The 60,948-nt window shown below is 39.4% G+C and overlaps 1 protein-coding gene across 1 annotated transcript; it reads left to right on the top strand.

Moving 5' to 3' along the window:
- The first annotated feature begins 2,297 nt into the window (after nucleotides 1–2,297).
- Nucleotides 2,298–44,378, top strand: GRXCR1 (glutaredoxin and cysteine rich domain containing 1). The gene is made up of 5 exons (XM_075092452.1): nucleotides 2,298–2,693; nucleotides 4,620–4,622; nucleotides 32,266–32,505; nucleotides 40,905–40,970; nucleotides 44,199–44,378. Exons 1-5 carry the CDS (start codon nucleotides 2,298–2,300, stop codon nucleotides 44,376–44,378), a joined length of 885 nt encoding a protein of 294 aa, XP_074948553.1.
- Nucleotides 44,379–60,948: the final 16,570 nt, after the last annotated feature.

The raw sequence follows: 60,948 nt of genomic DNA, 5'->3' as shown, positions 1-60,948 counted from the left end.
GATTAATTCTGCATTTATTCAACACTACATTAACTTTTAAATTCACTCAGCACCAAATCCTTTCACTACAGACAATAAATCTTTCCCATTGCCTGCAATAGGAGTAAAATAATTTCTACGTTAAAGAACATATAGCATCAACTGGAGGAGTTGAAATATTATCAGTGTTATGCAAAATATTTCTGTTATAGAAGTTCAGATTTCTTAATCTGTGGCAACTCATTGCAAAGCACTTGGGTTTTATTATTTAATTTAAAAAAAAGAATATGAACAAAGTTCATTACTGCAGGTTTCTAAGGGAGATCACTCAGATAATAATGGAAACACTATGTTATATTTAACTTTGGGGTGGCAACAGGCTAAGTGATTTTTCCTGGTATCTCACAGACTTGTATAGATAATTCTGTAAAAGATATATTGAAATACTCATTGAGCTACAGTATGTTCTTAGTTCTAAGTCAGTCTTTAGTAATAACGAACTGCATTTGTTGTCAAAGCTCCTTGGGGTAAGTGGCTGTATTACAATTAGTGTGATTCAAACCCCCTCCAAAATGAATTTCACAGTGTCTTATAGCTGTATTCAATATTAGTACAGACTTGATACAAGCTCTTTTTCTTCTCTGAAAGATGAGTAGCGATGCATTTTAACTCTTGTAACTTATTATTTATACCTATTTTTTTCTGTGTGAGTAATAGTAGTCAATAATACAGTGAATCATCTCATTTTAGAAAGTGTGGCAACCACTAATGCTGTGAAATGCCTCTAACAATTTGTGTTTCCATTTTGTAGATGGAAAATAAGTAATTTTAGAGTTTAGTCATAAGAACTGTGATTTTGCTTGGGCTGAAGAGCAGTATTTTCATGCCTCTGGTTCAAAAGAAAGTCACAATAACCACCATCTAATTGCTGCAAGATTTGAGTTTGCACTTCCAAAACCTTGGCCAGAAAGCCTCCTCAGATGCTTGAAGCTCTGCAGCTGCTCATGACCACAGGTGTTCCCATTTTGGGTTGGCTGAGTATCTAGGGTCTCCTTCATATCTACACCTGTCGGGTGGCCGGGTCACAGGCTTCAGGAAGCGATTCAGTATTCATGGGTCTAGAGAGAAAATGAAGCTGTAAAGAGTGTGTAGGGAATGCTTAACAGGAAAGTGAGAAGGGGATGGGGTTCTTGATGCTGCTCTAAGGAATGATTTGCATTTTATTTTAAATGGAGTAAATAAATACAAAAAAACCCCACCCCAAAACACTATAAGTAAGGGTCATCATGCAAACTCAGAACCAGCCTGGGAGTCTAAGGTGCTCCATGGTACTGAGTAGACATAGCCAGAAACCTCACATGTGGGTTTTTTATTTTTACATCTAGAGCTGGGTGCCTAACATTGCACCAGCCCCTGCTTGTGATTTGTTGGGATGGGGGAATATTCTTCCCCTGCTGTTGAATCCACCTTATCCTAATTTTCTTTGATACTTGTTGCCCCAGTTAATTAGCTTTCTCCTGTTTCTTTGTTCAGATTCCCTTGGCCCAGTCTCTTGAATAATTGACAAAACAGAACAGAGGCTGTGGTTACTGTGTGGTACTAGCTGTGGCTTGATTTTGTTTAATAACACCGTGTTACTCTGTGCAACAAATTGTAACTAATTGCCTCTCCACTGCTCTGCCAGTCTGTGGAAAGGCCAGCGTCACAAAACACCAAGTCAGCTCCCCGCCGAATCTCTGTCAGCTTATATAAAGAGCAAACTTTGGCGAATGAGGTCTGACTGGTAGCGGAAGGAAGGGTTTTGATGAAAGAAACGTGCCCATCATTGACTCCAGCGCTGAAGTTCACGATTTTCACCACAGATGTAATATACATAGACAGCTTTGGCTCTGCAGATCGTGTAAGAAGCTCTTCCTTTTTGCCTTTCTCAGCAAACAAAAACTGCATTCATATAAACTTGTGTAATTTCTGTTATTGTGTTTTGTCATGTGTGGGTTTGAATTTTTATTTTTATCAGTGAATATAATTCCTCCCTTTCTTGCTTTCTTCTTTAGTGCTAAAAAGTACACAATGGCTTTTTAATATTTAATTGATGAGATCGTTTTACAGGTTTTAGTTTAAAGGTAACCATAGCACAAACGCATCCATTATTAACTGCAGAATGCAAGTGTAGCTTCTTGGGAACCCACTTTAGTTTAATATGAGAACCCCTGTCAACAGAAAACAGCGCTGATATTGTTGTTAAGTGTGACAAACTGGCAAATGCAATGGGCACCACGCTTGAACAATGCAAACTGCTTATATCAATGCAAGAGGTGATGTTTAAAAGTGAGATGAAGGCAGACAGTGAGAGGCTGTCGAGGAAGGTTCGATTCCGTGTTGCATCCTCGCACAGCGGGAGGGTGCTGAAGGAGGTGTATGCTGACGGGGAGGCTGCTGACTCTCTGGACTCCGAGTATGCCAGTAGCTCAGAGACCGACCAAACCAGCCGGCTGAGCGAAGTGGACGGGCAGCAGAATGGACACGTAGGCTCTGAGTGCGACGAAAATGAGGACGATCAGGATGACTTGCTCATTTTAGTAAGAGCCACTAAAGAGAGGGGGTTTGGTACAAAGCGAGTCAACATCCTCAGCAAAAATGGCACAGTCAGGGGAGTCAAGCATAAAGTCAGCGCTGGTCAAGCCCTCTTTGACAATTTGGCAAAAATATTTCAGGTAGGTGATGCCGTCCTGCTTGCTGTAAGCCCTGTGTCTGTCCCTTATAACTCCCCATGTTATTCTTTCCCTTTGTCCAAACCTCTCTCATTTATGGTTTCTCAAACTCTGAATTTGATTCTGCCCCATTCCCAGTACTGTCCACTTGATGTTCTTGCTTACTTTTTCTGGTATACACTGGCTCCGTGCTCCAAATTGACAGTGACGTTTTTCTTTCAAAATTGACCTAAAGTTTGCTGACTAGAATTGTGTATGTTGTGCTTCCCATGTATGGATCAGGAAAGAAGCGTAGCAGAGGAATTAAATGGGGCTTTATCAGAAATCTGTACAGAACCACTGTACAGGGATGTGTCATGTTTCCACTCCTATTATATTAGTTCCAATGAGTTTAAGATGTTATCTACTGTCCCTTACATGTGAATATGTATACTTGCAAATGCCATTGTGTTTAATCTGCAAAGGAGATCAAATTAGATGCAGGATGGCAGCAATGACAGTTTTCCTATATGAAAATTTCAGAGGAATGAAATATTAGTCACAGGTCTCTTTTATTAATGTCTGTTTTCCATTTATTTTGTAGAAGGAGAAGAATTTCTGTATTTGAAACAGTATATGCCATACTGACACCTTAGGCAGAGAAATATAGACCTCAGAAAAATAAAGATAAAAGTTCTAAAAAATTTAGCTTGTATATATAATTTATCTGTATACGCTATTCAAGTCTGTTAGTCATTATCCAAACAAAAAGGGACAGGTATGGAACCAAACTATTTCTAAAGGTTGTTATAATCCAGAATTAGGATGGTCACTTAAATTAACTTGTAAATGGCTTCAATGCATTGTTTTAAAAGCATTTATGTGGTTTTAAAGCACGGGGAATTTGATACCAGTAACAACTGTTGTTATGTATTGAGATGAAATCTAAAAGCATTTTCTTACTTTGAAGATAATTCATTTCATAATACGTTTAGAAATGGCTACAGATTAACATTCCCTTGCTTCTGAATAGGAATGTATCCTCTATGTTGTACCTAAATTATAACAGTCTTTTTGTTATTGCCAGTGTTCCTGTGGAAGATGGATATTTCAAAGATAAATTAGCTGTTCTTTTTTGTTCTTACATCACATAGCTTTTAAATATCTTGCTTTCATTCAAGCCACTCAGTGAAGAGTTTGTCCTTGAGTTCCCTACTCTGATAAAATTTGTTAATAACTCGCCTTTTCTAAGTAGACATGAGTTAGTGTTAACTGGGGCATGTCTGGATTCTTCTCCAACCTTGATTCCAAATACTTCTCTGTGTTTCACAACATGGAGTACACCGTTTCACCTCACTAGCCTCATTCCCTCCTGAAAGCTTCCTGCCACTGCATCAGTGACACCACGCTAAGAAATCTGAATCACCTAAATGAATGGAGCCATCCAAAGACATACGCACCTTAATTAGTGGCTGTGTCATCTTGCTGTTTCTATCTCCAGTTTTAGGCTGGAAGTTCTTCAAGAAAGGTTCATGGACTGAAATCAATGTACTTAGATTGCAGAGAAGTTTCTTTTATTCCTAGCAGAGTTACAGCTAGGACCAGCACACTTTCCATGCTGGAAGAAAGGAAGACTTGAGAGGAGGCATATCCATCTGATGACTTCAGAAAATGGTATGCAGCCAAGTCTACCACAGAAGTCCATAGATGAAACCTGTAAAATAATGAATGGTTTAAAAGGTGATAAGGATCTTGTATTGACAATATTTTACAGCAGAAGAAAGTGGAAAAAATAAATTATCAGGAGAAAACAAACCAAACAGTTTTTCATACAGCACATAATTAAATTTATGAACTCTCTGCTACAGGCATTGTAAAGGCCGGAAGAATAGGCAGGCTTTGAAAGCAGATGAGGAAAATATATGGGGCACTGAGAAGCTTCTGCTTAAGCAGGTCTAGATGACTGATTTCCAGAAATAACTGTATATTCTTACCTTAAGCATCTACTGATCAAAGGCATGTATTCAATAATACAGAGAACATCATGATTTGAGGTTTCCACGCAAACAAGTTCCCGTTTCCCCAGAGATAAAATTTGAAGTCTAGTGAAGAAGAATGATTGTTTGTGTATCCTTTATGTCATGCTGTGAGCCAATTTTCTATGCCACATGGTGATCACAGAGGAGGGCAAAGCACAAAGACTGGCTTTCAGACTGATTTGGATCTGCTTGATCCCAATGTGAAACATGATCAAAATCCATCCAAATGCAAATCAAGTTATGACCTTTGGGATGAGATTAGAGGATGATTTCTAGTTTTCTGTAAGTATGTCCCAGACAACTAATTGTGCAGTAATACGAGTTAGAGAACAACATGAGTTCTTAGTTCAAACATACAATAATATAGAAATATGTCTCTATTAGAAAATATAACTCAAAATCTCTTAATCTGGGCATTTTTTTGTCAGTTCCTCCCTTGATTATGTGAGGTCATCTGCAGTTACATGTTTCACTTCTCTTAAATAAACAACAGCAGATGTATAACAACAGTTAAGATGTACACAGTCCCTTATTCTTGAGGAGAGACCACCTCAGCCCCCTTGATGGCTCAGCAGTAGATGACCTGATTATACATTTCTCAGAACCAGTGTCAAAGTAGGTATTTGTAATCGCAGAGTATGCACATGAACTCCTTCTGACAGTCCCAAATCCCGAGCACTGATAAATTCTTGAATGCAAACACTTCTTATTTAGTACTTAATGTATCACTTATTAACTAAAACGTGTATGCAAGAGGCCAAATACTGAGTATGTGTTAGTGTCCTGTGATCCAAAACTATTTTTTTGAGATTTTTTTGCAGTGTCAGCATTCTGATTCTTCAGACCACATCTGCAAACTCCTCTACTATGCTATTACCAAAATCCCCAGATGCTCCCTGTGATAGAGGAGAGATCCTTTAAAACAAATCACTTCGCTCAGATATTCTAGGGGTAAGCAGGAATTCATTAACTGGGCTTTGTTTAGTCATGCAGTCAAAAGCTTTGATGTTTTCTGTTCAAATACCTGTGCTAAAAGCACTCCTATGTATTTTAATGCTCCATGGAATATTTGGGGTTTTGAATATTTCTTCCACGTTTACTAACTACAGCCTTTCTGCAGCATTGGTTTAGACAGTTCTTTCCCACAACAGACTCATTTAGAAAAAAATCATATGTTCTGGAGTTTTTGGGAATTTGAAAAGAGTGATGTAATATAGAAAGTATTTCTAGATGAACAGGTAGTTTTTGTTCTTGTTATTGTATGATACAAGCCTGGATTGAGAATGTATGTCTACTGCCAAGTCGATGTGCATCCCCTGCTACATCTTCCCACATCCATGCACTGAGCACTTCCATCACCACCAGCACATCCGGCCACTTCCCATTTCCACCACTCCCTCAGAAGGAACTAGGTCCCCTGCATTAGTCTGTCTGATGACTGTCTGTGTCCCCAGATGTGAGCCGCTGCAGCACTGTGACAGTAAAAGGTCTCCCATCAGGTTGGCCCTGAACGGCTGGTGAAGATGCTGTGAGTGTGGTGGGAGAAGCTGTGTGCTGGGGACAGGGGGAGACAGAGCAGGACATGTCTGGGGGTTATCTCAGCTTCATGACAGGACATTTTGGGGGCAGAAAGATGGGGAAGAGACCAACCCTACTGATGCTTCAGGGGAGCAGGGTTTCCATGGCAACCCGTCCAGCCTTTCCTTCCCAGGGGTGGATGCCACAAGGAGAGCGTTGACATAGCAACCACATCCTTGGGGCGGAGGGGGTGAGAGGACGTTGCTGTGGCAACGCCTCCCCAGCCCCGCGCTTGGCCAGGAAGGCTGAAGGCCAATCGGTGGTCATTGATGGAGGGTAGGGATGGTCACACGTGTCCGGAGGGGCGGCCTCCTGCGGTGCTGGCAATACAGCGGTCAAACAGTTGGGAACATTCTATTGGTGAGAAACGAACACTGCTGAAAAGTCTGAATAACAGAAAGGGTCTGGAGCTCGCAGTCTCCCTGTTCATACACCTCCTTGGTATGAGTGAAATTATCTCCTGCTGAAACACTAAAACTGATGGTGTCAGCAGCTCCGGAGTTGGGGACGTGACCCGCTAATTGCATCAGAAGCATAAGTCCCTTCTCTGAATATCTGCAGTAATTGTGGTCTTATTTCAGTACTAGAATTTTTGTTTTGTAATACTCTAGAATTAAAATGCAAATGGGCATGAATATTTCCTATATTTTCCCATATAAAGTAGTAGAGAAATGGTTCTTTTTTCCTTGAAATAAATATAATTGTCTTAATGACCAATTTTTATGACTAGGCCATCCCTATGATGACTTCCAGGTGACACACAGTAAAAATCCTTCAGTTGTCTGGTATAATACTAAGTAGCGCAGTGATCATTTCATGCCAGACCAGGTTTCCATTCCAATGTGCAAAGTAATGGAGCTCAGCCAAAGGTTTTACACAGGTCTCCTCTCATTTCCACTGTTTCAGCATGGGTCCTTTCCTCCATTTCCATGCTTACACACTCCACTGGCCTTCCAGCCTCCTCTGAAAGGTCACCTTCTGCTAAATTAGCTATAGTTCTCATTCTCAGGCAGGGCCTGCTGATGTCTATTACAAAAGGGCAGGCCTGGTTAACAAATCTGATTAATGCCTTTGTGAACATTGCATCAGAGGGGATATGGGTGAAGAACCAGCCATAATGTCTGGTCTTTATGACATTTTCCAGCATGGTGTCTCAGGTAGACTTAACATTTAAGGTTTCAAAGGGCAAGTCAGTATTCAGCCCAATAAAGAATTAGCTCACTAATGTTTAGAGAGAGAGGTGGGAAAGGGTTAAGAATCGGGTGGAAGTTTGTTAAGAAAAGGAGAGCTTCCGGGGTAGTTAGGTTCACTTTCATCTTTCTTTACTTGCAGGTGACCTGGAAAAGTGAATACAGATCAGGACACGCAGAGCTTACGAACCAGTAGGGCTAGCTAATACCATAGAGAAAATAAAATGAAAGACAGCAGCAAAAACAACTGTCTTTCAAAAAAGGCAGATGCTGCAAAGTTCTGTTAAGGAAAGTTTCTGGGGCAATAGTACAAGCAAAGGTTTCAGGGCGGGCGGCACGTTGTATACCATTCCAGCCCCTGGAGCATATACCACTACAGTCCCCAAAACTCCAGGGAGAAGAGATAGAGGGGTCTACACATTCACTGGAGAATTTACGATGTTGTCCTCCTCACTTCTTTGGCAGACGATCAGTGCTGACACTCCAACATCATTAGACTCTTTGAATTCAAAGACCTCTGCTAGGACGGGACTTTCCCTTCATATTCTTATGCATACACACTGCCCCGTGACTCCCAAATGGGCATAGCTTGCAAAAGGAAAAGACATGCTGGATTGCTTGTGCTTACTAGTAGCAATGTTAGGGAAACACGTTGATAACCTAAAACTGTAGAATTTGCTGTAGTAATGCCACTTATATGGATGGAGATAAATCCCAGTGAGCTGTAGGTACTTTCTCTGAGGCATAAAGTTTCAGTGAATGTTTCTAGTGTTAGCAAGTCTGGAAAACTAATTATTGAACAGTGTCACACTGAAACCCACTGAAGAATAGGAAAAATTGTACCGACACAGACAGTCAAGTAATTATTTTTAATGCAGGTTTCTGTTTGTTACAGAAAATTCAGTGTTAGAAAGACAACTGGATCACCACTGGACTGGGCATAGTGTCCCTTCACCACTTCCTTTGTACATTCCTAAGTGCTTTGATCTGTGACCACAGTGCATGGGACAGTGATTTAGCTGATTAAGTCACAGTTAAAACAGGTAGTTTCCAGAGCTGAATAGCCACAATGATTTAAAAAGGAAGATGTTCAGGTCTGTGAGCTTTTAACTGCAGCTTGAGGTTGGTCGGTACTTAGGATATTGGTATTTATTGTTCTCATGTTCTTGTATAAATCAGCTGTAAAGCACCAAGCTCAGACAAGTCTATTATTAGGCTGTTCATGATATTTTAGGGTTTGCTGGTATTGGACTTGAAATACCTATTTGACATAGACTTGAAATGATCAGTAAATAGGCTTTAAACTATTTACCTCTGAAAGCGATATATAAGCTCTGAGTTAAAAAAGACAACTGTCTCATTTTTCAAAAATGTCAGTAAGGGATGTCTTAACTTTTTCATACACTCAGTGTTGGGAAGCTTAGCAACAAAACCATGGTTACATTTATAATTTGTCCAAGATTAAATCAATAATTGAAGAAAAAAATTGTTAGACTTCTATGATGGCAGTCTGATCAGCATGTAGTCGACATGTCTAACCTACCTGAGCACTGCATGGTTTCAAAATGATCCTTGCTCTGATGTGCCTTGATCCTTTTAAAGGATCCATAAATGAGGACACTGTTCTTGAGACACTCAGGTGCACTGTATGGAGCTAAGCAGAGGCAAGCCCTGGGGCAACAAACATTTCAGTTTAAGAAGGACACAGAACTGCTTGGGCAACTCCAGCGGAGAGCTACCAAAATGATCAGGGGACTGGAGCATCTCCCTTATGAGGAAAGGCTGAGACACCTGGGTTTGTTCAGCCTGGAGAAGAGAAGACTGAGGGGGGATCTCATCAATACCTATAACTATCTAAAGGGTGGGTGTCAGGACGATGGGACTGGGCTATTTTCAATAGCGCCCAACAACAGGCCAAGGGGCAATGGGCACAAGCTGGAACACAGGAAGTTCCACCTCAATATGAGAAAAAACTTCTTTCCTGTGAGGATGCCAAAGCAGTGGCACAGGCTGCCCAGGGAGGGTGTGGAGTCTCCTTCCCTGGAGACATTCAAAACCCACCTGGACATGTTCCTGTGCCCCCTGCTCTGGGTGTGCCTGCTCAGGGGGGTTGGATGAGATGATCTCCAGAGGCCCCTTCCAACCCCTGCCACTCTGTGATTCTGTGATTCTTTTCTGTGTTTGCATGTTTATATGTGTTTATATGTTTCTTCTTCAGAGGATATAATAAGCAGGTACTTTGGCTGCTTCTTGAGTCACACCTACATCTGCAGGTGAATGAAAATTGTTATGATGCTGAATTAATATGTCCCCACTGGCTGCAATATTTTCATCTGTTTAGCATAGGAAATGACTACATAAAATGCAAGACAGCTGAGAACTATCCTATATGCATTTTGCAGTAGAGGTCAGGCATTATTGGCATGAGCAGTGAGGTTTTGAATCAGTGCACACCAGCCTTCCCTGAGACAGAGACACTTCCTAGCAAGGGTCTGTGAAACACACTGGAGTCTCAGGTATAACAAAACTCTGGTAGATGGAGGAGGGAAGCAGCAGGGAGGAAAAGTACATTTTGCACTTCATTAGTACCTTCTCTCTTCAGTTGTCAGAAAACATCATCCGAAAACTGACTGGTACTGAATAGAGTCCTCTCAGGATTACCCCAGCTAGGGTCTAAGTGCCTGTAGTCCAAGCAGATTATGTAGCCTCTAATAAAAAGCAGAGCTGCTGCCCTGGGCTGTGGGGGAGAATAGAATTGAATTGGTCCCTCTGTGAAGTCTACGCCATGTGGCCACTTTCCCAAACAGAGTGATTTATTAATAAGCCTCACTCCCTGGCCTTATTCTTTACAAGACAGAGGGCATAGCAAAGAAGCTATGGTAATACTGCAGCGAATATGTATATACAGAGTACATAGTACTAGAGTGAATCAAGACTTCAGGTATAGATTCAAAGACACCACAGGCTCTGAAGAAGGACTAAGAAATCAGGATCCAAAACTGTGATCCTTCAAACCTCTCTTTGGTGCCATACTGTCTCAAAAGCAGCAAAAGCCTTTATTAATGAAAATTGACAATGATCTGCCTTGGCCATGTGCCTCAGCATCTCAGTATTGACAGGACATGACAGTTACCTCCTACTCGTGTCCTATGGGAAACACAAAATAGGCATTCCTTTGCCTGTCTCACCTGCAGGGCTTGATGCAGTAGGTGTCTTCTGAGCACGCCTAGTGGATCAGATCCTACACACACTGTACATAAGCAGATGCTGCTTTGTTACAAATCGTGTCTGCAGGAGGCAGTGGTGGGAGTTGTACTTTGAATTAGACTGTCACAAGACAGCATGAATAAGTGGCTGGAGCAGGAGTGGAACACAGGCTTGCTGATTTTCAACTTGCCATCCCAAATACTATGCTTCAGCATCATGCTTGGCTTCCATTTCTTTCTTTCTTGCTTTTAGGCATTATAGTGATGGCATTGCTTCAGCATGGAGGTGTCCTAGAAAAGCTCATAGCCTGTGACTTGCTTGTTAGGGACAAGAGGTAGAGAGGAGACTGAATCCAGGTAGCCAAGACATGAGAGATTGCAGATAATGATGTTCTGCCACCTTGTTTCATCCTCTCTCTCTAAATCTAAAAATACATTTGCTTTCTTTATGAAAGAAAGAAACAGTGTACTGTTCTCAGGCAATGAATGTGAATGCCACATGGAAAAGGATGCCTCCTGCCTGTACTAAGTGGGATTCCTAAATCATATGGGCCTCAGGAAATTCTCTGAGCTAAAAATTGTCATAAACTGAGAGGATATTAGGAGGAAATATCATATACGATTCTGCCCTCTTACCTTTAATTGTGTGTCTGGTAGAAGACCTGGAATACTAGAAGAACACTGAGTCTGAGCCCATGTACTGCTCTGGTACTCTTATACAATGTCCCTTTGTGGAACTGCTCAAGAAGGTGCTCAGCCTTTAAATTAATACGGAAAATGCTTCATCGTACTTCAAACTAACTTGAAAAAAGTGATGTTATATAAACAGCTTATAAAAAATTCTTAGGATGCTAGTGCAGATTTTCTTCTACTTATTCTAACAGTAGGAAATCTTTTTCTTCTAAATTCGCCTCTTACGAGAGAGGTGAAAAAGGTGATTAGTCATAATTATTAATTAGTAGCAATAAACCTTCACTTTTTTCCTAGGTGTGGAGCTCAACTCAGTAGCTCAGCAGGACAGTTATGAGAAAATATCTTTGGAAATAGTTGTAAAACTAGGACCATCAAGGAAAGCTAGGGCTATTCCCCTTTCTTTGACATGGAACAACAGGCTGCCTGCTAGCTCATTTGCTGTGTCCTCTCACCCCTGAACATCTGCTTGTCTTTGACACAGCCTACACAAAGTTTATAGAACACACAAAGCTGAAATAAATTGCCTACAGATATGAACTGTCCTACATGCTTAATTACTAGCAGCATTCTTGGTCATTGACCCCTAATTTTTGTGTACAAATAAATTGCTTTGCAACCAAGTATTTAAGGGTCCTCATATGGGAATAATGAGGAAGAAACACGGCTCCTTTATTTAAAAAAAAAAAAAGTTCAGAAGAGTGGGGAATTATCTTTACCTTAGTGGTATGGTATGATTCTCCATGCATGTACTAATGCTTTAATCTAATGCCATAGAACTCATTAGCAAAAATACTTCCTAACAAGATAATTGCATTACATTTCCATTTAGAATCACATAGATGACTCTAGGTTTGGGATGGGTCTCAATCATCTGAATCTGAAGATCTCAGAACTGTTTCAGTTCTGAACTAGGGTTTGCAAACACACTAGTATTGCAAACTTATAGTAGTATTTGCAAACACAAGCTAGATAAATATGTACATGTATATATGTCGTATATATGGCAGTACACATGCCATACCTCTATTGTGTTACAATGACCCAGGAAAACTGCATTTTAGCAGCTGACCAAACCCAAGTTTCAGGAGTCACCTGCTGCCAATTTAATTGGCATGTTGGTGTCATTGAGGACTCTTTCCTTTCCTAAGAGAGAAGAAACGAAGTCATGCTTTATTTGCAGATAATGCTTGCTGGACTGCTCTGGTCTGTCAGCAGCCTGCTCTGACATTTGTCTACTAGTGTTGACAGTTCATTACACACTACACCAACACAAGGTACGATTAACAGCTTGAAAGAAGAAATGGTGAAAGAGATACTGCTTATTTTTGGCTTGAGACCTGTGGCTGCAGTGTTCGGCAGCATCATAAGTTTGTAGCTTAATTGCAATAAAATATGCTTCAGAATGGAATCTGCAGGCAGAGAAGGCAATATTAGTTTCATGCATGAAAGCCTTCCTCATTGCTACAACATCCAGTACTAGATAGTACAAAACATGAAACTCAAATCTCACTGAATTTTTCCAAAACTTATAAGATAAATAGTAATTAGGACAGCATCCCCAGCCTGCTGATTTTGCAGAGGAGTTGGAAAGATATAGCTTCTCATCCAAGCAGGCAATCTTGTGGCTTTACTTGACACAGTAGTTATGTTGTGGAGAGGCGGCCACAGCACAACTCTTTACAGCTTCCATCACACAAAGCAACAGAATGGTCACAGGCGAGCAGCTGGGATCAATGAGGTAGAGACTCATTTCACACATGGCAAGAAAGAAGACAGAAAAAACATCATTCATTGCTAGTATGAATTGTGGAAAGCATTTTAACAACCTTAGCACAATTTCGCTTTGGAACTATATCTAGAGACACAATCCATCAATAATGCCAGAGGGGTATGCCTTCTATACCACAGAAATACCACGTACAGACTTATTCTCTCTCCACTCCCAAGAAATATGGGAAAACTTACTGACCGATATTTGTACAAGTTTATAACAACATGCAATGTTATATCCTGCGCTGAGAAATCAGTCAATGCTGGTGCAAAGGCAAAGAAATTTTTCTTTACTCCTGGTAGCCTTGTTTGCAACACTGCTGATTGCTAATTATCTAGCAAGTTTTAAAAATAGTAAGAATTGACAGCAGTCATTCACTATTATTTAAAATAACTATTTCCTCACGCGACTTCCATAAGAGAGAAAACAGTCAGTTTCTAAACCTGTGAAGTTACAGCTTTTGAAAGAAAATGTGATCACTTCATGCCCAGCTGCTCATGTCCTGCTCTTGATTTACTACTTATAAATGCAAAGGACACTTCCTCCCGGTGCCACAGTCAACTGTGAAGCATTTAATTGCTGTTGAAGTGGAGAATGCCATAAGAGACAGACAGACAGACAGACAGACAGACAGACACACACACACACAGACACACACACAGACAGACAGACAGACAGACACACACACACACACACACTCATATATATACATACATACATACACACACACACACACACACACACACACACACACACACACACACACACACACACACACACACACACACACAGAGAGAGAGAGGCTAAAATGAGACCTTTAAGCATTGCTGGAGCTTCTTCCACCTATCGCAAGTCTTAATCTGCATCTTGACAGCCTCCCTTTCCAGCTGTTGGCTGATACTTTCAATCAGACTCTCAAACATGCAGCGGATAAGTCCAGTTGTTCTTCCATATCCCACCATGATCCAAAAATATAACCACCTACTCAGTCCTTCCAAGGTCAAACTTAAGCTGTCATGAAGATTTGAAAGAGACAGCAGTCTCTAGGTGACTTGTTCAGGAAATAGACTCTGTTCATTTAAATCTGTCTGCAAAATTTTGCCATGACAGCTACTGTTTTTGTATCTGCTGGGTGGTCAGGCCTTCTGCAAACCTATCTGCTTGGTGCAAGATGTTCTTGTGGATCCTCATGTGAGACACTGTGGGGTGGAAGGGCACTTTTACAAGTCAATATTTGCAGGTGGGTACAGGTGACTAATACTTCTTTTTTTTCAGCTGCCACTGACTGGGAGCAGCCTTGGAGCATTTAGCTCCTTCAGCAAGGTAGTTTTATCATCAGCTGCTCTAGCTATTCTCTTTTGAATTCACAAGAGATAAGGGCAAGGGTTGTCAAAAAAGGAGAAACGTCTAGTGAAATTTCTGACCTGTCTTTCATCCTATACTGTTTCTCATTTTGGCAGAAGGTTATGCAACTTGCAGAAATGTAATCAGTATGGGGTTTTAGCATTGTTTGAAGACAGGATATGGTATTAGAATAAATGTTGTTATTGATTTTTCTTGCTGCAGGGGATTAAATGATATCTATGCAAAGAAGCCACTGAAATGTTGCTCCAAAAGAAAAGCAGATGGCCAATTTAATTATCTCAGCATCTGCATTTGTGGTCATATTCCTTGACCAGAACACATTTAACTCTATAACATGCTGTAGATTCTAGCCCAATTATAAGAACATTATTATATGAAAAGTATGATTATAAGAATACCAATTTTTGTTTTATTTTAAAATGATACACCTCTGGGCCAAATCCTGAATCAGACTAAGGCATGAAGCTGCTCACACTGACCTTCCTAAAAATTTACTTCAACTGCACATGTGATGTATACAGAATATCTTACTTGGCACCTATTTTGACTGACAGGTTTAGGAGCTGGTGTAAAGCATACAACCTGCTACATTCTGATTTTCAGAAATTTTAACTATTTGGTTAAAAAAAAAAACAAAAGAAAAGCTTACTCCTTAGATTTTTTTCAGCAACAAAGTCTGTAACTCTGCTCCATAGAAAAGTATTCTATTTCACTCACACAGAAATGGTGGCTGAGTAATCACTTCCCTTTTGTACATCAAGGGGACTTCAGCTTACCAGATGTCTGCTGGAAATACAATACAGCAGAGAGGAACAGGTCTAGGAGGTTCCTGGAGTGTGTGGATGATAACTTCCTGACACAGCTGGTGAGGGAGCCAGCTAGGGAAGGTGACCTGCTGGACCTGTTGTCTGCGAACAGAGAAGGACTTGTGGGCGATGTGATGGTTGGAGGCTGTTTTGGGCATAGTGATCATGATGATAGAGTCAGCCAGCTGAACGTGAGCCAGCAGTGTGCCCAGGTGGCCAACAAGGCCAACAGCATCCTGAATTGTGTCAGGAATAGCGTGGCCAGCAGGAGTAGGAAAGTGATTCTCCCCCTGTACTTGACTCTAGTGAGGCTGCACCTTGAACACCGTGTTCAGTTTTGGGCCCCTCACTACAAGAAAGACATTGAGTTGCTGAAGGATGTCCAGAGGAGGGCAATGAAGCTGGTGAAGGGTCTGGAGAACGAGTCTTATAAGGAGAGGCTGAGGGAACTGGGGTTGTTTAGTCTGGAGAAGAGGAGTCTGAGGGGAGACCTTATCGCTCTCTACAACTATCTGAAAGGAGGTTGTAGTGAGGTGCGTGTCGGTCTTTTCTCGCAAGTAACAAGCAATAGGAGAAGAGGAAATGGCCTCAAGTTGCATCAGGGGAGGATTAGACTAGATATTAGGAAAAATTTCTTCACCGAAAGGGTTATCAAGCACTGGAACAGGCTGCCCAGGGAAGTGGTTGAGTCACCATCCCTGGAGGTATTTAAAAGAGGTTTAGATGTGTTGCTTAGGGACATGGTTTAGTGGTGGACTTGGCCATGTTGGATTAATGGTTGGACTCGATGATCTTAAAGGTCTTTTCCAACCTAAACATTTCTATGATTCTAAGGCTAGGAGCAGCCACAGAATTGGCTATTGTAGGGCAGAGCTGGTTTATGTATGCTGTCTAGGAGTTGCGTCCTCTGTATCTGCGTAAAAATCTCAAGTTTTCAGAACCAAAAAGCCTTCACTTTTGAAATCTGTTGCATAAGGAAAGGAATGAAGCACCAAATAATGATTCTATAATTTTGAATTTTCTCTGCTACTGATTGTAGTTCAGAGTGGCACCTTACTTCATTTATACTATTACCTTATTTAATTGTTTTCTGAGTGAGAAGTTCTGTTGTATAAGACAGACTGACCCTGGGGTGTAATTAATCCATGGTGAAAGGCTGAAACACCTGCCAGTGAAAATACAGTAAATTTTCAACCGAGCTAAGTCTAACTGGTAAGAGCTTTTCTGAATACTGTTTTTTACTTGCTGTTTCCCTAACACTGGGTAAATCACCAGTTGCAGCACTGGTGCAAAAAAGAAAGAAGTTATGGACTATTGTGTTGTTTCCTATGATATTCTGGTATATTGAAGGTAAGTCTTAGGAAAACAGATCCATTCACCACACAAAGTATAGCTTGGCAAAGAAGGAAAAGCCATGTAATATCACGAGCAGAATCTCACCAGCTAACCGTTTTATTCTCCAGTCAGAAATATGAATCACATTTGTAGAGAAGCTCAATGGACTAGAATTAATTTTCAGAGACCACTAATGCCTTTTAATTAACCAAACTGTAATTGACATTTGAGAACTATAAAGGGTATCACTGCATGAGTAAACTGCACCTGACTATGTTTAAATGTAAAATGACTGAGTCAGAGATCCATGTATATATGTATGTATGCATTATTATTATGTTATTATTAGTATCTATCAGTCTCACTAGCAGTCTAAGGGTACACTGGGAATATTTTAGAAAGGATGAGTAAGGGTCTGGTGAAAGAGAAGAGAAAAGAGAAAGAGGGAGGGGATAGCAACCTGGTTTTTTTAAACTTCATCTGCCTGCCAGGGAACAGTAAACAGGGTTTTCCAAAGCTACTGCCAAGTTAAAAAGAAATGGGCCAGAGCAGACATAGTAATTTTCATGACAGCCATTTGCTGCTGATCAACACAACTCTGTTTCTCTTCAGTATGAAATGTTCTACTGAGTGAAGCAACAGTGATTACAGACAGATGGGACCAGCGTGCTCAAACCAGGACTCACTCGGAGCCATGCTGTTTGCTAGCTTTTCCACATAATCTGAGATATCAAAGACCCTCACCTTTATCTGCCAGCCCTCAGCAAGTCCTGCTGTACTCCACGTCTGGCTAAAGCCATCCTTACTTACGGAATATTGTCAAATGAGATGCAAGCTACCCAGTGATCCTCCATGGACAGGCAACTAAAGGTTCAAACATCTTGAACAGTTTAACAAATAAAAAACAAAAGAAAAAACTGCTTATGCCAAGAGAAAATAGGATTTGGGCCCAACAACTAAGGGAGCTGTTTAAGACAAATATATTGTGGGTTTTTTCAATAATTAAGGGTGATATTATGGGAGACAGTATATAAGTAAGCAGCAGAATTACTACCAAAGTCTGAGTAAGTGGAAGTACAAAACAATCCCGCTTAAGATGATTAAACATATTTGAAAAATCCTACTCATATTATTAAAAAGCAAGCCCCAAAGTACCTTAAAATGTGAACTGACTGTAAGAAAAACAGCTATGTGAGAAAAATAACTAGTCATTTATTCAAGTATTTCATACATACAACCAAATATAGGCAAGTCTAGATATATTTAAAAGTCCTTTTTGGGCAAGTGACCAAACACGAAGTGCTAGTCAGAACTCTTTCAAGTCGACTTATGTGCTCTTTTCTTTTATTTGCTGTCCTTCTTGCTTTGACTAGAACAAGAAAATGAAAGGCCCAGAAAAAATGAAAAAATTGAACAATATTTTTTAAACTTGAGAGAAAGTTCCATTTTAATGAAGTCCAATCCCCATTTTACTCAGTCTGTTTCTTCCTGTTGCAGGTGATTAAGAGATAGAGGTGAAATAAACGCTGAACAAGTGTTGAATAATGATTATTTCCCATACTCCTACATATAACCTTTATCATCAAGTAGTAACTCATAACTAGAAAGCAAGGAAATTAAATGGTGTAATCTAGGACAAATCTTCTAAGAAGAGAGGCTTATTCTCAGATTTCCAGGACTTGCACATTGTTTAGATTTGTATAATTAATATTAACATTCTTTTCATGACCTGTCTGTGATCCATTGTTTCAGTTCTCTGGTCTTTTACACTACGTACAGACATAGCTTTTGGCAGGCAGATGCTATGCAGCTCAAGCCATACATTTTTAATTTACTGATGGCAGCATTTCTTTAGGCGATGTGCAGTAGACTTTTTTTTTCTCTTTCTTTAATTAGTTTCTGTTTGAAGGTACTTTGGAGTAGTAACAGTGACCTTCCAATTTGCCTGTTCTATAATTTCATGTTGTCACAGAAAATTGGTAGGAATGATAAATTGTGAATCTACCATTTTTAATTTCACATTTTGTTTGGCTTCCCAATTTTCCAGTTGCTTTAAAATGCCTATATCTTTCTCATGTCAAAGGCACATTCCATAAACTTTTCTGCTGGTGTTTTGTGAGCAGAGTCTTCAGAAAACTGTCTCTAGGTAAACAGCTGCAAACAGCCAAAGTACAAATTAATCTCTTTTTCTTTCCTTTGTCATTGATGCAAAGCAGTCATAAAACCTTACTGGAATTATTTAAAAACTATGGCCCCTTAGTTTTGCGTAGATCAGACATGCTCCTGGAGCCAAAATGACTCTAATGGGCAATAAAAGTTCAGGCCAAATGGTCACACGATTCATGCAACAACACAATGTTGTATATTTTCATAGATGTCACAACTGTATTCAGGCCTGTCATCACACAGGCCGTATCTGCCAGAAATAATATTCTTCTTGCAGAAGTGGAAAGTTTCAGTTTGACCACTGATAAGCCACCATGCTTCATAGCCACCATGTTTTCTGTGGACTGGGTGTGAATTTTAGTGCAAGCTATTTACACATAGTCAAATACCTCATTATTTTAGTAAATACTTTGTATCTGATTATTTTTGAAGGAGTTCAGTTTACATCAAACAGTGCAGGAGGTGAAACAGAAAACTATGTTGAGTGGATACTGGGAGTAAATGGGTAAAACAAGAGATTATTGGTTGGGGAAGCAAAGGTCCTTCTCTTCCTTCAGATGGTAAAGGTAACTGAAGTGTCTTTGGAGAAACCTCTCTGAGTAAAGTTGATAGGATCCTTGTCAAGTTATTCTGCAGAGGTCTCAAGCAGTAGTTACGCAAGGTCTGTGACTGTGAATATATGGGATAGGCTGGAGAGGAATAAAATAGCAACACCGATATTGTAGAGGGAACTCAGGTGATATACCAAATACTTGTGGAGAAGAACTGAGTTTATCCATGGGATCCTGGAGGAAGCTTTCTGCTATCTGGATTCACAGAGAAATCTTGGAGGGAAAGGGAAAAGCTGTGATTGTCCGCGTTTGGGAGCCTGAAAAGCCGGTATAATGGCTGTGGAGATGCTCTGGAATGATTTTAAGTACCCTGTATTTTCAGTGTTTGTTAAGATGATTAGGTAAATGTGTTCACTTGGATTCACAGGACTCCTCAACAAACCTACCAAAGAGGGAAGTGATGCTTTGAATGAATCACATTTGAGACATAAATTGCAAACAATACAAAGCTTTGAAGGTTTTGGCTAAGTTTCTTCCTGGCTTAGCTTGTGACACTAGGTTGCACCAGAAAGGCAGAGTTCATCTGAAATGGTGGCATTCTATGTGCTCCATGGCAATGCATGGCACTGATCTTCGTATGAAAGGATACATGTGACACTTTCAGCAAGTAAGACATATCCAGAAACCTAGAAACTGTTCACCAAAAATGATCCTAGGTTTGATCTGGGGAGGTCTATCTGTGTAGTGATGTGAGTCCTCTGGCGGGCTTCTGTCCCATTTTGCCTGATTCATTATATGCTCAGTCCTACTGAAACATAATAAGGAGGCACTAGCCACTTCTGAGCTGGCGCCATGGAAATCTCTAGCTCCCAGCAATTCTTGCATCCTGCCTGCAACAGAGGTGTGTAATTTTGACCTGATGTAAATCTTATGAAAAGATAAGGGCTGCACTTAAATCATCCCCTCAATAGCTGCCAGAAATGTCAAGTGTGGCAGTGAAGTACTTTGTCTTGACAGAATAAAGCAGAAAGCAACAGGCAGGAAAAAAAAGGCTTCTGTGTACTGGCAGTGTTGGAGGAAGCACAAATCTTTACTGGAGGCCTGGGGAAAACTGGATGTTAAAGTCCTGGGAGAGGACTTTGACCTGGATGAGAGATGAAGAGCAATCACACTTACTGGAGGGAAGGGAAGCCAGCCTGCAATCTGGTCAGTTCTCCGAAGTAAAGCAAAAAAGGACTAGGGAAATCAGAGCTTTCAGTTATAGCTTGAATTCAGGTTTGACAGAGCCAGATGAATGGGAGGACATAGGTTGTTCTTCACACCTGTTGGTGACCAATATTAAGAATAATCCTTTTGTTCATGCTTTCAATTACAACTTAAAAATACCTATATTTTAACCACTTCTATGGTGAATTTTTTTCACAACTTTGTTTTATCCAGAAGACCAAACTTTAGAATAATTTCCTAGCAGAACTTCAGTCCTGACCACAAGGGAATTTGAAGTTTTGTAAAATTTTTGCAGTTTTTACCATTGAATTTTCCTGAATTTAGCTCCTCATCTGTATCTTACTGGCACAGCCTACTTCTTTAAGAAGTGGTATTTAAATTTAACAAGCATTTCTAATTAGCATTTGTTATATGCAGAAGAAGATCCAAGAAGCAAATCAAAGAGCTGATGTGTAACACTGTAACGCAATTTTGCAGAAGTATAACTTTCAATTTCCTGACCCAGCGATTACATCAAAGAGAAATTGTTTATATCGCTACTCAGATTGTTCAGCTGAAAGCCATTTATCAAACACAGCAGATAACCAAACATTAGTAAAACTAGCTTATAACTCTCCTACTAACACTGCACCTGTAGAAAACAATTGTTTCCCTGGTTGGATGCCAGGTTACAGCACACCACAGTCAGTCTTTCAACACGGAGTAGGCAGAAAGGGGAAATACGGAATAATCCATTGCCAAAGAAAAATCGTTGTTACGGCAGGTGCTGGCTGAAGTGTGCATGATTTTTCTGTATAAGTTAAGGTAGGTATTAAACACGTTCATATTAAATATACTGTAAAACAGCTATGAAAGGTGAAAACTACTTATCCAAAACAACCGCATTTCCCCACTGAAAAATGATTTGTTTTGCTGGAAAGAAAAAGCCTGATAGGTTAGTGTTGTTTGTTGTCTCAAAGGAGCCATTTTGCAAATACTGCGTTTGTAAGTAAAGTAATCCCAGCACCTTTCCTCTTGTACAGGAAGTCTTGTTACTCTGAAATGAATTGATAAGGGAAGAGGAGGAAAATAGATGAACAGGCTGTTTATGAGAAGCATTAGAGCAATTTTTAACTTTCTTTACTCTCCCCTTTCCTGATCAATTCATTTCAGGGCTGACATTACAGTTATCGAACGAACAGATGAAAGAACAAGGGTGGATTGTGCCGTGCCCTGCCACTGAAGGCTGAGAAGCAATCAGGCTCTCAGTGAAGGTGAAGATCAATATCAGAACAAGGAAGTGTATTTTCCATGTGGTTTGAGGCCACTTTGCTCACCCAACAAGCAAACACTGTATTTGGTAAAATGCGCACACTGAGAAACTCTCATGGAACTTTATCCAGGTGAATCTTCACTGATGTGTGCTCAAGAAGTCGTGGCCCAAGAGCTAGAAAAATCACTGTGAAATTTACTTCCAGTCAACCTTTTCAGTGACAAATATTTTCCCTTTACATAGTGTATTCTAGGAAATACTGCAGTTTCATTTGCTTTATATAGCGAATGCCTTGTGAACAGCAAAACGTTCTATCACATTTACATTTACAGGGCTGAATCTTGGATTTTGGCGGCTGGATAAAAAACTCCAAATGTATCTATATGATTAGTCAAACTAATTGATATAAAATAATCATCCTGGAATAATGCTTTCCATGATTTATAATGATTGGTGTACTCAAAGAATCTAAAACAATGGGACAACACCCAAATCCTGATTTTAAGTGCTACTTAATCCAGGAAACATTTGGCTCTGGAGACATATTCTGTAGGTGAGATCATAATAAGGCTGAAAGATAGTATTTCAGGTTTCAACTACCTATTTTGGTGTAAGATCCCACAGCACACTTTGCAAATGAATGGGAAAGTTATCAAGTGGCTTTCTGAAACTTGGTTAAGATAAGGTTTCTGACTGCTGCCTTAAAATTGCACTGGGAATTTCCTGCTTTAAGTGGCAAAGAACTGAATCTGTCTGCCATAAAAAATAATTACATGTTATTTTTGCATGATGATTGTGCTGGTCAATGAAAATTTTCTGAAATCAGTTTCTCTGGCTAGTGTTGTGTAAGAAAATTGCACTGTCCTGAATTATGCATCAGATCTTTCTGATATGGCTGGAGTAATAAAGATTTTCTTTATACTCGTAGTGGAAGTTTCAAAGTTATTGACACTCCAAAGGCTATACAGGCCAACTGTAAAAAGATTACCTGTGGGACCATTTGCCTGCCTCTAATATAATATTTTATTGCTATTTGCCTTGTGCATCCTAATATTGTATTTTTCTTGGTGTCTTTATAAGGTTGATGAGAGCGGAGGAGGATGCTGGCAAACTGAATCACACAGATCTCTGCAACAATTAAGGGTTTTAAAATAATGGAAAACAATGAAGGAGTCAGTTAAGAGATATCCACAGTTTGGTTCTTATAACCACCACTAGATTATCTGAGAAGGATTTTTTGATGGCGTTTTAAAGATAGTGTAACAACATGTTGTCAGTTAACACTGCAATTATATTTCACTTATAAGCAACATTTTTGGCAGTTATGCTGATAGATATAAAACAGTGTTTGATGGGGAGTGTATCATTTAAAGGCTTTTCTCAACACACCAGGATTATATTTGAAGGCTTTGCATAGAAATTGAAAAAAAGAAACTGCATTTTGACAATTTCTCAATATCTGTTGTTTCCAGGTCAATACTTTGGGCATTATTGCAACTTGCTGTAACAATTTCTTCTATTACTCCCCATGAATAGATGCAACTGGCTGATAAAAAAAAAAAAAAGGGATATGAGAGATAATACTTAGCTGAAATGTGGTTTGATCCTCTAAATGCTTAGATTTAATCAGCTATAAAATACATTACTTTGCTGACTATGAAGCACAAGATAGTTCAGGGATGAAAAATACCCTACCATTTCTTTTAAGTCACTGTATTACTTTTGGAAAGAAAAGAAAGATGAGATCTACTAATTTGATGAGGACTGTAAGGTATAGAAGACAGAAACACTCAACTAGTGTAAACAACTCAGCTACTACCTGTCTTACGTCCCATATGCCAGACTACCTAAAAGTAGCTTCAGTGAGGCTACCGACAGTCTAGGTACAACTTCTTTGGCTTCAGGTCTCTTCTGCTGAATACAGGAATAGTTCAAAGAACTGCACAATGTGAGAGGAGATTGTTGGACACTCCTTTTTCAAACAACTTCTAGAGCCTCATGTAAACTGCTGAGGACAAAACTATTTTCAGTAGCTCTCACTTTTTCCCCTTCAGTCTTTGTGGGCAGTGTCCTTGTGCAGCAAAGAGATGCTTCTCCTTTCTTACAAACATATATAACATTGCCAAGGGTCTTCCCAGAGGCTCTATTTTCCTCTGGGAAAAATTTCTTGGAGGTGTTGAATTGGTAAGTATGAAGAGAGAGAAACAAGGAGCAAGCAAGAAAAAGAAAGAAACAAGCATTATATCACAGTGTTATTTCTTCCTGGGAGAACTGCAGACTAGGTTAGAATTACTCACAGGATATCTTTTGCTTCTGATTTTCAAAGGTTTCATTTATTCCTAGAATATGCAGAATGACATAAATAAACTAATAAAAAAATACCTAAAGCTCTTCCAACGCTTGATAAATAAAATCCAATTAGGCATGGACAGATATGGATCTTCTTTCAACTAATTTGAACACCATAATAAATGTTGCCCTGGCTGACTTTCACAGCATCGCTGTGCCTTGTTGGACAGGAGTCACTTTTTTCCCCAGAGTTGGTGCCGCACCTGTAGCAGGCACTTTGACTTCAGAAAGTCTACACAAGCAGAGGCACCACAGTCTAGCAGAGACCATGAACCCCAGGGAGGTAACCTGTTCTCTTATCTGAGCTCGGGTCACCTGAGAGCAGGCTGTAGCCTGGTTGTATGGGTGTGTGCTGGATGAACGGTAATAAGGACATCGGGAGGCGAGCTCAGTTGTAGTCTTTGTACCTTCTCAACCTGCTGATAGCTGAAGCATTACAAAGAGCAGGGAGAGGCAGGGTCATGGTCTGCACTCCTTTGCTGTGGTATTGTAAGTGTTGTAAGTATTTTTAATGCTTTGAAATGAAAACACTTCAACACCCCCTGGCACCTTCTGTGCCAGAAGATATGTGGGAAACCCTGCAGTGGCAGAAAAAAGGTATGATGTTATACTGTATTATTTGAGGAACAAAACAGGTCACAACACACGTATACGTGATATTAGTGGATGGAAACCCCTCCTTCTGGTTTGGTTTTTTTTTTAGTATTTAGTCAAGTGATTTTATGATGAAAGGAATGGTATATCACTTGCAATATTATTATTATTACTTTTGTTCTTTTCACTGACATCCCCAAAATTGATATACGGCCTGAAAAGTACAAATGAATTACAAATATATATAAATATAATACACCCATGTCTTAAGTGTAATATCTATTTTATGCTGCAGTTGTTGAGCAATTCTGAGGATGCCAATGTTAAGGAGGTAAAACTGCTATTTCACAATCAGCAGTATGCGGTGGGTGTGTAGATAAAGGAGACGACAGTTGCCCAGGAGTTAGAAGACCAAAGAATTCAGGTTCTTGCTGGATCACAGCCCTTCTCTATAACTGTGACCAACTCCTCAGAGTTGAAACTGAAATGGGAAAAAATGAGATGTTTCATGCCCTGTTTTGGGACACTCAGTCAGGCAGAGGAGCCTGTGTTCCTATACAGGTTTTGGAAATGAATGTATTCTTAGGGCTGCTGTTTGTGGGGGAGGTGAGTGCCAGAACACAGGCAGACAAAAGGCACACAAGTATCTGTGCTATTTTAAAAGCTGGGAGAAACAGTGGCCTGACCACTTTCTTGGGTAAAGCAAAACTAGTATCTATATTTGGGAGTGTCCCGGGCTCTCTGGCTACCTTGTTTAGGAGTGCAACTCTTGGTGCCCTCACTTGTAAATTGGTATCAATAGATCTTCCCAGATTGCTGATGGCTATGAGGATGATAACTGGTGATTTCATTTCACTGTCCCAATCACACAGGGCCACAGGATAAGAAAAAGTGTAGTGTTTTGGCAGTGATGTATTCAAGAGAAGGTCAGCACGCACTTTGACTTGAGTATAGGACTTGCACTGTTGCAGAAATTTAGCCTTTATTCTGCTGAGCTCTACTAAAATGCAGTTTTCTGAATTTATTAAAGTTCAAGTTCTGAATTTTCCTGACTATTCATAGAGTGCCAGGTCCTTGAAGACAACGCAAACAGGACTACAGTCTTAACATAGTAAAACACTTAAGAGAGTGCTTTAAATTTAAAGTCCGCAATGTGCTTTGCTGTGTAAGAGCCCATGGAGGGTTGGAAATGCAAACAATGAAGTAGAAGGGAATGCGATTTTGTACTGAGAGCGCACACTGCGGCTGGGCACCACTTGCAATGCCTCCTGTGTGTGTAAATAGATCTTACCTGCCAAAGAAAAACAGTTTACTTTGGTTGATGAGGTCTGTTTGTTGGAAGAGGTCTTCTGGCCAGTGAATCAATTCTTCCTGAAAAATGCCACTAAACCTTTAATTTGAACCAGGAAACCAACAGTGACAGACAGAAGGGACTGGTTCACAAAGCCATTAGCATCGTACTATGTTGTTGTGATGGCAAATATTGTAGTTTTCACTAGAACACAGACCTTCGACCTCCAGCCTTCTCATTCAAAGAATGTTGCACATTTTGATCTAAACAGTGACATGATGAAAAGTATGCTTTTAATTAAATGCGATACATTTTTGAAAACATGTATGTTCTGGTGAAGTGTCATGTAGAAAAAAACTGAAACATTTTGGTGATAACTTTTTACTTTAAAATAATCTTTCAGAAAGTATTCATTACTTTTAGTATACATTTGAAAGCCTTTTAAAACTGAAGAGCTGGTAAAAGCCTTTCAGTCTTGCAGAAGTGAAATGTTTAAATTAATTTTTTTTCCTGCAGAACTTTTTCAACAAGAAAGTCACAGCTGTTTTCTTCCCTTCTGTTTCTGACTGGGAGATGAAACCAAAAAGTCCAGAACAAATTTTGATCAGAAAATTAGTGTTAGACCATAATTCTTCTTGCCACTCAGTTATTGATACTAATTCAAGCTGTAAGCTATGCAGTACCAATTATGAAGTGAACAGCTTAATTTAAAGCTTCTAGATCTGCAAGCATACATAAAAATATATATGTATGCACATATATACATGCATACATATACACACACACATATTTTCTCTTGCTCAACATTTTCCTTAGATCATGAACGCTGCATTTACTCACTGAAGCATCTCTGGTGCAGGGTTTGTAATGTGCTCTAGATTCCTGCCTCAGCTGACTTAGTGGGCAGCAGATACTTCTGCCAGTCTGATAGTATCTAATTACCAAGCCAAGGGGTGCCTATTTCAGTAGAACACTCTGAGATGTTGAAAGATGATATTCTGAGACAGTGAAGGGCATATCAGCCATTGATTTAGGTCACAGAAGCAATTCACTACTGCATGAATAATATCAGTTGAATGTTATACCCAAACATAGTAAAAACCTTTAAAAATCTCATATGTGATAAAGGTTGGTGTTAACATTTCAGCTTTTGTCAAAGTACTGTACCAGCCCATTAATTTTAGCAGAAAAAATATTCTGCTTTTGCTAGAACACAGTTGCTCATATAATGCCTATAATGCAAAGTATAGGGGAGGTTTGGGGTGGTTTTTTTTGCATTTGTTCCTCTGTACTTTAAAAGACCAAGTGCAAATTTGTGGGTAATACCACCATTAAAATAAATTACATATGGATATGAACATAAATAACTATTATTTTCACACCAATGAGGTTAAAACACATGTTTATGCCTTCTATCCAGCGAGGGGATTAAAAAAAGAATCTCATTACTACTTTTGTAGTGTTGCTGCCATAGTTTTCATTTGCAACCAAATAAAAATGAGGTTAACACCATGAATATTCTTCTTACTGCTGGGCTTGTCTGTTTACTTGCTTGCAGACACGGTCATATACAAGGGTTTTCAAAACGAAAATGTTACCACTGTTTTAGGAACAATTGCTTTATGCCCAAAGGTCCACCAGTGGTCCTTACACCATGAGTAGAAATGCATTGGCTTGGACAACCTCCTCTGCTCTCCATTTGGCCAGCTCTTAGTTGTGCTGCAAAAAAATCCTCATTATGAGTTTTTTTCCAAAGATCAAGAGCCACTCGAAGCCAGAAAGGCAGACAGAAAACGTCATAAGGGGTATTAAAGAAAATCTATAGCCTTGGGAAAGTAATTAATGACAAATATGCTGAAGAAATAATCTAATATTGTTATTCAATAATTCATTTTATAAATTCCCTTCACAAATAGGAGTGTGAGGGATATCTGCTCAGACTGGGGGCACTGGTCCAGGCCAGAATAGCTATGGGACCAGTAGAGAAACACACACAGACTCTTTTTGCTGCTGCTTCAGTTGCAGCTGGATCCAGAAGCCAGGGTTAAGATACATTGGGGAAGGGCTGAACCCAGAGATGTCTGTGGGAGCTTTATGGTGTGCATATTTAACTGGCTATCAGAAGCACCATGGTAAAACCCAACTGAAACAATATTTTCAGAGCTACTAAGTCCATTATTGTCATGGCATTTGTTATACAAAAAAGGTAAATTCTCAAACACGTATTTTAGGATTATGATTCCCAAATGTTTCCTCTTTCTGCAGCTCCAGTAATACACCAATTTTTTTTTTAAAAATAATGAAACAGCTTGGAGATTCACATATTCTGTAATATATTTGTTGTTGTACACTTACACTGGCTACCGGGATTTCTTTTTAAAACAGGTTCAGGTTGTCATATCTGAGTGACCTTCTCTCTGTTTTATCATTTACTTTGTTTTGTTTCACCTTCTCTTTTATGTCATATTTTTCATGTTTTTATTTCCACATATAGTTTGTACTACTCTTCCTTTGTCAGTATCCTGACATTTTGGCTTCTGGTTTGTTATCTCTTTTTGGGTGTTTCTGTCTTTTCAGCCCTTTTTCAGTCCCCTGCATCCCTCTGTTTTGTCTCTTATCTACTTGCTCTATTAAGCCTTCTCTTTTTCATCAGCAATTTCTTTGTCTGTTCTGTGGCCTCTCTTGATGCTAAGCTCATGTATTTAGCCTCATGGGATGACATCCCTCATGCTGTTTGCAGAACACTTGTTCAGTTAATGATTACTTTTAGTTACAACCATGTCAGATGGATGCTGGTGGGATGGCAGAGGGATAGGTTCCCCCTAGTTGTACACCAAAGTGTAACTAATGCCTCTTTTGTGAAAGCCCTGATCCACCTGGTAGAAAAGTCTGGGAAGAGGCTGAGTCATGAGCAAAATAGTAAAGATCTTTGGGTTTTCTCATATTCAACCACGAGCAGGATTGAAATTGTGCGACATTTGGGTTTCCTCTCTAGATTAAGAATAAAAGGGCAGCTGTTCCTGAGCCACTGGGAGTGGTGTCTGTGCCATGAAGTGATGCAGGTCGCAGGTCATGCTGCTGCTGGTGATGCCTACTTGAAGCTCCCAAGCAATATGCAAGCTCTTCAGGTGGCTGCCGTAAACCAGATACTGCCTTTGGACCCTTTGGGAGATGATAGCGCTGTGCTGTTAAAATAAAACCTGTAAATGATGTAAAGGATCATTACTAAGGCAACTTTATTTCCCTCTGCAACCTTAAATCCCTTTCTTGGCAGTCTTTCTACATGGACACCTTCTTTGAAACACACTCTTGGCCCATGTGCATGGGGTTTTCTGAATCTGACACAAAAGTTGCCACCTCAGGCCAAATTATTTCCATAAGCTTCAGGTTTCAATAAGAATCCCACTTACAGGAAGTGCGAGAAAGTGATCAATGTAAGTTGCTCTAAATCTTTCGGTTTGTTCATCTGTCCAACTTCCACAGCCTGAGTAAGTTTTATCATGCTCATTAACCAGAGAATTATCTTCTCTTTAACTTCAGCTAAAGTTTTATGTGCATTTTTGAGTTATATGAGATTATTCTAATTGAAGTTTCTTACACAAAATTGTAAGAATTCATTTTCTAAAATGTCTATTGATTTGTTTACATTGCCTATCATTTATTATACTTTTGCCACAATTCCAAACTAGGAAGGAAAAGCACAGTGTTCAAACATTATTCTGCTGATTTACTTCAAAAGCGTATTCTAGTCACTAAATATTACAGAGTGTAGCTATTGAGTTGGGAGTGAAATAGGAATTAGCATAGATTCTCATTAAGAAAAACACTGTAAATCTCTCTATCTGTCTTGACTCCCATTTTTAATTACCAGTGCGATTCAAGACAGGTGACAGGAAGGATTTTCCCTGGTACGATAAAGTCCTGCCAAGGACAAGTTCTGTGGATTTGCAGCACAGAAAACAAGGTGTTTACTAAAATTTCCCTAAAGAATTATTTAGTCAATGCCCTTGATATTTCTTTGCAGAGCAAACAAGGGTATTTCTTCATTGCCACATTAGGAAAAATAAAGGAATAAACATAAAGGTGACTGTGCGTATGTACCTTCCACTTGATATCTTTCCAGATCACTTTTCAAATTTCCGTTTTTCCATGTCTTATTTGTATGCTGTAGGGACATCACAGCCCTGATGCTTAGCTAGATAATAACTGTCTCTATCTATGCTGCCAGCCTCTGGTGTCTGGGAACAAACAGCATTAGAGATTAGAGCTATGAAGGAACAAGAATTTCCATCCTGTTGAACAGTTTTCCACTTCAAAATGTATTTTTCACTCCAAAGAGGAGAAAAAAATGAGTATATGAAATTATCTTTTGAAGGAATATTTTAAGAACTCCTTTTGGTTACTTCCAGAAAGGATGAACCTCTCTTCCTTCCAGCAACCCATGCATGGTTACTAAAATATTTGGCAGTGTTTATGTAGAGTACTTGTCTTTTTATTAGAGGACGAGCTAATCTCTGCACTTGGAATGTGTGGACAATAGGCTGGAGAAGGGTCAATGCTGCAGGAGCAGTATAACAGGTTTTCAAACTAGAAAACAGGCTGGAGAAATGTAGCTGCTTTTTATAACGTTTGCTCCTATAATTGAATTTCTGACATCCATTCAAAAAGAAATATATAGTGACCTATCACAATATGCTTTCTTCCCAGAATGGGAGACAGAAAAGCGATAAATTACATATGTTTGCAATTACACTTCCAGTGATCTAGAAGTGGTCTGTAAAACCCAAGTCTTTTCCCTGAGAACTCTTCACCATACGTCGAACCTTGTAAACACCTTTCCAAGCAGAATATGCTTTTTGCAATGACTTTATTCTACATTTACATAGTAAGATAAATCATTACTTTGTTATTTGCCAAAATCTGCAATGGCATCTACCCAATTTTACAACTTTGTCTTTACAGTTATTACATGACATAGTTCATAAATTATGTACTCACCTGTCAAGGTTCATTTTCCATAGATTGCTACAGTGTGTTAGAGGTATCTTTGCTTATTATTTTCTACCTTGTGGTTTTATTCCTGGAATACTACTGAAATAATTAAATATAATTTGATGAATATAACTGGTAATTTGTAAAGCTTGGAAATGCCTTACTACCTTTAAAAAAAGCTAGGATTTTAGCTATTTATCTGAACATAATATCTGTTTATAGCACTCTCTCTTGGACAAAGTATCCCTGTAGTATTTAGCCTCCCTAGTAGTTTTAATTCCAGAAGCAAAAAAATGCAGCATAAACTTTTACATATGAAGAAGTGGGTTAGAAAGTAAAATCTGAACTGTAACATGAAACTTATTGCAGCCAAGGGAACTGTCTCCCCTCACTGCAGTGGGCTTTGAGTCGGGCCCCAAATACACACAAAATGTCCTTTTTTATTGTTGGTTGGATGTTAGAGTGATTTGGTGTGGATCCACACTAAAAATTAGAGATATATCTGTTCCCTTTTCGGTCATAATGTCGTTCAGTGTGGAGAGACCTAAAGTCTTGGTTCATGGATGTGATGGAGTTTAGCTTAGGCTCTCACCCTTGCTTAAAGGAGGCTGTCAATAACACTTGAGCTGGCAAGTTTAGACTTAGCCTGGGTACTACCAGACTGTGTTTGTGCAAATAAACATGAGTCACTGTTATAACAGAATCAGACATCTCTAAAACCGGCAGGGTCAGAGGAGTCCTACCTTCATGTTACTATTGTAGCTCTGAAGAATTTGTGCTTTAGTAGATGAGAGGGGATAAACCCACGGCATCGTATTTTACTGCTTGGGGAAGGATGGGTGACGCTGTACAGGACAACAGCAAAAGGGTGATGATATATTCACATTGAAAGTCCACCAGCATCTAAAATATATCTGTTTCTTGAAAATGTTGGGCTTCATTCACCACCTCCAAAGCTTTCAAAAAAAAGTAAAGTTGCACCTTCCTTGGATAAACAACTTAAATAACGCCTTAAGTTGGTGACTGAAAGAACTTAATTCCTCCCTTTCCACCTTTCTATTTGAAAAAAGTAGAATGTTGGATTGTGCTTTCAAGATGCAATTTTTTTGCAGTAGTGGTTTTAATGAAATTGCTCAATAATTGGAAGCTATTAACACCCTTTTAAGTAGTGGGAATTATTTTTTTTTCCAGGTATCCACAGTGCTAGAGTTTGGCCGCATAGTAATTTATACTACCAGCCTTCGTGTGGTGAGAACGACTTTTGAAAGATGTGAACTGGTTAGAAAGATCTTTCAAAATCACAGAGTTAAATTTGAAGAAAAAAACATTGCCCTGAACAGCGATTATGGAAAAGAACTAGATGAAAGATGCAAGAGGGTCTGTGAAGTTCCCTCACTCCCTGTTGTGTTTATCGATGGCCATTATCTTGGGGTAAGTAAAGCATGAGCCTATGTTTTATTCTGCAGTCTGTAAGAACAGGTGAAAATCTTCATGAATGACAAGTAGGAAATTTAGAAAATTGTTTGCCATGCTGGAATGATGGGAACAAAGACAGAGATCCCTTTGTGGTATGTGCTGCACAGATCCACACTGATAGGTTTGATCAGAAAATGCAGAAGATAACTGGGGAGAGGCTATTAAAAGGCGAATAAGATGCAGTAATACAATCTAACTATGCCATGTTTCTTAAAAAATAGCTTATCTTTGCAGTTGAAACCATGAAAATCTAGAGAAATGGATTTTTTGCCTGTATGTATGTATGTATTTTTCCTATATGTATGATCGACCCAGGAAGATGAACACATATAGCATAAACTTGTCATTTAGTAATATCTTTGTTGAATATGAAACTAACAGCTTGGCATGTCAGACCTTAAACATGCATTGAATTTTATATGATGTAGTCTGTATCAGGCATCTGTAATCAACTGAATATTGTTTTAGGTACAGAATTGGTTAATACTTAATTTTAGAAAGGTCTAGCAGTAAAAGAGAGAGAAAAACAGCCCAACTCTGCCCTGTTGCAAGACATATGCTCCAAATGGAAAATTATAATCCAAATTTGTACTCTGGTACTCTGGGTCTAAAAGCCTGTTGATATTTGAAATCACCTTTTTCATTGAGGCCAGCCTGACTTTTGAAATGTATTTCTCAGAAACTGAAAAAATCAGAGTTTAAAAGAAAAAGATTCTGCCAAATGGCACAAAGAAAGCAGCTTGAGAGCTCAGAGAAGGTATTTGTCTCGAGCAGTAAAGAACTAGCAATTAGCACCAACAGCGAGACTGTGATTTGTGAAGGCAAACTATATTTACACACAGCGGGGTTATTGTGTTTGTATTGCTTAACACTTTCATTTTCACAAAAGATTTAAGTAATGAAATGAAATGTAATCAACAGTCAGGCATAACTGATACTGGGCCTGTATAAACACTTAAATCTCCCCTTTCTCCCCTTCCTAGCTCATGGAGTGCTCTGCTCGAGGCAGGCTTCCCCAAGCACTCTAACAAATGCATTTGCTGGCACAGGGCTCACCAGACCACTGCAGCAACTGTAAAATCCCTTAACAGTGATTTTTGCTTCCTGGCAGAGGATGCTTTTATCAAAAACCTGAGTTGGAGAGTTCTTCAGCCAGCCAGACAGTGCTGTTCCTCAAAAGTATCTTAAAATTCAACAGGATTCAGACTAAGATTCACTCACCTGATTATCACATTAAAAATAAAAGTAGTGAGTTATGACAAAGTCCAAGAAAATCTCAGTCCGTGTGTGATTAATTTGTCAAAAGAATTAAGTTAAAATACTGAAATGGATTGAATAAATTATTTGCTCAGCTCTAGATCAAGCCTGGTTACAGTCATTTTGATATGACGGATGGCCCATTAATTCACTGCTTTTTTTTTTTTTTCCAAAGATCATGGGAAACTTGTCTTTTAACAGAGGAGCAACAGTGTAACAAGCAATACAATCTCCTTAAAACTGTTTAAGTATTGTACGAGATGTTTTGGAGAGGTATAGAAAGGAAGGCAAGTGAATTAGGAAGCTAGCTGTCTGTGGGAGAGACAAATCTAGCTGCTGACAGGTACTCAGCAGGTTTTACCTCCTGTAGGTAGAAGAATGAAGAAAGAATTTGGTGCTCTGGTCTACAGACATTTATTACAGCATAGCAACTCCACTGACATTGTTTAACACATAGGAAAAATACAGTATTGATCTGCTAAAAAACAGAACAAAATCAGACTTGGGGGGTGTTCTCCTTTTTCTTTTGATTAAACTAGTGAGGCATACTGTGGTTAAATGGAGCACACTTCCGCTCCAGAAGAGGATTAAAGTTATTCCACATAACAGTGGTGTTATTTGTGGACAATCTGCTTTGCGGGCAGGGAGCGGTCCGGGAGACGCCTGCCCTGCTCGTGGGGAGCATCACGGCCAGGCAGGGCAGTGGCAGCCCTTTGCTCTGCCAGCGTGGGTGCCCCTCACCTGTGCTCGCAGACAAGGTTTCTGCTCTCCACTGCTCTCCACTAATTATCATCATACTAGGGAGCACTGCTGCTTTGGATCTGCTGCTACAGCATCACTCTCTAATGTGCTTCAGCTGAGATGAGCCAGGATGTGAAAAGCAAGTTCAGTGTGAGCGGAGCTGACCCAGGCAGCCCACTGTGGCTGCCAACGGGAGCACCGTGGCTGGCAGGGCAACGGGAAGGGGCAGCCCTGGCGGTGAACGTGTCACTCGCGCTGGCAAGGGACCTGGGCCCACACATTCTGTTTGGCAAATGTGGCAAACCCCTGTTATTTTATTGCAGCTTTTATTTCTTTGTCTTAATATGGCTTCATAAGAGAGGTTGGCATTCATTCGTTTAGGGAGAGAAATAAGGAGTGGGGGGCGCTTTGCGTATCAAGAAGGTCTGGCAACAAAGTAATCACCCCCCACCTGTGTCAATGCCTGGTGGATGTGGCATCTTAAGAAGACAATGCATCAGTGACCCCAAAGGCAGTAAGTTGCTGGAACCTGTGGTGGGCCTGTGTTTCATTAAAATGTGATGGAGAGCTGACGACAGAATTTGGTCTTGTTGGTAACAGTGGACATTTCTATAATGCCTTTCATGATAATTATCTTCTGATATGCAAATGCAACACAGAAATCCAGAAGCCTGGTGTGTCAGTAAATTAATCATGCAATTTTTTTTTCCTCTCTCTTTTTCTGTCTCTCTTTTTAAAATTTTGAATATTTATTTCCTGGCAAATCCCTCCCTGAAGGAGATTGCATGTAGCAATACAAAGGAGAACCTATATTGAGGCAGGCACCATTCAATGAGTCATAAGGAAAAAAAAAACCCCAGCGCCTAATTAAAATATGAACAGTTTTGAAAGGGGGCAAGATTATTTTTTATGAGATAAATGAAATAAAAGCAGCAGAACACAGCATATGTGCATCTGATAGAGTGTATGGTATGTGAGCTGGTCAGAATCAGGGAGAGGGTTGATAGAGCACTGCAGGCTGTGTGGATAAATCTTCACTGCACTGTGGAATTTATCACTGCCTGCACAGGGAGAACAAAACAAACCAGCGCCTTGGGCAGAAGCAATGGAAAAATCATATTTAGCCCCTGTCAAGCAAAGTCCTGCGTGCTGCAGTACAGCAGGATTTTTAATCTTCTCATTTTTTCAGGATTGAATCATTGTATTTCTTGACACAGTCTACATATCAGTCTGTCAGGAGATTGCAGGTTCTTTCTGCAGCACGCTCTTTACCAGCTGATCTAATCCCTCCTTTTCACCTGAGGCTGTCTCCATCTGAAATGGAATTATGCCATCTGCTGGGACACCAAAGCAGAATAAAGAATGACTTCCAAAAACCAGAAAGCAACACAGAAGAAAATAAAAGACGGAGCATTAATTAAGACCCTTACAAAGGCACCCAGGACTGTTATAGGTTTACATTATGGAAAGACTCACTCTGCTGGGAAAGGGATGAACATATTAAAGGGCAAATGGAGTCATCTTTAGTAAACATGTTAGCTTACTGCATAACAGTTCTAAAATACATTTATTTTTCACTTTAAATATGTGACTGAATTCAGTATTCACCTGCCCTATAAACCTACTAGAATCGTCTTCAAATATGTGAATTTAATAATTTTTTTTCTGAAGAAACTGTTTCCTTTTTAATTTTCCCAGCTGTAATGAATCCACAATGGCATGAGATTTACAGTAAAATTATTTTATTTGACTCATTGGTTATTACTATTTCCTAAGAATGATGAGGCTACTTTTGTAACTGACTTTTAGAAAATATGTGTGTAACGTATTTTTTGGTACGCAGGTAGTAACGGTTCCCTTTTTGCTGCTTTCCAGTGGCTGTATATTATTAGTAGCTCTCAGTTGCCTCCACGTTTTGTTAAATACATTCTCCTGGTGTTCACTTGATGGGGTGGGTATGAATGGCTCTGTGGCATAAAACTGTGATGTAATTACTTCAAGTCACCTAACACTTTCCCACTTGCTTCTTCCATTTTGCAGTTTAACATTTCAGGAACAGCACGGTTTAATTAATCTGATAACTCTTTGCATATCACTCTTTCAGTTCTTCGCAGAACAAATCCAATGTTTCTGGTGCTGGAACTATACTGCAGTGTCGATTTTTGCAGTTCACGGGCAGATTTCCAGGCATTTAATCATACTCATGCGTGTCTGCTGCCAAGGGACACCTTGTGAGAGGCGTAGTGTATAGGCTGAAGAGTGTGTGAGCTTTGGGCAAAGACAGAGGTATAAACATTCTGTCTCCTCGCTAAGCTACAGTGAAAAAACATGGCAGGTCCACTAAGAGTAAGGTGTGCAATTGCATTCTGCTGCCTTAGCAAGAGACCTCTCCTGTAAACTTGGCACAAGTATGTTTTTAAGGAGATAAGGGGGGCGACTTACCTGCACAGCGAATGTGTCCATAGGAAAGATGTTGCAGGGCTGTGCTATTTTTTCTCTGTGTATAAGGAAATGTGGGGAAGAGAGGCTGCTTCCCAAAATCAGCAGGTGTTGTAGTACAGCCAGATGCAGAGCCATATACCTGTGTGTGTTCCTTGATGAAGAATTACATCATGAAAATGGTAATGGGCTACGTCCAAGACAGGTGAGCAACAGACTAGTTTAGTGACAGGACAGAGCTGGGGCAGTAGGAGATTTAATGGACCTTGAATTTATTCTAGTTCTGCAATGAATGGGACTATACCTTAAATATGATGCTAATTTCTGGATGTTCTGAAGAGAAAATTGGGAAAATATTTTGAAGAATAAAAATGGTCTTGAAAACCTGTTGAGTGATTTTGCCAAGTCTCTGGCATTTCCTTGCCAAAAGAAGGGCAAACACCTGCCTGCAGCCCCTGGGCTCCTCCACCATGCTGGAGAGGTACTGAAGTTAGTAGCTAAAGGATTCGCAGGCTGATGCTTTGAAAATTAACCGGTTAACAAAACTGGAAGCTCTCTTTTCCCTGCTGCTTCTCTAAGTGTTATGGCTACTGTCCTTCATGCTCCTCATGTGAGTCTTAGGAGGGACAGACTTTTTTATGTTTCACATCCCTTTGTGGGTAATTGTGGACTGAGTCAATCTGGGGAGAAAAAGAAAAGCCTCACTTTGTGGTCAGAAAGCAGCTATTGGGCTCATTTAACAGCCGCTTTAATTACTCTATTAATTATAGACTCTGTGTGTTAAAGATTCACAGATCCAAAGGGAAGGTTAACCTCTGCAAAGTATCTTTTATTCAAATTTCACCTGAGGCAGCTGTTAATCAGGAAAGACATGCTGAAACACTTAAAAATGTTGATAACCATTTGGACATTTAGTTTTTAATTTTAAAACCATAGTAATGAGGCTTTCCACTTTGAAAGTAACACAGCTGGCTGACTGAATGTCATGTGAAATATAAATCCTTTAAAATATGAATCTATAATGGGAAACCTGTCAGACTTTTAATTATACTGCTGCAAAAGCCAGTCAGTGTTATCATAAAGCATCACTGTAACATGAAGCAGAAGTCACAGGAATGCTTTTGCCAACTGTTGTCGCGGAGAAGAGATCCTTTCCTAAACGGGGGCAAATCAGGGCTTGTCTGGCTTAGGGAATATGCTGTGCTGCAATTACAGCAATAAAGCTGCAAATCTTTAATGTCTCTGCATCTGACGGGCTGCACAAGCTTTGTCTTAAGCCGCTGTAGCGTATGTGGGCCCCGAGCTAATACTCTGTGGGCTGCCTTGGCAAGCCCTCACTTTGTTGTGCCAATCACTCCTATTGCCTGTTCTGTGTGAAAGCAGAGAAAGATTAGAGGGCAAGCATGAAAGGGGCTGACAGACTGCTAAAAGCTGCTCTGCTGGGGACGCAGAGCGCCTAATGCGTATGTCGAAGCTGATACAGCCTGTGCCCATGATCTATAACAGACTTCAACAGGAAGAGTCAGCACAAGTAAGGCTAGCTGATCTGAGTCTCCTGTCATCTGCTGTGACTAATTAACCACAACTAATTACCTTGTAGATACTTCTTTAAAAAAAAATTCTTTGGAAGTGTAGCACTGTAAGAATCACATTCACTGCACAAATGACACTCACATCCACTAAAATATTAATATTTTGCTTTTTAACTGATATTAAAATCATCAAACACAGAGCCAAATGTGCTTTAATTTTGTACAAAGCCAGAGCAAAAAGACCTTGCACAGGGAAGCTAACCTTAGTAGGGTGACATACAAAATCCTTGGCAACGTTTTGGTGGCCTTTAATTGGCTTTTGGGCTACACATTTGTAACCTCTGCAGTCCCCAGCAAGGGAATACAAATGGTTGGACACTAGCATGTACATTACTGTTCCATATGTGTTCCCTGTGGTCCCCAACAGCCTTTCCTGTACCTTCCAGTAACAGGGAGAGCAGTGCTGGTGGGCAGCTAGGACTGAGAGCCCCTGCGGCTGACTGTGGGCAGCATAAAGTAATGGCCGGTCTCAGCCTTATGCCAGCATCCCACCACATGTCAGCACTGGGCCAGCATCCCACTGCGCCTCAGCCCTGTGCCAGCATCCCACCGCACCTCAGCCATGTACCAGCATCCCACCGCACCTCAGCCATGTACCAGCGTCCCACCACTCCTCAGCCCCGTGCCAGCATCCCACCGCACCTCCCAGCTCATGCTGTGAAATTTAACAGTCTGGGCATGCAGGGGCTAGCAAACTGGGGCACTGCGACAGCATGAACCTGCCACCCGGTCTAGATGTGGCTGATCACCCTGAGCAGGGAGTAAGGGCTGTGCAGTTACCTCTGCCTGTGCCTCAATTTCCTCAACTTTTGTTGGTTTCTTGTGATCCATGGATTAAAAATGTCTGTAAGTGTTTGGTAATATGTAGAGAATAACATATTATATATATGTGGAGTGAATTTGCTTACGTAAGTGAAGGTAAGCATTCAAATGTGGCCCTCTAATTAGAAGAAAAGGGGGAAAAAGTTTTACATCATCTTTGACACTTTCATTTTGTCTGCAGTAATCTCTTAGTACTTACTTTCAGAAGGAAAAAAGAAAAACTACTTCAGTATGCCTTGGTTCAGATCACCGAACCCCTCAGAGGCCTAATGTACTCAGACTAAATTATTATTATTCATTGTTGTGTCTGACTTTAATGTTGTTATAGTATTTTCATTACCCTTTTTCTCCTTGTGTTATACATTAGGCATATTATGTCTTAATTCAATGCTCAACTGCCAGAATATTTGAAATACAATTTCCACATCTCATTTTGCTGCATTCTCTGATGTGTTGTATATTTATATAATTGTAATTTTTGACACAGTAACTAGATGTATTTTTTATTCTGTCAGGAAGCATACCCTGTAAAATAAAGTGAACATAATCAGAATTTAGAAGCTGTGTCACTTTTTACAAAAAGGCAATGCAATACAACACCTGGTAATGAACCATGGGCACTTCTATCAGAACTGTGATTAGATTCTCCTTTCCTAACTTTCCTAAGGTTGACCTAATTACAAAATACTTAATGTGAGTGAAATTTGTCCTCAGGCTGTTTAAATTTTCAAGACCACATCTTCTGATCGCCTCTTGTCCCAGTTATGACTGGGATGGAGTTAATTTTCTAGAGCAACCTGATATGGTTGAAGATGTCCCTGCTTACCGTGGGGGGGTTGGACTAGACAACCTCTAAAGGTCCCTTCCAACCTAAACTGTTCTATGATTCTATGATTCTTCATAGTAGCTCGTATGGAGCTGTGTTTTGGACTTGTGCTGAAAAGTGTGTTGATAATGTGGAGATATTTTAGTTGTTTCTAAGTGGTGCTTACAGTAGTCAAGGACTTTTTCAGCTTCCCGTGCTCTGACAGGGGCACAAGAAGCTGGGAGGGGACACAGCCGGGACAGCTGTACCCAACTGACCCAAGGGATATTCCACACCATAGGACATCATGCTCAGCATATAAAGCTGGGGGAAGAAGAAGGAAGGGGGAGGATGTTTGGAGTGATGGTGTTTGTCTTCCCAAGTAACCGTTATGCGTGATGGAGCCCTGCTTTCCTGGAGATGGCTGAACACCTGCCGGCCCATGGGAAGGGGTGAATGAATTCCTCGTTTTGCTTTGCTTGTGTGTGTGGCTTTTGCTTTACCTATTAAACTGTCTTTATCTCAACCCATGAGTTTTCTCACTTCTACTATTCCAATTCTCTCCCCTGTCCCACTGAGAGGGGAGTGAGCCAGCGGCTGTGTGGGGCTTAGCTGCTAGCAGCCGGCAACTAAGCCACGACACTGCAGTTTTTTCATGCTAAACTGACTGATTTTTTTCTTCTTCTTCTTACTAACAGGGTGCTGAGAAAATTTTGCTAATGAATGAATCTGGGGAACTGCAGGATCTCTTAACCAAAATTGAGGTAATTGTATTTCTGCAAATAAATATAAGTAATGTACATTGAATATTTTTAATGGAGAAGATCTTTTTTACCAGTTCCTTTTCTTCTGTTATAAGCTGATGATTGCAAATGGTTTTTGCTGTTGTTGTTTTTCTTGTAGAATGAATGATATCATAGTAACACAGCCCATTAAGTTTGAGAAAACATGAATGGTGGCAATGTCAGTCCAAAATGTCCATCTCTATTTTCTCTTGGTTTTGCCACAGCAGGAAAGGGAAGTAATTTTCCCTTTCCCATAACTTTTGACATCATCTTTGATATTTAACCTTCACCACACCCTGGAGGAATCAGGCCCCTTGTGTGGATGCTGCACCGCTTCTCTGTGTGCTGCAGTGAACATGCTGGGAAGCTGCCCTTCTGCATTCTGGCTTGGCCTAAAGCTGGACATGTACAAAATCTGGGCAAATGCTGGAAGTGCACCAATTTGCACAAATTTCAAATTGCAGGTTATCATGCCTTTTTCCAGCTCTTAGTTCCCTTTGTCCATTGAAGTTCTGTGGGGCAAATTTACCTTTTATTGTGAACAGTTGATGCATGTTCCCTGAGGATAACTGAAGTGTGGGTCTGCTCCCATGGCTTTGCTGTGCGCTACGATCTCTACTGGTCATCACTTTTCTGCTGGTCTTGTGCTATTGGCTGAACAAGGTGTTTTCTATTTGGCTTTGGATAGCCTGCAACAAAGAATATTTTGGGGAGACATGTGTGATAATATCTGGGTTACATGGGTAGCTGTGTCCTTAGAAAAGGAATGTATTATGATTATTAATCTTGTTACTTTGAAAACACACCTAACCAAATTAAGATAACACATAAACTTCAAAATTATGTAACATCAACATTAAAAATAGATAATGAGTATATGATATTTGTAAAATTCACTGATGAAAGAGCAAAAGAAAGCTACATTTAACTGATTTAGACCCAAGGTTTTTCTTTCCCTGCATTTAGGTGAACTGCAGCATATGCTTTCCTACCATACTTTCAGTAATTCTTTGTATATTGTACATCTTTGAGTTTAATGACAAAATGAGTATGCTGGTTTCTTACAGCCAGTCTCCTTCCTGAATTCGTCCAAAAGTTCCAGTCAGGCTGAGTCCAAGGGTTGTTCGCTTCTGTCTTATTCAGGAGGTACATTTAACACTATCCAGTAAATCATGAGCTGCCTTGTCCCTTTGCAGTGCGGGTGGTACCTTCTGCATTTGTCTGGCCTGTTCCTTAACTCAGCAAAACTTTCCTTGCCTCATAACTCAATATGTATTTCTGTATAAAATGCAGAACAACCTGCTGGCCATATTAAACCATATTGAATAGCTAACCAGAAAATATTAAACAAATATATACATATGATTAAAACAAGCAGCATTCTTGTTGTCTGACTATAAAGGTTAGCCAATACATCTCTTTAACATTTTTCATTACTTCGGAATGAAATGTCCCCAGATCCTGCTCTGGGGGAGTCCTATAATGTTGTTACCTAGCCCAATGTGTGTCCTAATCTTGGGACAGAAACTACATCTGAAAGACAAGCAGTGCCAGACCACAGCAGACTATGAGAACTGCTTACTGAATACAAACACTGCTTCAAACTGCAACATTATTGCCTGGGGTTTTTTTTATTACAAAAATGGCTTTGTTACAATTGCAGGGGGCAGTCAGGTTTCTTCATTACTGAAGATGCAGAGAGTGGTTACACAAAATGTCATCTCTTCAAGAAGGAAATTGCCATTGTTCAATGAACTAAGCTAAAGCAATTTTGTATTTGTGGTTTTTGGGGTTTTTTTTGTTAGTTCTTTTAACTACATGGAAAAGTAGTTAGTTACAAGCCTAACAAGTACTAATGAATGTAAAGATTACAAATATTATTCTCTTGAAGTTTTGAGATTATTTGCAATAATTTCCAATGAAATAAAGCACCATCATAAATTTTGAAAGATGTTGGCCCTCCTGAGATAAAAAGAATGCTAATTTTACATTAAATACTTCCAAATATTGCTCCTGGAGAAGCTAATAGTAATAGGAGTTGTTTGCCCAGTGGAGAAGAACAGCAAGTTTATGAGCTACAGGACAAAAAGAAAAAGTGCCTTTTTTGCATATTCATCTGAGATGTCAATAGAAGATTGCTATTATTAACGATTTTGCAGAAATCTCTTCAGTTTTCTCAATGAAGCTACAAGAAGGACTACATTATCTGTACATATTTTAGTATACTCTGGTAATAATTTGTGACCAATTTTTTAGTGGTCCTCAGACTCAGATAATTCCTCAGACTAATACTAGCAGAAATTGCATGGATTACTCTTGTTTGTAAATAAATCTGTAAAGTCTTTACTCAACAGTGCAATGTTAAATCCACATATCTGTGCTGTGGTAAGTACCCAACATGGTGCACCTTTCATTTCTCTGATATAGAACTTTAAAGCAATCATTAAACAAACTAGCGACATTTTCAGCAAGTGAAACTTAAAAATATCTTTGAAATCTCTTCCTGTGTTCTCCATTGTCTTTAATCCAAAAGAAAATAGAGTAAAATTACTGTTTTACTCAGGAATTAGGGCAATTGAGGGGGCCCAAGCCTTTCTTACAGCAAATTTCTCCAGGTATAACTGTTGAATATGGATGATCTTTCTCTTTTATACTTAACACTTCAGCATTCTACATCCTTAAATTTGAATACACCACTTATTTCCTCAAGCACTACTTGTCAGAAGCTATGAATTGCTTTTTGATATGATCAACTCTGTAATAGGAACAACACGTTCAGCATGAGCATGCAAATGCTAAAAGTCATAATATCTTAACATACAGCCTAGAAAATATAATGCCAACATAAACTGCCTGGGGTTTGGATTCAATCAATGGCAATGCTTCATAGAATTGCTCTAGACCTAAAGCTACATCAGAGTAATGTATTGAAGCTGTCCTTTAACTAGCTATTTTGGCAAGTATAAACACAGGCTGCTAAGGTATAATGCAACTGATGAACGTGCAGTGAGCCTCTCTGACCATTGCGCGTGGATCTGACCAAAGGAAAAGGCAGACATACTGTGGTATACCTTGGGATGGGGCGGTGGGTATTGCTCAAGACGGGAACCAGAATGTATGTTCTCAGCTGTCCTGGAGCCCTCATTGTCCTAGAGCTTACGGTGGTTGATGAGGTAACATTTTTGTCTTTCTTTCTTCTTTGAACAGAGAGTCCAGCACCCTCACGAGTGCCCCTCTTGTGGGGGCTTTGGTTTCCTGCTGTGCTCAGCGTGCCATGGGAGCAAGATGTCTGTGTTTCGGAACTGCTTTACAGACTCTTTCAAAGCCCTCAAATGTACCGCTTGCAATGAGAATGGGCTACAGCGCTGCAGGAGCTGTGCAGGCTAAGAATGGCGTCTCCACGTGTACAAAATGCTTTTATGGTAATCCACCAGTTTGTAAAATGATTTTTTAAAAATTAATCTGTTTATCCAATTCAGTCAATAAAAATCAATTTGTAGTATACTTCTGCTGGTTTGATCGTTGGAGCCATTTAAACTTCGGTCGCTGACCATCACATGAACTCTGAATGATATTTTTCTACATTCTTTATAGAGAGATTTGTAGTCTCCAAAGCTTATCGTATTGTCAGCCCTTTGGATGTGAAGCCTTCCCTTTTCCTATGGAGGATCATCAACAATTGTATGAGTTTCTGCTTACAGAGTTCTGAGTCATGCCCCCAAGATTACAGCAGAATGAAACTTAACCTTCAGATTATTGAGCAGCTGCAGTTTAAAAAAGTCAGAGAGAATAAAGACTTTGTGATGTGGGCTAACCCAAGACCATTCCACTTAGCACTTCCCTGAAAAGTTGCTATGGCCAAATTACGGCCTGAATTCTAAGTGGCAAGAGAGGAACAGAAATATTTCTTAAAAGTCCCTTGAACCAGCTTTCTCTTTTAGTACTGCTTTGTGTTCGGTACTAAATTAATGTTGTTAGATAAAGTTACATAAACATTTAACATTATAGATGTTGATAACCATTATTGCACTATCTCAGAGATTTATGATCCTCCTTATCACAATAGATCCCACAGTGATCAAGTGAGAACACCAGATAGCCTTATAAATTACATAGAAAGTCATCATGGATGAGATTTCTGCTTTTTTAGCTTAGTAACTGTTATGGTTCAAGGGCTAGCCTGGCGCGAGTGCTTTAGAGCCACTGGTCTATGACCAGACAACGCCGCCACTGTATATGCCTTTGTCATTTTTGGTGGGTTTCCCCAATACAAACACAAAAGAATTAGTCAGTGGTTAATCTGAATGGACTGTGGGCTCTCCACAACGGATAAATTCCAGTTTGAGAATGATTTAACATTCATGCACTTCCACAGAGTACTTTTTAACAGGGTACTTTAGTGGCTCACCTTCTTCTGCTTATGTTGACTTTGCACATCTTCCTCCTGTGGCTGCTGTCAGCCTGTACTGACAATACAAGAAATACAGAGGTTTAGCAGCTTCTTGAAGTTTGATATTGGCTAGAAAAGGCTTCCGTGGTAGGCATTTCATCCTGTCCAAACTGCTTTAGCAAATGTTAGGTCATGTCACTTTCTGCTTGTTGCCTCATTCCTTGTAAAGCTGTGCTGGTTGGGGTTTGGGGTGAGGGCAGCTGGTTTTACTAGAGGCTGCTTACTCTTGTGGGGGACCCTGTTTCCCTTCCTTCTTCCCATACAACCTCGCTTAATTTGTCTGTGATGAGAAACCCAGCTTTTCTTTCAGTTCTTTGGGCACAGCACAGCTGTGGTATAAAGCAGGATAGCTACAGCTGCACAAAGTGTGGCTTGCAAAAAACCCCTTCTGATAATGTTTGTGCTTCCTGATGCATTGTTTCCCTCACTTCAATCAACAGAAAACTACTTTTCCTCCCCCTCCATTCCACTTGCTATATCTAGAGGTGGTAGCTGGTGCTGAAGAGTTGGACAAGTTGGGCTAACTTATCTTTTTGAACATCTGAATCTAAAGGACTTATGCATATTCATGAACTATTGAATGTACAGGTTTGAACGTGCCTGTAAGATCCTACTGCTCCCACAGCTTCTAAAGTGAGGCTCAGAGGGAGTGTCTGGATTTCTGCATAACATGAGAGAGATTAAATTTTCTACAGAGGCCATCCACAATGTAAGCAGCACCCCAGCTATAAAACTCTAAATTGCAGATGTGCTTAACTTATTTCTGCCTTGGTAAGAAAAAAAGAAAGAAAATACATTCCTTTATTTTATTTAATACTGGCATGTAACCTCCATTTCTGGCTAATACTGCAGTTGAGAGTGGTGTGATAGGGAATGAAATGTAGCAAAAAGCAGAATACTGATGCTTAGAGTATCATAATTTCTGATGCACGAAAACTTAGTTTTTTAGTTGTGAACATGCTATGGATTTAGGAAGTGAGCTCATTCACAGTAGTGAATACTTTGCTTAAATGGCGTAAGCAAACTTGCCTTCGAGGGAAATTACTATTGAAGAAAATGCCACTGTGTTTGTGATACTGTAATTCCACAGTCTTCACCACAGAAAAGACATTTTGCTTGATGAAGTAGTCCATATCACCACTCTTCCGCTGAAGCACTGCATGGCCAAATTACTATAACTTGTCAAAGCATGTTAAACATTTTCAGGCAAACTGAGTTCTTCATTCATCTGGAATAATGGCTTGAAGCTGGTTTTCCCACCTCTCACACAATCAGAAAATGAATTCTCTTCAGAATGAGGCAAACACACTGAATTCAGTTTCTTTCCTGATTTATCTCCAGGGGCCATACAGGAAACCTAGAGAGAGTGTTCTAGCCTAGGCATGACCCTTCTAACAGAGGCACTTAACTCCTACAAGAAAAGATGAGACAAAACTTCCTTAGTTTTCTTTTGAGGAGTAATGATGACAGCAAAAGGTCACATTTTGTAGAAACTTTTTTTTTTCAGAGGGTTTTTATGGGAGACTAGATGATAATAAAATAAAACACAGGACAAGTAATGTTTACAAATAAAGTGTTCTTCAGACACTATATATTTTCAAGAACACTATAACAAATTTCCAGTACTAGAAAAGTTATTTTTTTCTTCTGTCATCAACTGAATTACCAGCTTTTTCTCTCCAGATGTATTTACCTTGTAGCAGCCTGCATGAAAACCAAAACCAAAACCAAAATTTTTTGCAAGAAGATGTTTTTGCTGCATGGTTTACCATCTTTGCTAAACCATCTTTGGTTTTGGGTCTGGCTTCTCAGCTTGCTCAAACCATCCTAGAAGCACTGAAGATGACAGAATGACAACATTACTAAAGCAAACCTGGGGGCCAATTTAGGGGTATGATGCTTTCAGGTATGAGAGATGTATCAGGCAGCTATTAATACAACTTTTAAGCCAGTCTGAGAACCGGCACGGAATGCAGCTCTGTTCTGATTTACACCAGCATTGCATCTTTACTTTCAAGGAGTTAGCAGCAATCTCCTCTGATAGGACAAGTCAGCCTCATTCAGCTGCATCTTTCTACAGGAAATGTTCTATTTCTCAGTGCATCAAGCTCTGCTCATCTTATTTCTGACCCTTGTTGCCCCTCTGGGGTAAGGATCCAAGTAGATGCTCTCTGGTTGACATCTCAGTGTATTAACATATATGAAAGCAAGTATCAGAGAGCGAGGTAATCCTTGGGCTGTCTGTTTTGTGAAATAATCTTTTTGATCCTGAGAAAGAGAAGGGTTTGGAGTTCTCAGCTCTGTAGCTCACAGCGTGCTTTCCAGTGGGCTACCTATCCCCCATACTGATATGCTACAGCCATCAGCAGGCTTGCCTTATCAGGATTCATGTCCTGGGACATGACACGATGCAACTTTGTTCTCTGATTTTTCTATAAATTTAAGAAATTTAATTTTTCATTTCCTCTTCGCATGGGCTCCAACAGCTGGTTACTTTCATGAAAAAGAACTGCAAATTAGAAACAAATGCTGCAGGGGACTGGCTTACACGTCAGGGCCATCTGAGGTCTTGCGTACTTGCAACTTCATGGATACATGCAGGACCTCCCATGAAAAAGGCTTCTGCTGACTGACAAATAAAGGTATCAGTTCAGGTATAAGCAACAAAGACTCTATGAACATTGCTCTGGGGACTGTATACATCACTCTAAATAACTGGCTAGACAAATATGATGTTGCAGTATGTAATGACTTGCAGAATACACATGATTTGGTGATCTCATGACACTTTTGAAAGAAGAAAACTTCTGAACTAAGTTTGCCTAACTAGAGAAGCTTAAAAAGAAAATTTAGAAGTTTTTAGAACAGAGGGGGAAGTGAAGCAGAGTCAGACAGAGAATACTAAACTGCTATGAATATTATTTTCTGGTTAATTTTTGGGAAGGAAACAACTGCCCATTGTGAGGCAGAAAGAGGTATATGGGTACCTTCTAAAACAAAAACAAATGCCAATGTGGTAGGGATTAGCAACTGAATTAATACCTGGCACAAGGTCTTTGCAGAAGTCAGGTGCCTGTTCAACATCTATATGCATTCACTCACGTGTGTTCAGACCCATCTGAGATGAACAAGTATTCTGAGAAGTTGTGTATGTGAATTTTCAGTGAACAGATAGTGATTAGGAGCTTCTTTTGAGCTTTCTTTTCTCCCTGCTGGCTTGAAGTTTGGATTCAAGGCTACAATAGCAAGTTCTCCTCTACAAGTTTTGACCTAAAGCCTTCTTCTTGTCCTCCTATTATTAATATTAATCTGATGAATTCTAAGAAAGGGATGAATGTCCTTAAAGCATTTGGCACTTCTTTCCAAGTAAAAAGCCACGTCATACTGAATAAAATAATAATATTTTAAATTTCAACAGAAGATCACACATTGACAAATCTACATGTGCTTTCATTTTATGTGGTCTCGGGATGGATTCTGAGGCTTATGACTGGTCTTCATAGAGGATTTTACTGTTCATTAAGAATAGAGTGTAAGGAAATTTGTTACTCTAAATAGAGAGGACCCTTTTAAGCAGTGTTTTAATCATCCTCACTTGTTTTCTTTGTAATAACATTGGGGCATTGGGGTAGAACAGAACAGTGGCACAGGCTGCCCAGGGAGGGTGTGGAGTCTCCTTCCCTGGAGACATTCAAAACCTGCCTGGACGCGTTCCTGTGCCCCCTGCTCTGGGTGTGCCTGCTCAAGCAGGGGGGTTGGACAAGATGATCTCCAGAGGTCCCTTCCAACCCCTGCCATTCTGTAATTCTGTAGTATTTCAGGGTGATTCATATCTCACTTGCACTGTTTAAGAGCCTAGAGATTATAAATTTTATTTAATAATACACTATTTAATAAACATTTTTGGTTTTGCTATGTTGGGGAGCAGTTTACTCTATTAACGCCAATGGGCATCTTTTCCTGTGGGAAAAGTCCAGCCATTTTTAATAAGAAATAGTGCACCTGGGAGCTGATTTCCATTTAATCTCTGGTTGTTTCTTTGGTGTACTACTTCTAAAGATACATAAACCCAGAAGGACTGTCTTACCTGTCAGCAGCCTACTGTAATAAAATATTTTATATTATTTAGACCCAGGAGAGTTTCAGCAGGTAATGCTGCATAGATGGGCTTGGCCTTTTAATTCATATCTAAAAACTATATCAGACATAGAGCTTACTGATCTCCAAACCTGATTCTAAAGCTTGCTAATCTCAAACACAGTCCTTCCAAGTCAATGAGACTTAAATGCTTGTTTGATTGGGTCCAGCCTACCTTCCCTTTACAAGTGAAGTATTGTGAAATACAGCTACTGAATTAATGCTACGTACTGTATAGTATAAATACCTCTTAAAATAAGAATGTGGTGTGTCTAGAGGCCTTCCAAGAAGTTCACTCGCTCTGTGAGTTAATTTGCCACACCTGGGAACTCATAATTATGAATGAAAAGAACGTGACAGGTCTTGAAACAAGTCTTGAAACAAGACAAGAATTGAATTCTTCTGTAAGTAAACATGTATTGGAAGAAAACCTCCTACTTTTGATTACAGTGTCACATCTAAAATGTAACAACGAATTCTTGAGAGTTGAATTTTCTCAGGGATAAAGATGGAAAAATTCATTCTTGAGAAATGAATTTTACTGAGCTGAGTTTTACAATTTTTTAAGTATATACATAATGGAAGACACTTCAGGTATTTTTCTAGATATTGCCTTTGTATTATTACATTAAAATTAATTTTATTCACTTAGTCTGAGATACATTATTTAACCACAAAAGCATTCAACAGGAAACATTTATGCACTAAATAATTTAGTAAGGAGAAGAATTTAGATTGCTTAGCTTACTTTAAATAATTTAGAGATGATAGTAAAGGATACTGTAATCCAATAATAATTTGAAAGGTAAAAATTATTAGAAATAAATCTTTATGTTTAATCCTATTTTTCTTTCTTGCACTAATTTGCTTAGGGGTGATGAATCAGGAAATAATTACATTAGAAGGAAATGATTGTGAAAAAAGCTTGCAATTTAAGCTTTTCCTAGCTTATCAGCTCTACTTTGAAAAATTGATTTCAAATGAGTTAAAAGATTTATGAAATCCAATAAGTTTTCCACTCAAGAAAAGCCACACTGCAATAAGACATATACTGCCTGTCTCTCTTTGAGGCCTCATATTTTTTCTACTGATGGAAGGAACACCTTATTGAAAAGAAGCCTTTATTTAAAAGAAAAAAACCCACAACAATCAAACATTAAGTACAACAAAAATTGTTATCCTTTAGTGACCTGAAATTTGAAAGTATATAAAAGAAATATGCTGTATGGTAATGCCCTCTTGTAGCTGACACAGAATTATATTTTGATCTGGAAAAAAAGACTTGTGACTACACAGAACAAACAAGGGTAATATGATCAGTCAGAAGGGTTGACTACAAGTTGTTATTTTTACTAGTGATTATGATCTGATCAAAGTAGGCAAAAGATCAATAGAAAATCATCAAATGTCATAACTTAAATGTGAACATTCAAATTACTTAAAAGCTGCTATTTTACTTTATAGTATTAAAACTGGTGGATTTCTTGCCTGTCAGATACAGGAGAAATTAATTTCTTGTCTCAAGTCAGGTAGATTATAGATGAGCGAGGATGACAAATCTCCAAAGCATCTTCTAAACCTGAGTACTCTTTGAGCTTACTCCCAGTACCAACTTCATACTCCTACTTCTGTTTGGGGTTCTGCCTCTGATTTGGGCCAATGCCTGAGACTTTGAAGAACATCTAGACTCTGTCTTACCCCCAAAGTTCATTTGTGTGCTAATTTTCCCATCCTACGACACGTGGGAATAGCACACAGTAGGACAGAGATATATTCCAACAAAAAGTCTGCAGACATGTGGGATGATATAATTACATTAAACGGTACGCAATAATAGAGCAGCAATGGCAATGAGGGCTTTATACTGCCTCAGGGATATAGCAGACAGACAGGGTGTAAGATCAATACCGCAGTCTGCAAAATTAAAGAACTCAGTAAAAACTTGTCGTATTTTTGTTAAATATAAGTACAAAAATAATAAACAGTCATCATCATTACTCATATATTTGAGATATTGTGATCATTGCTTTTAGTGTTATGGGAAAATCATGTTGCCTCTCATTACAGCTTGATGGTAATAGCTGATGCTGATATGTTTTCCCTTTCATAATAATCACAGAATAAAATTTACTAGAGTGCTATCAAACAACAGAACTGTACTTTTAAACATAGGATTATTATTATTATTGTTGTTGTTGTTGTTGTTGTTGTTATTATTATTATTCCCTCCATCAGATAAGAAGTCAGGAGAAGCAAGAGTAACTAAAACAAGTTTCACAGAAAAATGTATCAGAAAGTTCAGTCTGCAAGCCTATTCCTCAGTGGTTTAGCGAGACCCCTTAATGTGCTTTCTGCAGGATGCAGAGTTTCACAACAGGGCTCCTTGCTATTTGCTGTCGTATCTTTGTCATACCCCTGGCAGTGCACACAGTACACCAAGACAACTGGTGCTGTGCTGCCTTTTTCCATGTCCCACATTCTTTTACCAGTTTGGGACATAATAATCCTAAATTTATCACTCTTTTCTCACATTCTGAACCAAATGTTCACATCTGGTGTCAAAGCAAAGTTAACAATAAAGTCCTCTCCTCTTTTTATAGTCACCATATCTGACCTTCCAGGACATACTTCATGAGCAATATGGTTTGAAAACCCCTATAATATTTTTCTGCATTTATTCTCCACTCCTTTATCAGGTCTATGGTGGCAATAAGTCTTTCCTATTGTAGCCTATACTTCTTGCAGAGCATCTGATGCTCAGTAATGCCAAATATGTCGTGCTGCACTTTACACTTACCTTCAGCCAACTTGGTATATCTACTTATTGAAGGATTTACAGCCTCAGGGCCTAGCCACAAATCCTATTGTCCTGTCTTGGAGCTTTCCTACCATCTGTCTTTGCTGTACTATAGCTTATGGTCCGGAATACCTTGATATACCATAACTTGGTTTTAGAATTTGATCCTGGATTCACTCATTTCATCTTCTCTCCATCAGTTTATCCATCCTGCTTAATAGAGGTAGTGTATTCCATCCTGTTCTCCTAAATCCTCAGCTGGTGTCAGCCTTTGTCCTTCACTCGTCCTGACAGCCACTTTGAGTGGGGCTACTAGCTTCCTGTAACCAACCCTCTTCATCCAATATACACCTGCAGAGAAACAGCATAAACCCAAAGCAGTTAATACCTTTTTCTTTATTTGCTTAAATTCATAGTGAACTTTATTTTCAAGAGTTTTACTAAATCCCCAAAGCACTTTTTTCCCAACATGTCATTTCATATTGATAATAACAGTAATAATTATAAACTGATAAAGGACTTCTTGGCCATGAATCTGCAAGTATTCATAAACAGCAAAGATCAGCACAGTAATTCTGAATGGCAAGTCAAATTTAACATCCCTGTTTTGACATCCCTGCCTGCCTCAGAGGCACTGAGGGAGAGGAAATTAATCTGAATCTTCAGATAAAAACAATTTTTGCTGATGCCTGGATTCTTGTAGATGTTATCAGGCAGAAATTGGAATACACTGTCTTCTCCACCTAAAAATAATCTTTGAAATATTTCCTTTTTTAAAAAAAATTTAAAGTTTTTCCAATAGCTTTATATCTGACAAACTAGCAATTTCTGTCTTTCCTTCTTTCCTTCCTCTGTTGGTGTTATCAAATACCTAGAAATAATTAAATTGTTAAACATAGCTATAACATGTCTGTTTTAACTTTATTAATCTGATTGTGTATAAAAATCAAATACGTTGTAAAGTAAATGGAAAATTTGAACTTTCTCTTGTAAACTTGCTACCTAACACTGAGCAGCAGATTCACCATGTCATCACTCTTCATTAGAGATATATGTCAATAGTGACCTGCTGGTATCAAATTTGGTATCATTTTTAAATGTTTATCAGTATTTGAGTCTGTGACATTAAAAATCACAGAATCACAGAATGGCAGGGGTTGGAAGGGACCTCTGGAGATCATCTTGTCCAACCCCCCTGCTTGAGCAGGCACACCCAGAGCAGGGGGCACAGGAACGTGTCCAGGCGGGTTTTGAATGTCTCCAGGGAAGGAGACTCCACACCCTCCCTGGGCAGCCTGTGCCACTGCTCTGTTCTACCCCCACAGGAAAGAAGTTTTTTCTCATATTGAGGTGGAACTTCCTGTGTTCCAACTTGTGCCCATTGCCCCTTGGCCTGTCGTTGGGCCCTGTTGAAGGGAGTCCAGTCCCATCATCCTGACACCCACCCTTTAGATATTGATAGGTATTGATGAAAGCCCCCCTCAGTCTTCTCTTCTCCAGGCTGAACAAACCCAGGTGTCTCAGCCTTTCCTCATAAGGGAGATGCTCCAGTCCCCTGATCATCTTGGTAACTCTCTGCTGGACTTGCTCAAGCAGTTCCCTGTCCTTCTTAAACTGGGGGTCTCAAAACCGGACACAGTACTCCAAATGTGGTCTCACTAAGGCAGAGTAGAGGGGGAGGATAACCTCTCTTGATCTGCTGACTACCCTCCTTTTAATGCAGCCCAGGATACTGTTGGCCTTCTTAGCCAGAAGGGCACATTGTTGGCTCATGGTCAACTTGTCCACCAGCAGTCCCCGGTCCTTCTCAACAGAGCTGCTTTCCAGTAGTTCAGCCCCCAGCGTGTACTGGTGCATGGGGTTGTTCCTCCCCAGGTGCAGGACCTTGCACTTGCTCTTGTTGAATTTCATGGGGTTCCCCCTGGCCCAGCTCTCCAGCCTGTCCAGGTCTCGCTGGATGGCAGCACCACCTTCTGGTGTATCAGCCGCTCCTCCCAGCTTGGTATCATCAGCGAACTTGCTGAGGTTACACTCTATCCCTTCATCCAGGTCATTGATGAATATGTTGAACAGGACTGGATGCAGCACAGACCTCTGGGGAACACCACTAGTCACAGGCCTCCATCCAGAGTCTGCCCTATTGATCACGACCCTCTGAGTTCTGTTGTTGAGCCAGTTGTCTGTCCACCTCACTGTCCACTCATCCAACCCACACTTCCTTAGCTTGCCTGTGAGGATGCTATGGGAGACAGTGTGAATGCCTTACTGAGGTCAAGACGGACAACATCCACTGCTCTCCCTTTGTTGACCCAGCCAGTCACACCATCATAGAAGGCTATCAGGTTGGTCAATCATGATCTTCCCTTGGTGAATCCATGTTGACTGTTTCTGATAACCTTCTTGTCCTCTACATGCCTGGAGATGACCTCCAGGATGAACTGCTCCATCACCTTTCTAGGGATGGAGGTAAGGCTGGCTTATAAGTATTAAGTCAGACTGAGTTATCAAGTGAGGCTGACAATATTTTCTGCAGTCATTACATTCTGAGTGTTTTTTACATGATAGCTAAAAAGGATCAGACCATGTCTGCAGAAGCAAGGATTTATGTTTCATAATAAGGGAGATTGTCAGAAGTTTTTGGAAAACTGTTTTGAGCATTTGCATTTAGTGATACTTTTTTTCTCCTGCCAGCTGCAGTTGAAGATGGCTGCAAATATTTCATCATTCCACACAGAGATGTAAGAATTCCTAAGTGCTGTTTCTATTGCCCAAATACTGGAAAATGTCTTATCCATGAAGGCCCACTATTAACATAATTACAAGAGAAAGAGCTTAATGATGACACAAGCGTTAGCTGGATACTTTGTCTAATTGAAGGAAAAATAACAACCACCCTTCATGGATGAAATATTTTATGTGCTTTGCTATTAAATTAAATCAAACAAATTAAGATTATTAACTAACTATATTTTACCTTCCTACTCTCATGCACTTTTGTTCTAGAGCTTGTGTGCAATCTGTTCAGAAGGTTTTCTTTCATTTGAAGGGGGATTATGAAAAAACAAGTATTATTTACCACAAGTGACACCAGTTATTGGCTAAAAAACCACATAGATAAAAACAAAACTTGGAATAATAAAGCCTTCCTTTGTTTCTCAAGAAAGTAATACAAACCCTTGCCCCATTGTCCTCAGCAATTTGCTTTGCATGTGGCATTCTTATTTGTATTGCAAAATTCTCAGAGGCAGGCCTAAAGCTGTGTTTGGAAGAACCCTTTCCTGGCACAATACTTACAACTTGCTATAGACATTACTGACCAGACCAGTTCACAGTCTTCATTAGCACTTTCGGTCCTGCGTGAGAAATGGTGAAAGACTGCAGCACTTCAGCAGAGGCTTTGGATATCGCATTACGCCCCACGTACAACCATGCCTTCTCCAGCCCGCCAGTGGCATGACACAGCGAGTGTCTTGAATGCTGCCACTTCTAATACAACTCCAAGAATTGGCCAAAATCTGTGCCATAACTGGGAAAACACATCAGATCATAGATAATGCTCCTGCATTTCACAAAATAAACTTTACTACCTGTCACATTACTCAACCCAAACATGATTACCATGATTTTTTGTTACAGTTTAGAAGAAACTTCTTTTAGCATTTCACTTTATATGATCTGTTTTAAGCTTAGAAATTCCTACTGGTAAGTGTGTATAGACCTACAGCTAATACAAAGCATTTCAAATAAGATACAAACATTTCTGTTCACACCTAAAAATACAAAGGAAATTTAAAAGCTATCTTAAGCATTCTGTTTAGAATGAGAGACTGGTGTCTTCCGTTACATTTTCTCAGTAACAACTTTTTGTTTCAGAAAAAACTGTGCAGAACATTGTTGTATATACAAAATATATGTTTAAACACTAGCACTGTTTATATTTAGTAATTAACAGATGTCTAGTAATGAGATTATATGCTGGAGAGTGAAGTCTACTCTGTCAGTATAGTTCAGCATGAAATAAAAAAAGGTAAGGTGAACTTGTTTAAGATATTCTAATACCTAAATGATCAACAGCAGAGCGCGTTCTTTTAACTTAGGTCATATAGTATAGAATATAATCTAGTATTCATACCTTTATAGAGATATCTATCTACCTACCTACCTACCTACCTACCTACCTACCTACCTACCTACCTATCTATCTATCTATCTATCTATCTATCTATCTATCTATCTATCTATCTATCTATCTGTTTTATTCAGGTAACGGTTGTGTTGTTCTCTGACTCCTGCTCCAACAATTTTAGATACTATAACCCAGAAATAACACCTGAATTTGAAAACACCTTTCACTTCTGGGAAAATTCCTCTAATTCAGACCCCAGAATCCAGCAGAGCAGCTGGATAAACCTCAGATTTTCTTATTCTTTCGTTGTGCTATGCTAAGAGCTGGTCAGGGACTGCTGATTTTTAATGACTGATCTACTTATTGAAAGATGCTGAGTGCCTCCTCATCATCTCTTCAGCAACGATGCACACGGCAGAACATTATGAGCATGTCCAGCCTGGCTTTTAGGGATGTCTCCAAAGCTGCCCTCAACATCAGACGCAAGGTCTGCCCTGACAGTGGGCTGAAAGTGTGACGCTGTGCAGGGGTGGAGCCTGCCCTCTAAGGCATGGTTTGTCATATGCCTGACACATGCTTGTGGTCAATATAGCCTTAGTGTAATGAACACATGTTCTGCTGAATGGTCTAAATATATAAGCAACAGAACCCTGGAGGGAGAGTTTGCACTTTTTATATAACTTGTATCTCATAAGAATATGAGGTTTTCAACACACAGCTCCTTCTTTAGGTTTGAAAAAGACCTAACTGATTTCAGAGCTAAATATGAGTTGAAAGCAATTCATTCAGGTTTAGTTAGATATGCATTGGTTAGACTAAAGGTATCTGGTTTCTGAGGAGAGAAGGCAGTATCAGGAGGTGAAGGAGTGGGAATAGGAAAAGGTGAGATGATAAAGGTAGTTACCTCTCAGGGGCGAGAGAGAAAAATAGCACATAGCCTGCTATGGACAAAGACAGGGAAAGGGATAATATAGTGTGGCATAAAAACAGTATTACTTTTGACTTCATAGTTTTGGTGTCCAGTAGAATTATGAATTTTAAATTACAGGTTTGTCTTTGTAAGGTGTTTTACAGATCTTTCTTGAGGATTAGGATACAACAATTGAATTGAATTGGATTAGCTTCTCTTTTTGTCTCAAAAAGCAAGAAGGTAAACTGGAAAGCTTGTATTCTTGCAGTGCTTGAATTCAGCAAGTACAGTCAGGATTATTTATCCTGGACCATATGCATTCACGGAGGTTGTAGGGACAATCCTTCCTACAAGGTCCCACATTCAGCCACTTGCCCCTAGCGCTCTCCAATAACACTCCACCTAGTAACGGTCTTAATGCCAATTCTTACACATGAGCAATATTATACCAATTCAGCACTTAAATTAGTGAAATTTAGTATGACAAGTAAAATTTTATGAGGAAACAATGCTTGCCCATAACAAGCAGAAGCTGTGTGTTCAGCTGATATCTTCAAAATAACCACAAATAATAATCCTTCCACACATGTATATGTTCACATCAGTCATTTAATTTTAGTTTTTTGTTACATTCAAGGCAAATTCAAAAGAACCAATAAATTATTGTCCTAAAATCCTGCTGTTTCAAATAATTCCAGCATTTGGCTGGATGCTTTATAACCTTTCAGTCACTGCAGAAAGGACAGAATCTTCACCGCTTCTCTTCTGGCCATTTTTTTTCATCTCAAGGACAAGGGGAATTTGCAGACTGTTTTCTTTTCCGGTGTGTTCTTAGAGGCACAACCCCTGTGCAGCCCTGGAAGGCTTTTTGCTACATTCTACTGTGACTGCTAGCTTCTCTTTCTATTATGGAAAGTCTTCAGTAATTTTCTTTCCTTTATACCAAAGAAGCTTGAGTTGCTCACAGAGATCTGGGTTTTCCCTTATCAAAAGAAAATAAAAAGAAACAGCTACATTCCTGGATTGAGCTGGGGGAGAATAACTTCACACAGACTCATTACTCCCTGAGTAGGGAATTGCATGAAGTTTTGACATCACGTCAAATTTGTTGTTTGCTAGATATTTTTGTGTTCTGGCAGGCAAATGCTTATATTGCTACTCTGGACAGTTTCCCTCTGAAGTAGACTGTGAGAGTTAAATCTTATCCCTTAGCTTCCTGGCCAGTTCCTTTCAGCTATCCTTGATTTGTCTCTAATTTCTACTGTGCCAGTAATCCAGATAAGATAAATAAATAAGCAAAATTTGCATATCCTGTATAAAAGTTATATTATGCAACAGTTAAATTCCTAATTATTAGAAACAGTGAAAAGGTATTTTGGTAAAAAGCATTACTGGAATCATAGTCGCCGAGTGTAAGTGAGGAGGGACTTTTTCTTTCCTTCAGAATTAATTGATTTTTTTTTTAATGGTGGGGAAAATTAACTTAATTAAATCTATCAGAGCTTTGTAACAAATGAAATTGCTGTCTCAGTCCAAAGTCAATTATCATATTAAATGCACATTGAAACAAATAGCAATCCCAAAAATGGTATGTAAGTAGTGTTGACATGTAACTTTACACTAAAGAAGTCAGATAGATCTCTGATGACACTGTGGTCTCATGTTGCCTGTAATAAAGAAAGAATGAATTAACTTGCACACTAGCATTGACTGTGAATGCCCTTGCCGTGAAATTATGATGTTCCTCTTTTTAATTTTTTTTCCCTGTCCTATGATATTGGAACAAATCACCATTCAGCGCAAAGAAATTCATAATAGCTATACTACAAGCCATGTCCTTTCTTCTTAATGTAACATAATTGATGTAGAAATTTTATTTCTGGGGAGCAAAAGGACTAGGCAGACTAGTCCTAACCCAGAAGTAGTCTGTTAGGCAAACCAGAGTAGGCAGTGAGACTGTGAGACCTATAGCAGGAAAAAACAATGATACATAATAATTGTATTTTCTTTTACTTATGCCATGTGGACTTTTATGCAGCTTCTCGCAAGCTTAGGACTTTTAGCACTGCACCTTCTGCTGCAAACTCTTCTTTGTATTGCCAAATGAGATCATCTACAGCAGTTGAACTTGTAAATGCATTTTTAGGATAGTTTCTTGTCAGTACTGATTATTCTGAAAAAAGAAAGGATTTGAGGCTGTACACAGTCATAGCTGTAGATAAGAGAGAGATTGGGCAGAAATGTTGCCTAGATGCGTTCAAAGTTATTCGCTCTAGAGATAGTAATTTGTGGTTCTATTTTTACTTCATTGGGAAAGGTAATGAAATCCTGAAAAATATTGCTGGAAAATGGCAGACTGCCCATAGTAATCACGCAAAGGGGACATGTCTTCCTGATTGAATGCAACATAAATTGTGGCACAGCAAAAGGGATGTTGAAGGACTTTCAGAGCAATCCAAAAGAAATTGGGAATAGAGGGGAAGAAGTGTTATTTAATTCTGGGGAAAATATCTTTGAAAAATAAAGAGCAGCCAAGAGATGTCATTGCTTTCCTCTAACCTTGCCTGATGATGTAGCTATATAAATGATGTAAATAAGATGGAGAGTGTTGTAAATGAGAAGTGTGTTCAGCAGGACTTAACTGGCAGTGAAACCATTCCTGTTTTAAATGAAATGTTGATTTCCTTTGGATTTTAGGTTGCTGCTGAAAAGTAGATGCTGGTTGTTAATGTATCTCTTTTACTCCAGGGGTTTACTTATGCTAAATTAAGCTGCTCTACGCTCATGACTTAAGTGCATATCATATATCACAGAAGATCAGTTAGATGAGTTGGCTGAATTTTAATGATGTAGTGGAAGAAATCCCCTTTGTGAGGGTTCCTGGTGACCCAGTGCAATAGCTCAGATGTCAAAGCTGTGCAAATATTTCTTAACATCACTTGGCCCTAAATCCATGTATTTTTCTTGGAAGAAAACATGAAAACACTTTCTACTTAGATCTTCACACCTAATGTTACAAGTGGCCATAGTATCTGCCCTTACAACAGGCCCTGGCCTATTATGTTACCCAGTATATCAATCTGAAATTTGACACAAGGGAACTATGTAACCTCTGCAATATGACACACATTGGAACTATTAACTCAGCAGCTCATGGTCTCTGTGAAAGGTGAATAAAATATTGACTGCCAAAAAGGAAAAAAAAAAAGCTGATGCTAGTCTCAGCTTTGAAGGTACCTTGACAACTTTGGCACACATTCGTTATAGACTTGGAAGTCAACAAAGACTTTTTAGAATATATCGGGGATTTGGCTAGTTTTCCATCCTCAGAGGTAAGATGACACCAATCAAAGAATGAAGATAAATAATTTGCCTATTGCTAAATCCTTGAAAAATTATGGAAGAACCAGTTTTTCCAAGTAAAGTCTACTTCTTATCAGCTGAGGAATAGTAATAAGCAAATAGAGAGGAATTTATTAGTAAGGGAATACAAGAGATTTGTTGCTCATGGAAAAATGGAGAGCATATATATTCTGC

The sequence above is a fragment of the Phalacrocorax aristotelis genome, chromosome 4, assembly GCF_949628215.1.
Source record: "Phalacrocorax aristotelis chromosome 4, bGulAri2.1, whole genome shotgun sequence".
In the NCBI taxonomy this organism is placed as follows: Eukaryota; Metazoa; Chordata; class Aves; order Suliformes; family Phalacrocoracidae; genus Phalacrocorax; species Phalacrocorax aristotelis.
Note: the sequence above shows the minus strand (reverse complement) of the source record. Positions and strands in the feature narration are given on the sequence as shown.

Excerpts from the sequence above, each read along its gene's own strand:
- GRXCR1 (XM_075092452.1), top strand. The coding sequence starts at position 2,298 with ATGTTTAAAAGTGAGATGAAGGCAGACAGTGAGAGGCTGTCGAGGAAG. Across the intron at positions 32,506-40,904 it reads TCGATGGCCATTATCTTGGG|GGTGCTGAGAAAATTTTGCT; the intron begins GTAAGTAAAGCA and ends TCTTACTAACAG. Across the intron at positions 40,971-44,198 it reads ATCTCTTAACCAAAATTGAG|AGAGTCCAGCACCCTCACGA; the intron begins GTAATTGTATTT and ends TTCTTTGAACAG.